This window comes from Cajanus cajan, chromosome 2, assembly GCF_000230855.2.
Source record: "Cajanus cajan strain Asha chromosome 2, NIPB_CcT2T_4, whole genome shotgun sequence".
Classification (NCBI taxonomy): domain Eukaryota; kingdom Viridiplantae; phylum Streptophyta; class Magnoliopsida; order Fabales; family Fabaceae; genus Cajanus; species Cajanus cajan.
The window spans coordinates 6,216,882-6,288,970 of record NC_138518.1 but is presented as its reverse complement, the minus strand read 5'-3'; the positions used below and the strand labels follow the sequence as shown (position 1 = coordinate 6,288,970).

General features: G+C 32.1%; 2 protein-coding genes across 2 annotated transcripts; both read left to right on the top strand.

The window, feature by feature from the left end:
* Positions 1-34,579: 34,579 nt before the first annotated feature.
* On the top strand, positions 34,580-36,145 carry LOC145954659 (uncharacterized). The gene is made up of 2 exons (XM_083069346.1): positions 34,580-35,557; positions 35,720-36,145. Exons 1-2 carry the CDS (start codon positions 34,580-34,582, stop codon positions 36,143-36,145), a joined length of 1,404 nt encoding a protein of 467 aa, XP_082925472.1.
* Positions 36,146-49,665: 13,520 nt separating this feature from the next.
* LOC109793219 (zinc-finger homeodomain protein 8) lies at positions 49,666-51,125 on the top strand. Its single transcript, XM_020352684.3, has one exon. The coding sequence runs from the start codon at positions 49,900-49,902 to the stop codon at positions 50,881-50,883; it is 984 nt and encodes a 327-aa protein (XP_020208273.2). The 5' UTR covers positions 49,666-49,899; the 3' UTR covers positions 50,884-51,125.
* The last annotated feature ends 20,964 nt before the right edge of the window (positions 51,126-72,089 follow it).

Below are 72,089 nucleotides of genomic sequence, written 5' to 3'. Positions count from 1 at the left end.
ATGAGAATTAATCTTTTTAGAAATTCTAAATTCTCCCACCGAAAGTCACCAAGGAGAAATCTCTTCTCCTAGTTTCCTTGAGACTTCCTCTTTGTAGCTTTAGGTTAGAACACTCTTCTAATCCAAGAAAGCTAGTTCACCATGGAAGCAACATTCTTCTTCTAGCACTAGATCTCGTTCTTGAATTCTTCTCATGGATTTTGCAAGATGAAGTTGAAGACTATTCCATGAAGTTTCAAGTAACCCGAACTTCATCACGTTTCATAGGAATATTGGAATCCAAGAATCATCTTCTCCATTACTTTAGGGGTGGGGGTTCCAATTGCTCTTGACTAGGCCACCTTGTAGCACACCTATGGGCAGTTTGTAAGAGTCTTGGTGGAGATTAATCTTAAAGATAGCCAATCCGATCAACTTCTTGTTGAAAAGGAAGGTTTTGTGTTTTATGTTTCTTTGGTCTATGAAAGGTTTCTTGACTTTTGCTCATCATGTCATTGCATTGGTCACACACTTTCTCAATGTAGATCTCATCAACCATCTGGTCATGCTATCACAAAATCAAGACTGGTTCAAAAGTTTGATTCTAGCCTAAATTTTAGTGGTAGACTTCAATTTGTTGTTGGTTCTAAAGAAAAGAAATCCAAGAATGTGCAAGATTTAGAGCCTAGAGATGTTGGGGGTGGTGTTTTTGATCCCAAACCAATTGTTGTTCAACGAGTTAATGTTATTCCTATAGTAAAGGATGGCAATTTAGATGTTGAAGATCTTGACACTATAGTACTACAAAAAGTTATTGTTGTGACAGTCCCAAATATGTTATCTCAAGTTGATTCTCAAGTTCCTATTGAAAGCAACCAGGTTGATCAAGCCCGGGTTATAGATCCTGGTGTAGATGTTCCTATTGTCGACCAACTTGTTTCTAGTGTTGGATATCAACAATCTAGTGCTATTTTAGAATTTTCTACCCAAGTTTTATATTCAATAGAACATGACATGTTTCAAGATGGTGCAACCACGCAGTTAAATTCTAATTTTAAGCATTCAAAGTAGGATTTTGCAACTCTTGTTGAGGAGAGTTCAAATTTTGCATTTGAACCTGGTTTTGTTGTTCCTCCTATTCATAAGCCCTTTCAACATGGGAAATCTATGGTTCAACTTTAGTGCTTGGAATCTATTGTAGTTGCTTTTTCAAATGTTGCTTAGGTTGAGGATCAACCCACCTTTGCTACTTCAGGATCTTTGGATGGTATGCCTCCTCTTGAGGGTATTTTAAAGTAAAATCTAGTGCATCTTTAGTCTTTGGAACATGTTGCAGTACCTATTCAAGTGACTTTTGTTGCACCTATTATTTCAGCATATTTGTCCAATTTTGACACTTCTGTGCAACATGAATTTAATATTTTTGTAGAAGATGGTTTTCATTAGAATGTGGCACATTCTTCTTAACCATCTAATCTTAAGAGTTAGAAAATAAGAAGAGTGCTGAGCCTAGGGCCTGATCAAGAAATGCCAAGTCTTCTAAGGCCCTAAATGATTGTTGGGAAAAAAAATCAAATTTTCAAATTCAAATATCTACGATATTATTTAGATTTTAAAAGATATTGATTCTTTTAGGATATTGTTTAGAATTAAAATATATTTTATTTACTTTAGAGATTTGTTTCCTCTTTTAAGATCAAGATGTAAGGTCAATAAAAATAGATTCTTAAGATGAGAAGAAGTACCTAACCTGTAGGGAGTCATCACCTTAAATGAGAGAGAATGCCATATGAAGGAGGGTTTTCAAGTTTTGCCATAAAACTTGTGAGAGAGGGGCTTTCAAGTTTCACCCACAAAATAGAAAGGGAGGATTTTCAGGATATATGTATGTAATACATTTTGAGAAGGATAATGAACATCCTTATGGAGGTAGACATAAGGGACTGAATCACATTAAATAAATTTGTGTGATCTTTTTCTATTTCTTTTATGGTGTTGTTTAAATTTGTTTCTCATCATTATTGTGCATAAAAGAAGAATTGTAGAGGAAATAGAAAGAAGAGGTTGGCCCCTTTGGAGAATCAGGAGTGAAAGATAAGAGAATTTTCGTTTGTGTCCTCTATCAGAGCTTTCTAAGCCTAGGACTAGTACATGCATACCAAGTGGCTATGGCAAAACAAGATCAAAATATCGATGAACACATCAATGTGGTGTATCCATGTTGCTCTTATGAAAAACATCACAATTAAGTGATCAACGAATTTCTTGTGATTTTTAATTCACTTTCAAAGTAATTGTAATGCAAACTGATCATGGCCATGATTTTAGTATGAACTTTTTAAAAAAGGTTTGTATGTTGCCTTTTGATATATCGTATGAATGAAATACATTTTGAGAATCTTTCAATTATGACACCCTCTACCCACATGCATAAATTGAATAAACATAATAATAATTTTATGAATAAACTAAAACTCAAGAAAAAACCATCACATTAAACTTGAATCTCCAAAATAACAAAATTAAATCTAAATGAACTTACAAGGAATGTTATGTTAATGCTAAGACAACTCTAATAAAGAATTTAAATTCATAATGAAAATAATAATAAAAAACAACTTCCCTAACTAAACCCCAATATCACATCCTACCAAAGTGTTTATAGCATAAAACTTAGACTTCTCCCACATATTCAAATTCACCACCTGCATAATCACAACAAAACAAAACACCAAAAGAAAATAGGAGTGAGAAATATCTCACTTTGGCTACTAGTGTAGGAAATGGTCGGGTAGTCAAACACACATACATAATAATAATAACTACAAACAACAACAAATATCATTAACTAAATTTACAATTATCAATAATTAAGGCATATGGAACAATATACTATATTCACTTGATGTAACAAGGCTTATACCACACATCTTGATATTCATCCAATTCATATTTTGAAAACAATGAGTCTGTTATCATCATGTAATGGAAAATACTTTCCTAAAACTATATGCATGTGGTGTATGTAAAATCACTTTATCCTTGCATGAAGGTTGAGTAGCCTAGGAGATCATATTAGATCAAGACATCACAACATTGTACACTAGTAGAAAATACACCAGTGACACGTTAGAACAACTGTATCATGTAATTTTTATCCCATGCACATAAACGAACAAGATTGAGGCTCCCAAATCCAGTTGCCCCACAGTCATGAATCCCTAAGCTTTTACACTAGGGGGACCTTCCTTGGCAGCATATTTCACATTGTACCCATCATAAAAACACATAATACATGATGTATGTTACAAAGACTCTATACACAGTCATACTAATAACATTCACAAGTCACATGTATACGGTTTCACATCACATTAATCACATCCTTAATTACTAAGCTAATAACCGACACTTTTGTTAGAAAAGAATGGCCCAATCCAAGAGGGGGGTGAATTGGATTCAATGACCCTTTAAAAATTTATCAGAGTTTTGGATCGTAAATTCAATCAAAACTTTTCTATGACAGAATTTTCAAATGAAGCACTCTTAAAGACTTGTTACAATGATATGAATGCAATGTGCAACTTGATTACAAGACAATGAGGTTCAAATATAATATCCAATTATAGATTTAAACCATCAAAATTCACATACACATGTTAATCAAGTTTTATCTTCTTTAAAGCACAACCAAGAAATTACAAAATAAGAGATAAGGTTGAAGAAGATTGCACAAGTCTTTTATACTGGTTCAACCACTCCACATGTGACCTACATCCAGTCCTTAATCACCACCTGATTAAGATTTGATCCACTATCTTTTAGCAAGAAGGTTTACAAGCACACACACATGCATATACTTCACTACAAAAAGATAACCACTTTCTTGACCCCAAGAAAGTAACCCTTGTAGAACCCACTACAAGAAACTTCACCACTTGAGAAACCCTTCTCAAGATTTTTCACAAAGATTCACAAAGAATAAAATGAAACAAATTCACCTGGAATTCTTGAACAAATCTTTGTCTTCCTCTTTCAAGAGTATGATGATGATGATGATTTCCTCACAAGCTTTTCACAAACGTTTTTCTCTTGGATTTCACAAAGAAAACTCTCCAAGATGTCACACAGACTCTCTAAAACGTTTTTACCAGTTGATTATCAGTTTTTACTCAATGTTCTAAAGTTTCAAAAGAGTTCAAACTATTTATAAAAATTCAAACCCAGATAATCGATTATTTTAAAGAATAATCGATTATTTTGTTCTTCAGATTTCTGGAAATCAATCAAGAACAATTTAATCGATTATTTAGCTGGATAATCGATTATTCCAGAGAGTTGTTCCTGAAATAATCGATTATTTTGGCAAATAATCGATTATTACAGCAAGGCATTCCACTTAGCCCACTTGCTGAAATAATCGATTATATTTAACAATAATCGATTATATTTAACAATAATCGATTATTTTGAGTCAGTTCTTAAAACTTCATTTTAAGTCTCAAAATAATTTTCCAATGTTTAACTCATCATCATCTACTCCCTACTTGATTCTAGACAAGATTTGCTCAACGCACAAAGCACACACAGACACAAATATAACAATTCATTCATAACAATTTGCTTCCTAAGCTTCTATTACATAGCTATACTTCAAGGTATTTTTCTTGACTCTTCCTTGACTTTTTTTTTGTGTTCAATGTTGTTGTTGTACACTTGTTGTCTCCAAGTTGTTGTGATCATCAAAACTCTTAAAGTCTTCAGCTCCCCTAAGCTCAACAACTTTTACGTTGCTAAGATACACTTAGACTTAGTCACATCATTCATCACATATTTTCATGTAGGACAAGTCACAGAGTATTAAGACTCACTAATCCAAGACAATGTAATCATTCCATAAAAATCCCACCCAATACTTGCAATTACACATACTTCAGATGCCATGATCTATCAATTCACATAGTTCACACAACACAACACGTTATTATCACACACACAAGAACATAATTCTTATCTCAATCATTACTTATTAGTCTACTCACATTTATTAGACAACTATTTATATAAATCGGTTTTAGGTACAAAGTAGTGCCCGATGTGGCTTACCATATTCCCAGTGTGGTTGAGGTTGAGGGCCTTTGGAAATATCACGCTTGGCGTGACCTCCCCATGCCTAGCAAAGTCACAGCAGGTAGCCACTAGAGCTCTCACTCCCAACATGACTAAGATCACACTCAGTGTCAACAAGGCTATAAGCATTTTGTGGTCTTTGCCCCCAAAAACGTACCCGAAATGGTAGCCGATGTGGTATTAGTAAATCTACTTTTGCATAATTATGATTCACTTATATGATAAGTCCTACAATTTACATGAATTCATGATAAGATAGGGTATTTACAATCTAATTAATTCGTTCTACTATAAATATTTTCTAATAATTATTTCTCTAATAATTTGCTTTACACTTTAATCCTTAGGGTTCCCCTAGAAACCATAGGAACTCATAGATTCAAATTATAGAAAATCTAAGGATAAAAAATGCAATTAAAAAGTACTAGCACATTCAAAATACTAGGGAATTCACAAAAGATGTAGATTTACAAATAGAGACAATACAACAAACACAATTACAATCACAACAACACAATTAGGAGTCAAGGGAATGACAAATTCATAATACAAACATAGTCAAGTTTGGGTTTAATTCCTCATTCATTCAAACATAAACAACAAGATTCTCATTACACCGTAGATAACCCATACCCGAAGCAAGGTTCTCACTCCTCCTTTATCTTGATGGATGTTAAACTCCATATGTGGATCTCTAAGGTCATTTCCAGAAACCTCAATGAGAAGTCAGAAGATTAAAATCCTCAAAAGTAGAGCTTTCAGTGTGAAGTGTTTTTTCCCACTACTCTAGACATTCTTTGGATGATCCAAATGTCAAAAATAAAGAATAGCATCCTATGAACCCATTATCCAAAATTTAGTCTGATCCAATGGTGAACGAATCTTTGGTTGCAATTAGAAAATCATTAGCTGGCGGTTATGAAAATTCAACAATAAGTTTATCTCTTATCTTCTCTCTTATATTTTGTTATTTTTCTCTCTCAATGATGAAGCACTCTCTTCTCTTTGGAGCACAATGGTGTGTATTAATGACTAGAAGCAACCCTAAACTGTTAAACCCTAAACATAAAGAAAACAAGGATTTTGAAATTATTTGAAGTGATATTATCTTATGTAATTATCTATAACAATTTTAATTTGATTATTTGGGATTGTTTTGATGAAAAGTGTTACGTGATGAAAGGAATACCTTTTCCTATATTTTCTAGATGCTACAAAATTGATGCTTCTTTAGACCCAGACCATATTTTTGCCCAAAAAACCCCTCTTGACTCAAGGCACTTCTTTTTTATATATGATTGTCTTTTTTGAGACCTCGAAATTAGTATCCCTTTTGATCTCCTTTTAACTAGTGTTCTCTAAATCCTTAACGTTGCCCTTACCCAACTTCATCCTAATAGTTGGGTTACCATGCAAGCTTTATTGAGTCTTTGTAAATTTACTCATGTCAAACCTATCTCTAGTCCTTTACTTTTTCATTACTATTTTCATCCTTTCTAATAGGTCAAATGGATTTCCTTTGCTTGAATTTCAACCCAAAAACTCCTAGGACCTTACACTTTTTAAGTAGGTTTTTTAAAAATAGGAATCCATCCTTCATGTCATTATTATTTCTTTGACAACCAAGATAAATCACTCTTTACTTTATATTGGATTGAAGTTCAACTTCGTTATTATGAACTTCCCTAAGATTACCATTATGTTGAAGAGAAAAGAGAAACACTAGAAATGGGGGGTGAATAATGTTACTAAAAAACTCCCATTTTTTAGAGCAATTAAGTGGCAACGTAATAGATAGGAAAAGGTAGAGGAAACAAAGAATGAACTCATGATTTATATTTGTTCGTCTCAATCATTAATATTATGTCCAGTTCTTGATTCAACCAAATCAAATTTCACTATCTTATACAAAGTTACTAGTATTCTTTACCAAGCCACATCTGGCTTAAACCTATGTATTCTTTAACTTGTCTCTTCAAGCAACTATCCAAGTATTCTTTCAATATAAAGCCTCTCTAGGCTTTAATAATTGATTATTCTTTTACAGATAAGTCTCTCCAGGCTTAAACCAACAAGTATCATTTACAATCAAGCCTCTTAAGGCCCAAAGCAATAACACAAAGTTAAAGTTGGGTAAGTGAACTATGTTGTTTTTGACTTACTATCATGATGTGATACAACCAATTAAGTGCAAAGAAATTTTACAAAAAGAAAATATAAGTTTTACAATAATTGATTTCTCTTTTCTTGCTAAATGTCAAACATCTTTTTATAGGACTTCATTAAAGACGACCAATGACTGTTGCAAACATAGTCAATTTCTTATTTATAGATTGTATATGATAAAGACTTAATGCATATCTTTTTTTATGACTTAGGATTTCTCTTATTCAATAATAAAATTGTCTTAATGTAGCTTTCATCTTACACTAAGATTTGGCTTATTGACGAATTGCACCTTAGAAGTTTCATCTTAGTCGTTTTGAAAAATTTATATAGTTGATCAAGACTTTCTATGTTTTTTAATATCAAAACTTAAAATTAGAGGGATCTAAGATTGTCATTTGACCTAATAACACCAATCCCCAACACCTGAGAGTTGCTTAATCAAGGGATACTCTCTCCAGAAGGTTGGATTTTCTTTCACAAGAGAACTCCTTAAACCAAATGGTCTATCTTTTGTGAGTTAATAGGTTGATCTATAGGAATCTATCAAACTTTATTCATGAAATCTATCGTTGAAATCGACAAGCTTCAATCCAAGTTGAAGGAATCCAAAATCTCCCTTGCCTTTACCATCACCACCAATCAAGAGATCATCACTAAGAATGAGAAGATTGATGTCGACTACTAAAGGCTTCATGACTTAGTTGATGATTTAAATCATCAACTCAAAAACTCTAAAGGGGCCAAGACTAAGCTTATCAAGGATTTTGAAGAGTGTCTGGAGTCTTTAACTTCTAAGAAGGACAAACTCACTACTTCCTTTGAGACTTACAAGGCTGAGGCCAATGACAAATTTTATAACGAGCATGATGAAAGCTTTTTAACATGTTGTTCGTCAGGCTATGAATTTTCTTGAAGTTGTGCCTAGTTTTCAATTTGACCTTGGGAAAAATTTATTTAAAGGGGACTTCATGGATTTACATGACATACTCCGCTGATGCCATTGTTAATGATGTTACTACTTCTTTTCCTCATCAAACATCCCCTATGGTTGAAGAGGATGTTGATGAGGCGGCAATAAAAACAATGATGTTCCTCCTATTCCTTGATTTTATTACCCTTTTAGGCCATTAGTTTGTTATATAACATTTTCACAAGGACTAATAATGCCTTAAAATGATGTACTTTTTTTTCGATGCTCAATGAAAATTTGTTTTCAATTTTATATTTTAACTCTATTCCTTTCTTACATTATCTAAGTAGTACTCAGTTTCAAAAAAAAAATATTAAAACATTTTCTAAGTTAAAATTTATAATAAGGTATATCTCAACCAAATAGTCATATCATTTCATTAGACTTAAAATTTTTGCATAAAATTTTCTAAGTTAATTTCGACATGGTATGTCTCAACCAAATAGTTATCTAGTTTTTAACTTAAAAATTCTACATAAAATTTTCCAAGTTAAAATTGAAGGGGTTCTCAGATGGCAAGCCTTGCTTTATTTTATAGGCATATTAACCAAAGGAGCCCACCAAAGGGAAACATTATTTTATTTTATAGGCACATCCTTAATCGAGGGAGTCTTTGGGAGGGAAGCCTTGATTTACTTTATAGGCATGTCCTTATCCGAGGGGGTCTTCGAGAAGGAAGCCTTGTTTCATTTTATAGGCACATCCTTAATTGAAGGGTCTTCGATAGGGAAGCCTTGGTTGATTTTATAAGCACATCCTTAATTGAGGGAGTCCTCGACAGGGAAACCTTTGTTGATTTTATAGACACATCCTTAAATGAGGGGGCCTTTGACAAGGAAGCCTTGGTTGATTTTATAGATACATCCATAACCGAGGGGATCCTTAAGGAAAGCCTTGGTTGATTTTATATGTACATCCTTAACCGAGGGGGTCCTCGACAAGGAAGCTTTGGTTGATTTTATAGGCATATCCTTAATTGAGGGGGTCCTCGACAAGTAAATCTTATTTTGGTTTTATAGACACATTTTTAATCGATGGGGTAATTAATAGGGAATTCTTGTTTTATTTTATAAGCACACCCTTAATCGTGGGGGTCCTCAACAAGGAAGCCTTGGTTGAATTTATAGGCACATCCTTAATCATGGGTGTCCTCAACAAGGAACCCTTGGTTGAATTTATAGGCACATCCTTAATCGAGGGGATCTTTGATAAGGAAGGCTTGGTTGATCTTATAGTCACATCCTTAATTGAGGTAGTCCTTAGCAGGGAAGTCTTATTTGATTTAATAGGCACACCTTTAATTAAGGAGGTCCTCGGCAGGGAAGCCTTGGTTGATTTTTTCAATTAAGCTCAATATGAAGATATGGTCTTAGTTAATTTTGATGATTACAAATTAGCCTTTTGAAAGATAAGATGCACAACTTGCATTTTGTTTTGCATTTTAACCATTTTGAAAGATAAGAGTGCAACTTGTATCTTGTTTTGTGTGTTTAAAGCTTTGTTGCTTGTGTGTTTTGTGTTTGGTAAGTAACTTAGCCTTTTATCTATATCTAGATGATGATTGATGATTAAAATAAGTGTTAGAATTGATTTGTAAAGAGAAATGGTATGAAAAATCAAGATATTAAGTTTTAACTTAAAATAATCGATTATCTAAGTAATAATTGAGTATTTGATCTATCTTTTAGTAATCTAAGGAGCAATTACTATGATAATCGATTATTCGACAAAATAATTGATTATTTCAAAAGTTAGGTAATGGAATAATCGATTATTGCTCAAAATAATTGATTAAACTATTCTTGGTTGATTTTCAAATTTGTTAAGAAAAAAATAATCGATTATTTTAGTTAAAAAACTTATGTATTATCATTTTCACACTTAGAATAGAGAGACTTGAATCTTTGTGATACCTTTTTCAAAAATACTCTTTGAGAAACATTTTTCTTTGCAAAAAAAGGTTCTTTAACCTTTGAGGTAACCTCAACAAATGTTTCAAGAATTGAATTTATCATCATATTCATGGAGTGAAAGGATAAACTACTTGGTTGATTCACCTACTCTGATATGTTATGTACATTAGGTGAATTCGTTCCTTAACTTTTGTACTGGTTATTTTTCTTAAGTAAGTTTCTTAAGAAGGGAGATTATTGTAGTGGGTGCTATAAGCGAATGCTTCTTGGGATGCAAGAAGTATTTTCTTTAATAATGTATAAGTGTATTACATGTGGTATTGTGATTGTAAAATTTTTGATATTAAATATTAGTGGAAAATGTCAATTAGATTGATTGGAGACTGAATGTAGGTCACAAGTGGATGTCGCTAAGCCAATATAAATTGATTGTGCATTTTTCTTTTTCTCTGCACTTGATTCTTGTATTTCTATTTTTATGCTAGTTGTGTGTTGTGAGGCATGAACATTGCATAAATAATTGAGTGAATTTAGACTTACATTGAATATGAACTAAGTGTCCTATGTACATTTATAGATCAATATATTTCTTTGGAAGGATTTAGAAAAGTTTTTCAAAACCAAGAAAATTGTGCAACAAATTTTTTAAGCTACCAATTCACCACTTCCCTGTTTGTTTGACCATCTTTTCTAACAAATTTTATAGACACATCCTTAATCGAGGGGGTCTTTAGTAGGGAGGCCTTGTTTATTTTATAGGAACATCCTTAATCGAGGGGGTCTTCAAGATGGAAGCCTTGTATTCTCAATTGTGTGTGTTCTAGGATGATACAAGTAAGAAAACTTTCGCATGTTGTATATTTTATGAAATTTATCATATTATTATTTATGTCAAGGTGTCTCATTAAAACCCTCCTCAATCCTAACTTGATTTCTAGATTTTGCTAATTCTTCCATCTTCATATATTTTTTAGCTCTGATCCACAAACCATTTATATCCAACGAGTTTTGTTTTTTAAATAAGTTGTTCACTATAGGACTCGACTTCAAAGTCGTGATTAACCTATCCATTGCCACTGCTTGGTTTAAATTTTTTTTTATCTCCATAGCAATTTTATCAAAACGATCCATAAAAGACTAAAGAGATTCCTTCTTTCCCTACCTTATGTTAGCTTATGCTAGAGATGTCAACTAGTAAGGTCGAGTAGTAGCAAGTTGGGCATTTAATCTTAAGAGAGAATTTATAGATCCTGGGGGAAGCTTCATAAACAAATTGAGGGATCTAGCTTTAAGAGAGGTCAGAAATATGCGACACAAAGCTACATTCACCTGTGTAAGCAAAGTGACTTATGTTAAGTATGCATTCAAGTGTTCACCAAGATCAAAAGATCCATCATATTTCTCTGGAGGAAGACTTCTCCAATTGTCAGACAGTACAATGTCCATTATTTTGAGTAAATGGATGCTTATATGTCCCAATTAACATTCAAACCAAAGAGGACCTTGATTTAGAATAATTGAATTTGCATAGAAAGGATACTTTTATGTGGTTTTGTCAACATATGATATGAAGAGACTTCATTGTTAGCTTGACCAGTAAGAAACCAAAATCCTATTGAGACTCCTCAACTCAACATTCTCATTCTTTAGTGTCGAAAGCTCCTGAGCATCACGCTCACAAGCTTTTCTGATATATAATGATTCCTCCCTTAGTATCCTCATAGCATCCAAAAGATCAATCTGATCTTCCATAGCTACAAGTTCCAACATCTGTTTTGGCTATGCAAAGCTCATGTTCTTCGTTGTAGTCACCATCCTTCAAATTCTCCTTCTTGTAAAAGAAAAATAAACATGGGCCTTCAAATCGGGCCCCATGATGGGTGCCAAATTGTACCTACATGAGGACACATAGGTAACTTATTCACTTTAGTCATTGTCCTCATAATCTTCATGCTTGGCATTCTCCTAGTCTTCAATTACACTTACTCGAAGGGTTCAAAATACACTTTACTTACCTTAAATAATGGAAGGAGTAGTCTTCTGTCATATATGTCTAAAAAGGAAAGAAAAAAAAGTATTTGCAAAAGACACTCCAACACTTAAGTCAGTCCTTGATCTCAAACAGGTCAGTACACAATTAATGATGTAATAAAAAAAATACCTTTTTCTTCTTAATTATGTCACTATTTATATTATCATTGGGCATGGACCTTGACGGTAAGCCTATTAATTACTTAATTATCCTTAACAATGTTTTTATGATAATCATGAACTACCATAGTTTTCAGTAGCAATTCAAGGAGTATTCGACTTTATCTTTCAATCAAACCTTCTAATATAGTTCCAATTTAATCATTGATAGTGGGAATTTAAGTTTAATGTATGCAATTGTGTTAAATATTTAAAGGAAGAATTTTATACTTTTATTGATCTTATTTAACTAAAAAAAATTACTTTTCATAAAAAATACTTATAGTTAATTTAGAAAAAGAAAAATAATAAGCCACTTAGACCAACATTTGAACTGTTGGAACTATATTCGTTCCTAGTTTTGTTCGATTTTTGAGAGGACGTTTGTAGTTTGTTTTGGGGCTTCGTCATTCCCTCTTCAATCATAAAAAGAAAGGGTGAAATTCTTAATGACCAACTTGATTTGGCAGTGTATTGCCGACGCTCCGACAAGGATGCAGATAGAAAGAAAATGAATCACAGAAGTCTATTCTTGATAACATGATTGATTAATTAGTTTCTTAAACTTATCATCCACTTTGGACTTTTTCGGCAAATAAACAAACGTAAGTCACTAACCAAATTCAAATGTAATCACGAGATAAGGAAGTGAAACAAATATATTTCAAACTCTTGGGATTTTGATGCTTCACATAGACAATAGTTCCTTAAAATTATATTACAAAGGAATATATAGTTTGAGAGAGAGTAAAATTACATGTATTGATAAAATGTTGGAATAAGATTACATGTGAAATCTACTATTGTAGTTTCCTATTTTGACTGATCATCAAGATAAATTTTCATTATCTTCCAGCTCCCGTTCCTATTGGGAATTCAATAGTGTGATAAAGTCCTACATTATAATAAATGGGTTTAGTGACTATTCATAAAATTTGACTAAAACCAAGTTTTTGGTTAAGAAAAAGTTATAACATGCAGAAATTTCCCATAAACTCATTAGAGCTGACACGTACGTAGCAATCATAATAATATTGGAATGAATCACTAAGGTTGGTACAATGATAATTAAATTAAATCACTAAAATTAATCTAAAAGTTGAAATAATATATATAAAGAGTTCTGGTCTAAATTTTGTTGTCTTAACGGAATAAAAAAAATATTACATTAAAAATGTTCAGCACATTACATCTTTAGAGCAATTAAGAGAATTATTAATTAATACTGTGGTTTCTTCCAATATTCAAAAAATGAACTAAACATCCAATTATTGTATAGCTATTGGTTCACAATAATTTATTTAGTAGACTCATTAGCCTATTAATAAGATTTTTATTAATAACTTTGATTGATGGAATTGAAGAAGAAGTGACATAACATATTCCTTCCTTCCTTTTCTTCTTTATTTTCTTTTATTTTTTTCCCAAAGAAGGTAGGTTTGGTTCATTGGTTGTTTCACTTGTTTAGTTGTGATGACAAATCATAGAGCAGTGAGTCATGATAGTGCGCCTGAACGCCTGGTTATTTATTTGGCTCCTCTTCACTTTTCCTTATGTCTCTTTCCTACGAACCCTAGTTATATGTACATTTTTCTTCTTACCCTTCATCTTCAAGTACAAGTCAAGCCAAAAATAATGCAATCAGTTTCAGTCCCATGATCTATGAGCTACAAGCATGGGTTTCAATTTTTCTACCAGGCTTTCAATTATTGTTATGTATTCTAGAGAAAATAAAATAAAAATCCTAGTAACAAACATGCAATTATTGGACGGATATTGTTGGGTCTACGTGTATTATTCTTAGGATGTAAACTAGATGACTATCTATAAAATTATTTTTTTCAAAATATGATTAACATAACATTTTATTTTTGGGTGTATTGGTAGAAGAGAGATAGCTAGACAAATTTTAGAATATGATTTCTCGACTCAATTTTATAAAATTAATTTATAAAATAAAAATTATTCTTTATTTATATATTTTGTTTTGGTGTATATACTTTGAGTTTTTTTCAATATATTTTATCACATCCTAAATATATTTCATCACATCCTAATATGATTAGATTTGATGCGTAGATAAATGATAAATGTTTAAATAATTTAGAATTTTTAAAACATCTTCTCACATCTAGTCATGTGTATAAATGGTGAGTAACCTATTTAATAGATCTAAGTAACTATAATATCATCTTATAAGATGAGAATTGTCATTCACTTAAATATTTAATATAATGTTGATATTATTTTTAGTTCGATATAAGATTTTAATTTTTCTGGATATATGTGATAAATGGTATAATAAGAAATGAAAAAGGATATAAAAAGAAAATATGAATGTATGAATATATATATATATATATATATATATATATATATAATTACTTAGTATTTTCATTCAAAAGGACATTTATTTTTCGTTTAGTGACGAAAAAAGTTCACAGTAGAAAAAAAAAAAAAAAAAAAAGACATACACAGTTTGAAAATAATATGGCAGATTGAATTGATGATATTTTTATTATTCGATGTGAGATGTGAAAACGAAGGTGGGGTTCATTCTCTCTGTCTTCTATTTAATTTTGGTTGAACAAATCTGGGTGGAGTCGGCACCTTCCTTGTGCCATCTTTTTTATAATTGTTGTTTCCTTTTCAAACTGTGAAATATATATTTATATTTTTTTTTATAAATTGTATTATTCTAATTCATTGCCCCTTTTCGAGATACAGTTTAATATCCTCTACACAATTAATCAACTTACTTGATGGGAAAACAAGCAATATGATTAAAGTAATTATTATCAGAACAACCCCCTATTCTTTCCACAAAAGAGAACTATAGTTTTAGCCAATATATAATTAGTTTTTGATTGAAAGATAAGCATTAGGCTCTAGGTTTGCAACCTAGTTTTTACTAGTAATGGATTGAATGATTATAGAGTTTAAAATAAGATAGTGGCTAGTCAGGAAAAATAATGATAAACAATGAAAGAAATAATTTAGGTTCTCAAATGCGACTGTCTCTATTAATTAATTTTAATTTCTGTCTTAGGTCCACTTGTATAAATATTTTAAAAAATAATTTTATACATGTTACATTTTTTTTAATTACTATTTTTTAAAAGATTTGTCGATATTATTTTTAAATTAAATAGTATTATTTTAAATATATACTTTTTAGATATAAAAAATTACTTAAAAATTAAATATAAACAAATGAACCAAGCCTTAATTAATGAGGTATTTTTTGTTTTTATGAAGCAAAATAGATTTTATTAGGAACGTAAATAACGAATCAATTGGCTTTAATTACGAGAATAATTATTAACATGTTGAACACTCATCAACAATTATAAATATTTATAAGCTACTGACCTTGTTCCAGCCACGTACTAATATTTAAGCCTGAATTTGGGACGCATAGTTCAAAATGTTTTATTCCATATTTTATCAAATACAAAGATCAAGGTACGTATCATGGCTATAATATCGATGGACACTTTTTTCTGCACAATCAAAGATATGTCATCACTCATCAGGTAGCAATGTAAATGGCTCGAGTTGGTATTTGTGATACAAAACAGATGATAGAGATGATAGAACTATTTAAAATGACGAGGAAAGCAAGTAATGGGGTGAGTGTATGAGAAAGTTATTAAAAATTGAGCAACAAAATGACTGACATATATTGGTAGAAAAATAATTATGAATTAACCATAAAAATAATTAACTAACAATTACTCAATCAATAAACCATACGTATTTAATCAGCATGGCATGCAAAATATAACTCATTAATAAACAAGAATTACTATTAATTTACGTGTACAACTGTTAATTTACGCGTACAAATGGAGACCTATTAAATTAAGTAAAAATGACGCTCTTATTTTTCACTTTTTCTTTGTTGATGACCTATCGTTTTATGCTGAGGCAAGTGGAGATCAAATTGACATTATCTTCGGAGTGTCTTAATGAGTTTTGTCGTTCTTTGAGATAGAAGGTTTCATTTTCAAAAACTCACATGTTTGTATTTCATAATGTGAATCATTATGTCATGTTTCTTTTTACAATGTTTTGTTTTAGACTCATAAGTGATCTTAGAAAGTATTTAGGGTTCCTCTAATTCATTGAAGAAATAAGAGGTATTTGTGTGATTTCTTATTAAAAAGACTCAACAGAGACTAAGAAATTGGAGAGCAAATTATTTATCTTTTGTTGGAAGATGTACCTTGGTGAAAGTTGTTACTACTGCTTTGGCAATTTATGATATGCAAACTATTTTGTTGCCACAAGAGGTATTACAAAATTGGACTCCTTAAGTAGAAATTTTGTTTAGGATGGTACTGATAATAGTAGGAAATATCATTTTATTTCCTAGACAAAATTCTGCTTGCCAAGAAAATATGGTGGTTTGGGATTCAAGGATCTCCACCAGTTTAGTAAAGCTTTGGTTATGAAACATGGTTGACTATATATTCAAGATCCTAATGCTTTGTGGGTACGTGTTATGAAAGGTAAATATAATTGTAGTGAAAATTTCATCCCTTCTACAAATATTCTTCAAAATGCTTTTGATCTTTGTAGAAGAATTAGCAAGGTATGGGATTCAGTGGTTAATGGATGTCGAATTAATATTAGGAATGGTGCTTCTGTCAAATTCTGGTGGGATAGATGGTTGACATATGGGTTTATTATTGGTCAACATGTTGTTAGTCCTATCTCTATTTTGAGTAATGATTTACTGGTAGTTGATTGTGTAACTAATGAAGGAACATGACAAGTTCAAATTTTCCAACACCTAATTTCACATTGGTTATTTATAAAAATCATGAGTATCCGACCACCTCAAGCTAAGCTGGGTGAAAATAAAGTCATATAACACATTACAAATATTAAGATTTTGTCCACAAAGTCAATGTATGACCTTTTGTGAGGTACAAACTAAGTTTATGGCAGATTGTGGCTTTTGTCCTCTTTGCAATTTGGAGGATGAATCAAAGATTCATATTCTTAGAAACTAATCAAAAGTGTCTCAAGTTTGGGTCAACATTAATTCATAGCTGCCACCTCTCTTTTACTAGCAAGATTTTAATTGTTTGGTTTGAGACTAAAATTACGAACGCAAACACATTCTTGGGTTGTCTTATTTTCGCTTCATATGATGTTAAAAGCCATGTCTAACACACAACGTAAAGGTGGGATCTCCCTTAGGTGATGCCAAACTCTTAAAGAGTGATAAGTCTCTTCAATTTCTCACCACAACTCAAGAGAAAATGATGAATTTCAAAGAGAGAAACAAGCTTTGAGAGAGAATTTAGAGAGGAATTTTATCAAAATCATGCATAATACTCAAAACTAGTACAAAAATGGGTCAAAACTACAATATATAGAGTTTAGTTGGCTTATGGTGCAAACTACACTAACCATGGTTAAGTGTAACCATGGTTAGTTATCTTATACTTAAGCTAACTAACTCTAGTTAAATGTCTACAAGACAAGTTAGTTATCTAGAAGCTTATGGAGCAAGCTAAGACAATCCTAGTTTAAGAATAACCTAGGTTAGCCTAAGTTAACTCCAACTACCTAACCTAATCATTGTAACTACTAGACTAGTGATTAATTTTAACAAATTTGTTGATATGTCACTATCAAATCCATGTAACTTAATTTGTAGCTTGGATGACAAGCTTAGCATGGTTTGGATATCCAAACCACTTGCATGACCAAGTGGACATCCAAACTTATGGGCCATAAAAATATTTGGCCATCTAAGAATCCATTTTGAGCTTTAGTGGTGCTGAGAAGGGGTTCTCTAGGTAGACACTCAGTTTGACCTTAAAGGGAAGAGTATATAAGGTTTTTCTTTGAATAGAGCCTCATAAAACTCATTCCCTCAATTTTCCAGAGAGAAGGTTTCTAGTTTGTGAGCTTTTTTTTCTCCCAATCATCTTCTTTTCTTTTTTCCAATTCGTTTCTAAGATGTTTTGTTGTAATTCAAGTGGTGAAAACCTCAAATCAAATAGTTGATTTCATTGTAGAGTAGATCATTCTTCTTCTACCTCGAAGCCATGTTACCTGAGATAAGGGAAGCTAGATGCTTATTTTATGGAATTTTTGAGTTGTTGATGGTTGTATTTGCTGAATATTGCTTGAATTCCTTTCAATTTGTGACTGGAGGTGGATTAAATCATAGGGTGTTATGTGTTGAGAGTTAGGGTTTGGGTTTTTAAAGAACAAAATGATGATTTTTATGTGTTGTTTGAGTTGAATTTGAGTTGCTTATGTGGAATAGAATCGTTGTTCTTGATTGCATGTGTTGGATGTTTGCTAATTTTTAGGTTTCGCTTAAAAATTAGGTTCTTCACACGCAGAACTCTAATATCGCATCGAGAGCGCGTTCAATAAGCTAAGAATTATTCTAATTTGAGGCTCTCTATCTTGATCATGCCAAGTGTAGGATTGGTGATATCGAACATGAGGAGAGAGACTCGCCTTTGGTTGGAACTATGTCGGGCATGGTTGAAAAGCGTTGGGCATGGGAGTCTTGGGAGCTCTCTGACTTGGTGACGTTAGGCCCAAAGTTGTCTGGCGGCCAATATGGTCAAGCTAGAGCTCTTTATCTAGATTTTGTCGAGCATTGAGGTGGTGACACCAAGCGAGACTCAAGCAAAGACTCTTTGCCTAAGATGGGGCTGAGCGTGGTGTTTTACCATGCTAGGTGTGAGGTCCTAGGGGCCTCTACCTTAGCCACACCGGGCATGGGTTGTGATGGCATCCTCACTTGCATGGACATGAGATGATGGACAAGGAAGATGATGCCTCACTCCAAGGATCAAGTTCTTCAAAGGTGGCACAAGTTTTTAGGGTGGATGATGATAGAATGGATGAAAATGGAGGTTGGGTAGAAGGTGTTTGAGGAAATGCTTGAGAAGGGTACTCTAGGGTTGGCTCACTTCATGATGATGAAGGCCACTTCTAGGGTTGTTTCTCTCAAGGTGGAGATGGGAGGGAGGTGGCCGGATTAGCCAAGGGTGACTAAGGAAAGATATAAAGGCACAAAAGGCTCTCTTTATATTCAATATCCAAAGTATTTACAAGGTGTGGTGCATTGGGTATTTATAGGAGGGGAGGCATCTAGGGTTGCATTTGGAGTAGGCAAATGCATTCCAAATGAAATGCAAATGAACCCTAGATGCAACTTGGTGGCCAAGGATGGAATCTTTGGGTTTAGATTGGCTATATCTAGGTGCATGATGAGACCATGCAACCTTTGCCCTCCACTTGGGCCTAAGCCTTTCTAACACCAAAAATAGACCCAATAGGCACCAAAAATATGTGTCACCCTCTAATTAACACCCTAACCCTAGGTGAAGGTTTTCAAATCAACTTACACGAAATTACTACCCAAAAAACTGAAGAGGTTTAAAATGGCCAATTACAACCCAAAATGGAAGAAAGCAAAGGCCAAATACAAGAAGGCCAAAAATAAAACAAGAACGAAACAAGTAAGAAAAAGAAATTGTTGAATCTCCAAGTCTTCAAATCTCCACCCCTTCATAATGAACACCCAAGGTTAGCCTTTCAATGGTGTTTGCACTCTTTGATTTGGTGTGATCCTCCAAAGTTCCTTGAACTTAAATCGGAAAGCCCCTCCACTCAATCCACCAAGAAAGTGTGTGGTGTTTAAAAGCTTTCCTCACCTAGGTCAAGAAGAAAACACAACCCAAGAGTACAAGAGGCCAAGGAAGAAAACTAAAAAGGCACAATTAAAAAGGCTAAACTCAAGTGGATTTGTTGAGACAAACTTAAGAGTAGAAAGAAAGACTCAAAAACTAAAATTAAGGCACATTAACAAAAGGCAAGCACACAAAAGAGTAAGTCCTAGAATGGCACTAGAATAGAATTTATCAAATAGGCTTAAAAGAAAGTAATGCACTTAATGTGTTTGATTAAATGTCTCATAAAGTCAATAAGCATTGTCCAAAAGTCCAAAAATAACTCCAAGTGCCAAGGTATGAAAATTTGGTCCAAAACTCCACAAGTCTAGCAAAGGTTCCCTTTTTCTTTTGTCTTTGATTCTTTTGATTTTGTTTCTTTTGTTTCTTTTGACACTTGACTAGGTCACGGTTTTGAGGTCCAAAAGTCCAGCCAATACTCTTTTTTTTTGTTGAATTTTATAGTTCTCCTTTGCTTGGGTTTTACACTTGTGTTTGTTAGTTTGATGAGTAAGTCCTTGGAGTATCCTTTTAGCAACTTACAATGGCTTAAAGAGACAAGTTTTGAGTGTTTTCTTAAGGTTTTTAATGTGCAATGTCCAGCAACAAGAACTTACACATAAAAGGAATTTTCATACTCAAAACATCAAACAATACATAGGCATGTTAAGTGCACCAAGGAATACACAAAGTGGCCGAAAATTTTAAAGCAAGTATGTGCAAAGAAATTAATCACACATGATATTTTAGGAATGTAGAACATGCTAGAACTAATTAGCATGCATGATTGACTCTCTAAAGCACATCAAGGACTCACGACCATTTTATCAAACAAGTGGCATGCATGTCATTTTTTTGTTCATTTCAAAGGCTAAACATAAAAACTTGGAATTTCTTTCAAGGTAGTTCAAAGGAAACAAGCTTATGACAAAACCATATGGATTATAAAATGAAAAACATCATTATATCATGCAGCCCAAAAATTTCCAGCAACTCAATTTTAAAGAAAAAATGGTAGGAACCCTAGCAAGGAAGCCTAAAGCACCAAGATGATTCACAAGAATGATGAGGCATGAATCAATACATAAAAAGGAGGAATAAGAATCATGACATATGACAAGATGATGACTCAATCATGCACAACAATTTAGACATTCAAGGAGACACAAATGACATGACCGAAAATACCAAAGATGGAAAAGTTACCCTTGATGGCTTCCTCCTTCCATGGTTGATGTAGAGTATGAAGGGGAAGACCTTGCCCTTGATCTAGGCTCACCAAAGGGTAGAGAAAAAGGTGACTTATGATGGGAAAAAGGAAGATGGGCGTGAAGTAGGTTTAGGGTGGCGGAAATGTTTAGGTGAATGGTGTTTGGTTGCTCAAGGTTGGCTCACTCCAAGTATAGGTGGAGGACACTCTAGGGTTTCACTCTCCAAGGGTGGAGAATGAAGAAGGCTAGCCGAACTAACCTAGGGACTAAGGATGGGATTTGAGGCAAAGAAATGCTCTCTCAAATTCATATAATCCAAAGTATTTACAAGGTGTGGTGCATTGGGTATTTATAGGAGGGGAGGCATCTAGGGTTGCATTTGGAGTAGGCAAATGCATTCCAAATGAAATGCAAATGAACCCTAGATGCAACTTGGTGGCCAAGGATGGAATCTTTGGGTTTAGATTGGCTATATCTAGGTGCATGATGAGACCATGCAACCTTTGCCCTCCACTTGGGCCTAAGCCTTTCTAACACCAAAAATAGACCCAATAGGCACCAAAAATATATGTCACCCTCTAATTAACACCCTAGCCCAAAATTAAAAATCCTAATCATCTAGAGCACCCCATAATACAAGGGTAAAATGGGAAATACAAGGGAAAATAAATTCTAAGTCCTAAACATCCCAAAATACAAGGGTAAAATTGGAAATACAAGTAAAATAAATTCTATGACTAAAATACCCCAAAGTACAAGGGTAATTTTGGAATCAAAGATAAGGGAAAAAATAGGAATAAAAATAAATGCTATGCTAATAAGAACTTAGGAGCTAAGGTCCAAAAATGGCCTCACTCCTCCTATGATTTTTTTTTCAACACTAACCCATTCCTTTTCCTTCCTTCAATACATCACCTCTTGGACTTCTTGGCCTTAGTGTTATTCCATCAGGTTGTGTAGTCTTAAGTGTGGGCGAGGTAGAGAACTCCTTTTCTGGACGATGTTGGGTACAAAATGAGTAGCGCCAAGCATGCATTGCTTAAGAAAAAATGATGAGATGGTTTATGAAGTGTTGGTTTCTTGATGATTTAAGTTGTTATATGATAACATGATGAATGAGTGTAGAAATGACATGGTATATGATGATTTAAATGTGAATTGCTAATTGAGAAGTAGATATGAGTTGCAAGTTATGTGTTGATTATGTTGTATGTTGGCTGTGTAGTGCGTTGAATATACCATTCTTTGTTGAGATGTTAGTTGATTATAAAGTTGAAAAAAGTTGTGATAATTGAGTTGTGAGATGCAAAGTTATGTGTTGATTGTATTGTTGTGTTAAAAACTATAATGAGTTGTTGTATTATTGAGTTGTGTTGATCACTTGGAACTAGAGGAGATCGATGTTTTTGAAAGTTGCATATCCCATTGCGTGGATATTGTGTTGTGGTGCTCCAAGAGCCCAATTTGTTAAAAACCCTTCTTGGAAAGTTGACCCTTGAAGTGGATGTTGTGTTGTTTTCCTTTAGGACTTTGTTGGTACCATGTGTGGGCAAGGTTGAGGCACACATGTATGAAGTGATCATAGTTTAAGGGTCAGGTCGAGCTATACTGATTACAAGTAACCAACCGAGTAAAGTACAAAGTCAGGAACTTAGTTCCAAACCAAGTATCAGAAGGTTGTAGTATTTGGAGGATAGTCGGTTGGTCAATCTCATAGGAGGCTTGGTTAATCTAGCTAATATCGTGGTAGGATAATACCTAGTTGTTTTATCCTAACATTAGTAATATACTTCCTTGTTTAAGTGGTGACATCCAAGAAATTGAGTTGTGTTGTGGATTGATATCCAATTTGTTGTTGATCTAGCAAATCTAAAAAGATCACCTTGTGTTGTCGGTTCAATATAATCAAATCACTTAAACTGCTCACCTTGTGTTGTAGGAGATCTCCTTTTTGAAATGCATGAATGCATATAGTTATTTTGTTGAGTTGATTGTGTTCATGTGCTATGTTGAATTGAGATGATTTGTGGTGCTGTATTGATTTAAAGTTGCATTGTGTTGATTTGTGTTGTATATTGTGTTGTCTTATTGTTGTATTGTTAAAGATGAAATGATGATGTGATGTATTTACATTTTTCTTTTTTACTTTAGCTTACCCTTACATGTTTTCATGTAGTGTGGACTGCAATGATCATATGTGATATGAGAGCAGGGTAGGGATAAGATTGGAGAGTAGCTGTGGAGGCCACCTAGTGGCATTGAAGCTGAAGGACATTTTGATGACTATCATTGGTGGTAGTTTTGTGTGTAGTTGTTTGACTAATAACTTAGGATGTATAATTTACATCCTTGTAGATTTAGTATTTATATATCATTTATTTATTTAGTTGATTTTCCTTATATACTTACGGTATAATGCAGGTTCTAGGATTTGTATATCTATAATTTTAAGTTAGATGTTTTTCATTGTTAGTTGTTGTGTTGTACAGTATAGGAACCAAGTTGAATCATTACAACTAGAATTAAAAAATCAATTCATGCTTTGTACATATTTTGCAAAATGTGTGAAAGTTATAAAATGATTGTAGAATGTGTAATTTGTTAAAGAATAAACTAAATTTGGAAAAATAATTTATTTAAATTAATAAAATAAAATTACTAATTTATCCTACATTAAAAGAAAGTGTGCATATTTTATCGTCTTTATATATCATTATACATATCAACATCTATTTTAGAGTTTTTTTTATTCATAATCTTTTGGGTTGAGATTTCAAGCCTCTTTTAAGTGATAAATTTTTACTAGGAAAAAAAGTATTAGATAAAAAAAAAGTGTAATAAATAATTTTATAAAAAATTATTTTTTGTTAAAAAAATGAATTTAGCTTAATTGTATTTTTAATCATTCAAGTGTTATAATTATGCAATTTTGGTTTTCAAGATTTTAATTAAGTAATTTTGATTCATCAAGTATTATAGTTATAGGATTTTAGTTCCTAAAATTTTAATTGAGCGGTTTTAGTCCTTCAAATATTGCAATTATACGATTTTAGTCTCTTCTATTAAAAATTTGATAATTTTAAAGTTATAATATATACATATATATATATATATATATATATGTATATAATATTTTAAAATTTTATTATTGCTGAACTATTTAAGTTATATATATAATATAATTTTCATTCATGTATTAAATGATATATATTTATTATTTTAAAATATATTATTAGTATATTTATAAATAAATTAATAATTTCTTAAATATAAATTAGTATATAATAATATACTTTTACAAAAATAAAAATATTTATACCTAGATATAAATGTAATTCTCTATTTTGGTTTTTTTTTTTTTTTACAATTTTAACCCTTTGTCAAAACTACATGAAAATTCCCTATTTTAGTGTATACTTTTACAAAAAATAAAAATATTTATACCAAAATCGTAGAACTTCAATGCTTGATGAACTAAAACTTTTCTATTAAATTTTTGAGAATTAAAATTACACAATTACATTACTCAAAATTCACATTTAAACCTAAATTATATTAAAGTAAAATTCAAATATAACATTGATGGAGAACCTCAATCTTTGATAATGTTCCTGTAATAAGTTAAACAAAAATACACATATTTACATAATTGTTTTTTATCTATATTGATATTAAAAGAGATTACTCATTTTGATATACATATTTTTTTTTTACAAATTTTTTCCTATAATTATGTCTCACACCACTCTTTTTATCTCTACAACTTTTTTATTTAATTTTTTTTTTTCACTTTTTAAAGTTCAAAACTACCTATACAATTACAAGCATAAAAAAATATTACCTAGATTCTTTTAGTATTAACTTTTATTCTTATTTTAAAATTACATGAAAATATTACGCAATGTCTTTTTTTTCTTTTTAAATTATTAGAATAAGCCTATAATAATAAAAATTAAAACAATAAGCACATATGTCTAATTTCGAATTCAAGAACTGTGATTGTAATTTCTAACTATAAAAAAGTTAGTATCTTATTTACTCGAATCAGATAAATTTTTATCCATTTTATAGTTAATAAAAAATTTCATAAGTTTGTGTGTTAGGTAGGATTGTCAATCGTGAGTTTCAATGCATACGTTAATTTATTACATGTTATCCGATAGTTTAAATTTGAATCTTACATGATTGGCCAGCTTATGTCATCAAAAATATGATAAATAAACTCTTTTCTATTTTTATTTTTTTTTTAAAGTAAACGCCTAGAAACTAAAAATGAAAAGGTATTTAAAATATTTATTACATTAAAATACTAATAACTTAGTTAATATTCATTTTTAAATAAAAATAAATAATCTGTACAATAACAATGTAAAAGATTTTTACATCAGTTTTAAATAATTATTTTAAAAGAAATATTAATAATAATTTTTAATTAATTGATAATATAAAATAGACAAAATTATAAGTTTAGTTTTTATTTAACTTTTATTTATAATTTCCATCTACTTATTTTAAATTATATAATTTTGATTCTATAAATTATAAAAAAAATCACAATTTTAATGTCATTATCAAATATGTACTAGTAATGAATGAATCAATAGTGATTGTTGTTATGACACGTATATGTACAGCGGGTTCAAAAACATTGTTTAAAAGTGCGACTCTTTATGTTCTCAATTAGGAGGATCCATTGTTTAATCTCTATTTTAAGAAAAATTAGAAAATATTTTTTATTTTATTATCATATGTATGTTAACACTTTTAATATATATATATATATATATATATATATATAAAGAAATAAAAAAAAATCAAAATAACCCTTCTCAAGAGAAATTGTGCATTAATTACGATTCACTCAACTCTACATACCATAATTCAATATAAAACCGAATAATATCTATATAATAAATAAATTCAAAGTTCACATTTTAACATAAACTAGACTTAACAAAAATAATAATTACAACAAAAAATAAAAATTAAATTCTTCAAAGTAAATAGTAGGAATTAAATCCTAACTAGTTCTAACTAATTTCCAAATGTCACGTATCTTATTAGAAAAAAAATCAATATTGAGGACTAAGATTCATCGACATCCTCAACATCGTGATGATGGTTACTTGTAAAAATCATAAGAAGATAACACAAAAGAAAACGGAGTGAGAAACATTTTATTCTGGCTCACGGTGTAGTAATGCAAACTGACTAGCCAAATACAAATAACACATACAATATGATATAGCATATATAGTTATATATCATCATATTTAACTCATAACATAGTAAGTAACAACAAATAAGATTATAATGCATATGCAATACAAGGACTACATGTTATCATGCATATGGTGCTAATAAAAATATCACATAGCACACTTGTGCATTGCCAATAGTAACACACTAGAGTAGTCTAGAAGTACATACAAGGTCACACCCTCTGCACACTCCCACTAGAAGAACATAATACCAGAATTTGGTCAGGATAGCTAAGATGTGCATGATACATCTCATGCTCATGAGGATAGGATTGAGACTTCCAAACCTCGTACCCTTAAAAAAACAATTTTATGCATATGATGCATGACAAATAGACTCAATGTATAATATTTTACATGATCTAATTAATCATTATCAATTAATCTCATATCATAAAGTCATCAACCATTCTTAATATAGCAATTAACAAATCAACTATATTAATTAAATATTAACAATCAATGGCATAAGGGATCACATCACTACTACAACTCATACATAGCTTACAAGCATATCAATAGCACACTCACATACTACATTTTCATAACTTAATCTTCTATAATATCGCATGAACCAAACATCTTAAATAGAACTATATATATTCTATTAAGTTGATCTTACTTTTATTATAAATTTAAAACAATTATCTCCAACTTCTATGTTGACCTCAAGAGCTAAATATGTCATCTACTATTTCAAATATATACAAAACTACAACGTTTCAGTCTAAATTTAACAGTCTAACCTTTTCTCACTAATTTAATCATAACTTGAGTTTTAGACCTCCTTTCTAGGTAATTTTAATGGCATTTGAAAGACAACATCCAAGGCTACAACTTTCATGAGGATCACAAAACCTAATTCTTCCATTTAAGTCTAATAGAAAAGATTACAATGTACGCATGTTATATTTCGTGCACAAAATATGAGGTTCATTTTTTAACTCACATAACTCGATCATTCCTTAATATTTTTATGTGATTTTTTAGTCTAAATTATAGGTCTAAATGTCTACTTTATAAACCAACAATTAGAGCTCAATTTCATTAATTGTACACAGAGAAATCAGATAAATATCAAGGTATGTTCATGCTAGAATTTTCTGAATCTGATACAACTCAAACTCAAACTCTTTTCTCTCAATCTAATTGGTAAGAACTTTCCATAGGTTATGTTACACTTCTAAAAGACACAATTTACACATATAAATACATACCCAATTAATGTCCTCTTACAATCACCAATTCATTCCCTTAAGATTTCCCAAGACACCCATTGAGATATCAAATCATACAATTTCAATATCAAAACATGAAATCAATTATTCATTCAAGCAATTCATACAATTAATTACATATAAGAAGAAAAAAAAGTGAAACAGATAAAATTGGAAAAAAAAAACCTTACACATGAACATACAACAAACATAAGATTAGGAGCGAATCTCACTACCCGACATACAAAACCTTAAATTTTATTCAACTTTTTTATTTGTGAAAAAGAACTGTCATTAAATTTTGTATTAAATAATGACATTAAAAGTATATAAAAAAATTGTTTTGAAATATAAAAATAAAAAATTGTACTCCATAATATATCATATCTATTTTCGAAGTTTGATGCATGTGAAAAATAAAAATTACACTTAATAAAATATACACTTTTTAAACTGCAGTTAATATATAGACTTGATAGTTGAAGAAACTGTTTTAAAAATAAAAATTACAGAATATGCAATTACTATATTTGTCCTCCCTAATACTATATTATAAATTTAATACAATAAAATGTACAAATTTTTGTGTCTATTTTTGTATAAAATATATTTTTATATTTTAATACTTATATTAAAAGAGTCTTAATTTAACTCCAAGCGTGTGGTTCAGCAGTAGGGGTTGATCCACGCTTAAGCAAGATCAGGGGTTTGAATCCTGTCTTGTGTATGCAGTCGCGATAAATCTTGGGGCTAGTTATCCCACTCTTTGAGGTGTCTCCAACGTAGCGAGAAGATTAGTCACTACTATCGGCAGTGGATACTCCAGGGACGAAAAAAAAAAGGAGTCTGTTAGGGTCACTCGAAGATCATGTAACTCGAGAAGTACATTCATGAGGTTACTCAAAAGCTAAAGGAGATAAGCGTTAATACCAGGAAGTATCAAAAGCTTTAGGTATTCGTACTCAAAATGTAGTCGAATAAATGATTCAACTTGAACCGAGAAGTGCTCGAAAGATGGGAAGTTACTGGAGGTTTCCAAGTAGTTTGAGTAGTTATCTTAGAGCGGTTAATAAAAAATGGATCGAAGAGATAAAAAACACGTGGGGCAAACGATTACGAGAGGTTTTATTTTAACCCACGTAATGAGCTTAGTGGACAACGGTTATGCGTCCATAATACATTTACATAGAAATAACTGCTCGTGAAGGTTTCTATAAATAGGAGAGGCATGCCCCTTTACGAAGGTCAAAAAACTCATACTTGAACTGAACTCTCAAGCACTCACCGCCTGCGCATATGGCTTTCGTGCAAGGAATTGTTTTTGGGTATGACTACTTCTCGGCCACTTTTCTTTTCTCATTTTAGGATTAGGATTAGTGTAGTTTCCTTTTGTTAATCACGTAGTTTAGTTGCATAATTATTCTTCAGCATTTCATTTGTAACTTTATGCGAAGTGAACCATGATTTGTATTACTAATATATCTATTGTTCATTCGGTGTATCTGAGTATTTACGTGCATGAATATTATTACTTGTTAATCATTGACGAATACTTGGAAACAATCAATCATTGAAACTGTCTACTCCGTCTCTCGTTCTGCATTTCATTTCATAAAAAGCGACAAATACCTAAATTGAAACACTTCTTGTGCTAGTTCAAATAACAAGAATACATAAAACTAATTCCACCATAAACAAATTGGCACGCCCGGTGGGACTCGTTTAATTGCAAACATAATTGAACTAGTTTTAGGTATGCATGTTGTATGAGACTTAGGAGTGGAAGAACTATGTCTACGTCTAATAATAGGAGAGAAGTAAATAATGATAATCAAATAGATGTAGAACACGGAACGCAGAATCCTGATAATGTGACTATTGTGACAAGGGGGGCAACATCACCCCCTGTTGTGCTCGAAAACGTAGCTAGACAAACCAATGTTTCCCAAGAATTCCCAAATGCCACTAGAGAATATCCATGGGGCATGCCACAAAATTGGCAAAGTACCCAACCCATACATGTCGAAATGCCAGTACCCTATTTAGGACCAAATCCACAAATGCACGTATCCCCACAGGGATATAATCCTGGACCAAACGGTTTGGGTTTTGTCATGCAAGACCCATATCAACATGTAGGGACAAGTCATGAGGGATCTCTAGTTCGACAGGGTAGTTATGTCCTCACAGGCATTAGTAGTCAAGCCATGATGGCTCTTCGACAACAGATGGATAATAGTAATCATGACATGGTCAATCTGTTGTCAACTCAAATGCACAATATAATGACTCCTTTGTACGAGTTAATAAATAAAATAGGAGACAAATTGGGAGATACCCCACCTTCGAGAGACATGAGCGCGAATATGAACGATATGAAAAATCTGGGGGGAAATGTAGTTTTTCCCCAGAATCTAGGACAACCTCATAGAAATCCTGCTGATCACATAGATCAAGTTGTAGAAAGGGTATTAAACAGGCATGGTTTCGAGGTAGGTCGAAATGAGCGTCCCTATTTTGTGTCAGCCTTTCCAGATTACATAACTCAGGTAGAACTGCCTAGGGGGCAAAGGTCCCAAAATTTTTGAAATTCTTGGGAGAATTAGATGAGTCTACGATCGAACATATAGCAAGATATCTAGTCGAATGTGGGGATTTAGCGAACAATGAGTATTTAAAAATGAAGTATTTTCCGAGTTCGCTGACTAAGCATGCTTTTACATGGTTCACAACATTACCTCCTAATTCGATAAACACTTGGGCTCAATTGGAAAGTAGCTTTCATGAACATTTCTCCAGAGGAGAAACTAAAGTCAGTATAGTCGATCTAATGAATGTTAACAGACAAAGCCATGAAACATTATATGACTATTTAAATAGGTTCAGGCAATTAAAATCTCGATGATATACTAATATACCTGAACATTAATTAGTCAAGATTGCGGCAACAGGGTTAGATTTCTCAATACGTAAAAAATTGGTAAATAAACAATTGAGAGATATGGCTCAGTTAGCAGAAAAAGTAAGAAGGATCGAACAAATTAAGTTAGAAAAGGAAAGACTAAGGAAATTTGATAGATTTGTTCGAAAAGAAAAGGTAGCCTATTTAGAAAACGCAGAGATAGGTGAGGATGCTAATTGTGAGATTTCGAGTGAAGATTTCGAGGTTAATATAGCAGAATTACGTCCTAGTCCTACTTATCAATGTCAAATGTTAAAACCAGGAGATAATATGGAAGGGAACTCGACTAGGAGATATAGTTTCGATGTGACTAAGGCAGATAAGATATTTGATATCTTATTAAAAGATAAACAAATTGTACTCTCAGAAAACCATAAAATTCCGCCATTCGAGCAAAGAAAAGGGAAGAAATTTTGTAAATATCATAATATGTATGGTCATTGGACTAATAATTGTGTGCGTTTCAGGGATATGATCGAGAAAGCGATTACTGATGGTCGCTTGGATTTCGAAGAAAAGGATATGAAAGTGGACACTGACCCGTTCGCAGCTCACACTAGATATGTGGATCCAGTCTCGATGGGAATGAATATGGTCGAAGTTAGCGTCGAGGATGATGAGAATATTGAGCCTATTTCCGACGAAAAAAGCGAGGAGTTGATGGATGAATTTGCTAATGAAGAAGAGCCTATTTATCCAAAAGAGGGAGATAGTCTGGTCGAGTTTTTGTCCAAGAAAAAGGAGGCTGATAGAGAAGTTATGTTATGTCCTCGATGTAGTGTTGTTTTCGACAGAGCCGCTGCTAAGGCTTTCGAGGAATCAGAGATCATGAAAAACTACAGAGCTGAAAAACTTCGAGAGAAGGTTAAACCTAACACTGGGTCGAACACTAGATTCACAATGAGGCAGGTACACATGCCTCAGTATAATGCCCCTATGGGTAAGATGGAGATGCACAACTCATCGAAATTCGGCAATACTTTTGTGCTGAATGTTAACATCCTAGTGGGAAAGTGGAATGCTCCACCAAGACAAATGGTTGGAATAGGTCGAGGGAAGCAAGTTATGAATTATGTTGGGCCTACATTCCAAGGAATTCCTGGAAAGTTCTCGAACGTATCTGCAGCACCTGGCAAATTCTGGACTGGAAGTTATGGGCGTGGTTTTCGACAGCCCTTTAATAATCTGACCAAAACCCAGTGGAGAAGGCAACAAAGAATGAGGAAAGCTACATTTGAAGGTTTCATAGGGAACCATTTTTCGATCCCGGTACCACAAAAGGGTGAGTCGTCTCGGAAATTCATGGACGATGATAAGGATCTGATAACTGACTATTTCGAGAGTGGCTTCGATGACTCTCTAGAGGATATCTGTGGGATAGTATCAATTCTACCTTCTGAGTACGCTGGAGCTATGGAATCTGTTAATGAGCAGGAGGATATCCATCGAGAGGATTTTTTTGATGATCCTAATTATGAGTCCAAGATTGTGTGGGTTAATCAAATTTCGAGGGTTATTCCCAAATTTAACTCAGTTGTGTTTGATTCTCCTACTGAAGAGATGAAGGGTCACCTTAAGCCTTTGCTGTTAAGCTTGATGATCGAAGGGCATGAGGTAAATAAGGTTATGGTTGACGGAGGAGCAGCTGTGAACATACTTCCGAGGACTATGCTGAAAAGGTTTGGGAAATCCACGACTGATTTAAAGCCCCATAACATACTTATCTTAGATTATGCAAGGAAGTCATCACACCCTGAGGGCATGATTTTGTTCGATGTTCAGATCGGAAGCGTAAAAAGAACTACTATGTTCATAGTAACCCCATCGAAGGCAAATTTTAATGTCTTGTTAGGGCGTGAATGGATTCATGGGGTAGGAGTTGTCCCTTCAACTGTTCACCAAAAGATTTTCTTTTGGAATGATGATGAAGGTTTGGAAGTTCTCGATGCAGATCAAAAAGAATATGAGGTAGGTATGTACTTCGCAGATCAACAACTGACTGCATTTGCGAAAACAAGGCCTTTCGATGCCCACAATGCTGGTGTTATGGATGAAGAAGAAGACGTTAAGAAAATATTTTGCTGGGATATGAAAAGAGGGTTTGTTATTCGAGCCGAAAAAGAATCGGCTCCAGCTGAAGAATGAAGGATCAAGATCCTTATTCGAGCTTTTTAGCTCGAATATCGGATGTCGAGACAAGGAGGTAATATCAAACGAATCTAGAGATGATGAAAGTAGTACGGCCACCTTGGCCGAAGAAAAACAAAAAACAAAGAAAGATCGAATGGACCGCGAGGTCGAGGTAGGAAAAGAAAAAAAAGAGAAAAATCAAATGGACCAAGAGGTCGAAAAGAAAAAAGAAAATCAAAAAACAGAAAAAGATAGAATGGACCAAGAGGTCGAGACTTTGAAAGAAGATAAAGAGCAAGAGTCAGAGCTTAAGTTAGATTGTATTTTCGATGATTCGCCATTGGGATTCGAAAGGGCGACCAATGAAGAACATAAGTTAGAATCTCAGGACCCACTCGAAGAAATCAATTTGGGAACTGTCGAAAATAAGAAGGTTACTTATATTAGCAAACTCTTGCAAGGAAAGCTGAAGGATGAATTAATTCGAGTATTGCATTAATATAAAGACTGCTTTGCGTGGGATTACGATGAAATGTCAGGATTGGATCGAGGATTGGTTGAGCATAGGTTACCCATGATTCCTGGAAAGAAACCTGTTAAGCAAAGCCCTCGAAAGTTCGCTCCTGAAGTAATCGAAAGGATAAAGGAAGAAATCGAGAGGTTATTGAAAGCAAAGTTCATCAGAACCTTAAGATATGTTGAGTGGATATCGAATATTGTGCCCGTTATAAAAAAGAATGGAAAACTCAAGGTATGCATTGATTTTCGAGATCTCAACACAGCTACCCCCAAAGTTGAGTATCCTATGCCTATTGCTGAGACTATGATAGATGCTGCTGCAGGTAATGAAATTATGAGTTTACTTTATGGTTATTCTGGATATAACCAAATTTATATTGCAGCTAATGACGTATCGAAAACTGCTTTTCGATGTCCAGGTGCTTTAGACGTGTATGAATGGGTGATGATGCCATTTGGCCTGAAAAACGCAGGTGTTACTTATCAGAGGGCGATGAATTTAATATTCATGATTTAATTGGTAAGTTTTTACAAGTGTATATTGACGATATAATTGTTGGGTCAAAACGAAAAGAGGAGCACTCATGCCATTTAAAATTATCTTTCGAGAGAATGAGGAAACATGGTCTAAAAATGAATCCACTAAAATGTGCTTTTGGTGTTACAGTAGGAGAGTTTCTGGGATTTTTCATACACCAGAAGGGGATCGAAGTGGATAGAAACAAGACTAAAGCTATCATGGAAACTAGACCTCCATCGAACAAGAAAGAACTTCAATCTCTCTTTAGGTAAAGTAAATTTTCTAAGAAGATTCATATCGAATTTATCTGGAAAAACTAAAGTGTTTTCTCCTCTATTGCGCTTGAAAAAGGAGGAAGAATTTTGATGGGATGAAGAGCACCAGAAAGAATTCGATGAAATCAAAGCTTATTTGGCTCATCCTCCAGTGCTTGCACCACCCTCTAAAGGAAAACAACTGAAGTTGTATATTTCAGCTAGCGATTCGACTGTTGCGGGCATGCTGGCGCAAGATGATGATAATGGCATCGAAAAAGTCATTTATTATTTAAGTCGAATATTAGTAGGAGCTGAGAATAGATATACTCCTTTAGAGAAATTATGTTTAAGTCTTTATGTTGCTTGTACAAAGTTGAAATATTATCTTAGACCCTGTGATGTTGTAATATTTTGTCGAAGTAATGTCATTAAATATATGTTGTGTAAACCTGTCTTACATTCTCGAATTGGCAAATGGGCACTCGCGTTAACTGAATATTCATTAACTTTCGAGCCTTTAAAAGCTACAAAGGGTCAAGTAATTGCAAGTTTTCTCGCAGATCATTCGGAAATAACTAAAGAAATCAATTACTTAACCACCAAACCTTGGGAATTATTTTTCGATGGCTCGAAACATGAACTAGGCACTAGGATAGGTCTGTTAATCATTTCCCCTGAAGGAGTCCCAACTAAGTTGTCACTAAAAACAAACAGAGGGTACTCGAATAATGAAACTGAATATCAAGCGCTCATTACTGGACTCGAGATCCTTAAAGAGTTAGGTGCTAGGAATGTGGTAATTCGAGGAGATTCACAACTCGTCATTAAACAGCTAACTCAGGAATATAAATGTTTGAATGAAAAATTAATTGAATTCAAAACTCGAGCTGCTCAGTTACTAAATACATTTGATGAAGTTGAATTAAAACATGTTTCTCGACACACAAATACAATTGCAAATGAGTTGGCTCAGGTAGCATCAGGTTACAAAGTGAGTAAGGAATGTCTTGAATCTCCGATTCATACAGAGAATGAACTGATATGTCATCTAGAGAATCTAAGTGTTAGTTCATCAAGTCAGCAAGATTGGAGGAAAGAATTAGTCGAGTACCTGCAAAATCCAAATTTGAAAGTAGAAAGAAAAATCAAACTCCAAGCCCTCAATTATGTGTTGTTAAATAATGAATTATACAAAAGAGGTTTCAACGGGATTTTGTTTAAATGCCTCGGGAGTCACGAAATTTACATAGCTATGGTAGAAGTACATGAAGGTATCTGTGGTGCACATCAAGCAGGTGAAAAGATGAAGTGGACCTTGTCGAGAAAAGGTTTCTATTGGCCAACCATGATTAAAGATTGCATCGAATTCGCAAAGAGCTGTGAGGAATGTCAAAGGCATGGACCAATACAAAGGGTACCAGCAAGTGAATTACATTCGATTATTAAATCTTGGCCATTTCGAGGTTGGGCAATTGATATAATAAGGCAAATTCATCCACCCTCCTCGAAAAATCATAAATATATATTAGTTGCCATAAATTATTTCACAAAATGGGTTGAGGCAATTCCTTTGAAGGAGGTTGAGCAAAAAGACATAATTGATTTTGTCGAAGATCATATTATAACGAGGTTTGGAATTTCCCAAACAATTACCACTGATCAAGGCATAGTTTTTACGGGTCGAAAGGTTGCTCAATATGCTCAATCACGGGGAATTAAGTTAATAACTTCGACACCATACTATGCACAAGCAAATGGACAAGTAGAGGCTGCTAATAAACTTATTATCAGTCTGATTAAGAAGCACATCTTGAGCAAGCCTCAAAATTGGCACGAAACTCTTGTTCAAGTGTTATGGGCTTACAGAAACTCACCAAGAGATGCCACAAAAACTACCCCTTATAAGTTGGTGTATGGGCATGAAGCCATTCTTCCTTTAGATATCAATTTACAATCCATTCATATACAGAAGCAGAATGACTTGCCTATCGATGATTATTAGAATTTAATGTATGATGAATTGGTATCAGTAGAGGAAGAAAGATTGATAGCATTGCAAAATCTCATTCAACAAAAAGAAAGAATCGAGAAAACATACAACAAAAGAGTTAAAGCGCGTAGTTTTCGAGTTGGAGACTTAGTGTTAAAAGTGATTCTTCCCATGGATCAAAAATCTCGACATTTAGGAAAGTGGTCTTATAATTGGGAAGGTCCCTTTATAATCGAACAAGTATACTCAAAAAACGCGTACGTGATTAAAGAAATAAATTCAAGTACTGCAAGTAAAGTGATCAATGGAAAATACTTGAAATGCTTCCATAAAAGAGCAGAATATTAAAATATGTCTAATATAAAGAGGAAAAAATCAATGTGCGAGAATTTAATTATTACAAAACTTGGACTTAAAATCTTTAAAAGCATGATAAGCTTCATCCAAGTTCTGCCTTCGAGAGGCACACTCATTCTCCAAGTGTTTCTTATGCTCCAAGGTCTCCGCGAGTCTTGAAGAAATCACTTTGCCTTTGTCCTTCAAATTCTTTTGATGTTGAACAACCTCTTGACTTTGAACCTTTAGAGTAACCTGTTTCGAGCGAAGGTTATTCAACTCATGCTGTAAGGCCTCAATTGATGTCGTGCAATCCGCTTCCTCCTGTTGTAATTTCTTTAAAGCAGGGATCATCTCTTCCGTAGCTTTCTGGATGGATAGCAACTCTTGACAAAGCTTTTCGAGTTTGGCACGATCACCCTCGCTCTCAACTTCAATCTGAGCTACCTCTTGAAAAGCGTTAGACCATTTCGATCGGAGGTCCCAAGCAAGAGTGAAGGGTTTGATAAACTCTTGCAGCTCAAGATGGATTGCAGGAGGAAGGTCAGAATACGCAAGCAAGTCTTCGACCATTTGCTCAACTTCGACCTTGAATTCTGGGATGAGGAAAGCTTGATCAAGGTCTTCTACATATGCCTTCGACCGGAAGGATTCGAGCAAAGGTTGGAAAGCTGGAGTTGACTTAGAGACTTGTTCAACAACTTTTTCTTTCTCTGAGACAGAAGGGCCACTTGTCCAGTTGTCAAGGACATCGAAAATGTTGTTGATTTCGTCATCCTCTTCATTGAAAAAACTGATTAAGTCTAAATCAGTTGAAGGGATCGAAGAGAGTGCTGGTGTTGAAGATTCGACACCACCTTGAGTCGAAGGAGAAGGAGTTGGAGTAAAAGGTTTGGGAGATTCGGTTGAATCTATAAAAAAAAAGGAAAAAAAAAGGATAAGAAATATAGTTCCTTTGTGAATAATGATAGAAGATCGAAGAAGAGACATACCTTTATTTGGACTGAAAGGAGGTTTGAGCTCGAAAGAAGGAGCTTCATCTTGTGAGGACTGGTGCGGAGGTTCCGTATTCGCCAGAGGCTTTGTCGAAGGAATCTTCCCCTCATCAATTTGAGGAGGGATCTCTATTGAGGCCACTATTGAGGCTATCTCATCAAGACTTAGTCGAGGAGTAGCCAGCTGCAAACAAGTGATGAGATTAGAAGAAAAGACCAAGGAAAGATAAGGAAAATAAAAGATGAGCAAAATGTGAACTTGTTGAGATACCCCAGTCACAGGAGGAATATCTCTGGACATTTTCCGAGAAGAGTCAATTTGGATGATCTCGACATCCTGTGATAAGCAAGGATCTCAGAAAATTCGAAGAAACATGAAAACTCAGTCGAAATCAAACACGAAAATACCTTGGGGACTGACTTCATTGCATCCTTGAGCAGTTTCTCGATAGGAGGCTTCTGAGTTTTCTTAGGGAGAGGAATCACTAACTTCCCCTTCCCTTTATCCTGCTTTTTCGTGGTCGAAACCTGAAAATAGAATGAATAGTTATGGTCGAGATAAATAGAGAATGTACAAGCAAGAATGAATTACTTACAGTCCTGGTACTTGATGAGTCGGCTTTTTGTTTTTTAGAGGTTTGAGGCTCTGAGGATACGAGAAGTATTAGTATTAGTAAACAAATGTGAAGTAATGCGTGAATCCAAAATTCGATTTAAAGGAAAGATCGAAAATAGTGGTACCTTAGAGCGCAGCGAAACCTTGTCAGAAGCGGTCTTCCTTTTTCGACTCTTCAGTGAAGACCCCTTACCTTCATCCTCATCACTTTCCCAATTGGGAGTCTCTTCAACATGTTGAGGAACACATTGAGGGATAGCAGCTACATAATACAAGTTAAGGATGAGATTAGTATAAAATGGAATTCGAGAAATTTTCTTAGTTATAGTCATTTACTAGGAGGAGGATTGGTATTATCGACCCAACACAATGGCCACCATCTTCTTCGAGAAAAATCGTACACGGAACATCTCGCATAAGTAACTCGATTCTTTACAGGAATCTCTTTATGCTCAAGGTAAAATGGGTCGAGTGTATTCACCCAGGGAAGGCGAGATAAATGTTTGACTAAACCAAAAATAGCATTTGGAAGAGGAGGTATATATATTTTTTGGACAAAATTTTTCGAAATCAGTCTTGCCTCGAGGATTAATTACCTTTTTCGAGCGGATGTTCCTTTGTACCATTTTCGATAAAGAGACAGACGCATCAAAGATGGTTCGACCAATGTTGTCTGGTCGATAACAAACCTTAAAAAATTGCTCGAATTGATAAATAATAGTTTGGTTCTTGAAAGTACCTGATTATTTCGGGCCCTGCGAAGAAAGAGGAGAATTGATCAGCTTCTTCAAAAAAGCATCAAAGTTGAGAAGTTTATCAACATAATATTCACACCACCATCGAAGAAAACACTTCGAAACTAAGAAAGAAGGGGAAAAAGTGCAAGGTGTGAGCTTAAGTTGTTTCTCAGGGCGTAAAATAAACTCCAAAACTTCCTCATAATTCTCAATCTCGACACAAATATTAGCGCCAATGCTTTCTTTTCGTCGAAGAGGAAGGGGCTTCATCTGACACAGACCAAATTGTCGAGAGAAAAGCTGTGGTTGATAAGGGTAGATCCTAACATCCTTTTGTCTCATTCCGGAGATTATTACGTCCCAAGAAAGGAACCCAAACCACATTTCAATCGAATCTGGGGTTATGCTTCCAACTTGGTTGTAACGACCCGGCTGGTCACTACACACTACACAGTACACCTGAAAACCGGACAGAAAGGAACAAGTGTATATATATAGTGTCTAGAATATACATATATACATGGCCCAAGTCTGACTAGATTCAAATGTACTAAATACATCAATCGCTACTACACCTAGTAGCTAAAACACCAAAACATCCACAAGAATCAAGCTCTATCTGCCAGCTGCAGACCTGCCGTAAGCCACCAACCTATCCCTGCTCTGCTCCCATACGTAGTATGATCATCGCAGTCCAAACCACATGGAAACAAAAAGGGTAAGCTAGTGAAAAGAAACAACATACAAATATATAAATTTAAGAATAGTAAACAGCTACCGCTATACGAACATCAATTAGCAATAACAACCGTAAATAACAGTACACATCGATAAATAGTAGTAAACACACAATGCGTCGTCACGCATATCAGCTCGGAGATCTCCTACCACAGCTTAGCCTTACGGCCTACAACAGCTCCTATCAGCACGGAGCACAGCACCGACTTAGCGGCTATAACAGCACCGACTTAGCGGCTATAACAGCACCACAATAGTGGCTAACAGCACCAACATAGCGGCTATAACAGCACCACAATAGTGGCTAAACACAGCATACCGCTCAGCAATAAACAGCACAGCAAAACAGCTCACAGCACAGCACAACACCAAAATCAGCATATAGCACAGCTAAGTAGTATTTAACACAGCTTACTACTCACAACTCGACTCATCATTCTAGAGCACAGCCATATTATAAGTCAGCATTTAAAATCATCAATAACAGTCCAGCTCAGCATAGCGAGATACATCTATTACAGCTTAACATCATTTTTCAGCATTTACATCTAGTCAGCACAACATATTTATCAATTACATCTCAACTCAGCAATTACAGCAAAATTCAACAACTATCAGCATATAATTCAGCTCGACTCAAACAATAAAGTTTAGCATTAGCATCACATATCACAACTCAGCGTTACATCATTAACAACATACCGCACAACACAACTTTTTATCACACGGCATTCGCAACATTAATTAGCATAAACAACATTCAGCACAGCTCAACTTAATAGTACAGCTTAATAGTACGCCCAGCGCAGGCCAGGCAGAGACCTCCCTTGGTCTCGCGCTCAACGCAAACCAAATTACGCCCAGCGCCCTCGAGGCAGAGACTCCCAAGGAGTCTCACGCCCAGCGCGACAAGGGCCGCGCTCAGCGCAGCACATCAATATCATCATTCAACTCAATAATCATTCATCACTAACATCTTAAAACAACATGATCAACACCTAATACGACACAACCATATTGTTTACAACTCATCTATCTTGTCAAATTACTCACCCAAACAACAAGAATACACCTAAGCACCTAAAACAACTTTCAACTTAACCAAATCACTAAATGTGAAATGGCAACCATCACAGTAAACAGCGCATCAGGAGTTATACTACTCCTATCATGATCATCCTTATCTCATATGAAAGATAATCAAATTTCCTACAACTCTCATGAAGATACCAAGTCTTAATTCCTTCATCTACCATGTTAAAAATGATAAAAACCGCAACAGCTATAAACAAAGCTAGCAGCTCGACCCCTCTTCACTAAAATAGCCATATCTAGAGTTCTAAAACTCCTTTTTGGGTGATTCTAACGCCATTGGAAAGCTAACATCCAAGGCTACAACTTTCATGAAGACTTCAAAGTCAAATTCTGAAAATCCAATGCGCGCCTGGCGCATTAAAAGAGCACCCGGCGAAATTCTCAACCAGAGACCTACAGAGGTCTATTTCGCCCGGCGCGGTTCTCCCCGAGCCCGGCGCGATTCACCCAGAAATTACCCATTTCAAGTCGCGCCCAGCGCGAAGAACTGCGCCCGGCGTGAATTCAAACGGAAACCCTTACCTGCTTCGAAGATATCATCAAAACCTGCGAAAAATCACATCCCAAACACATGCAAACCCAGCAAAGTGTCCCATTTTCAACCAGAAGCTCAAAAATCATGCCTTTTCGTACATGCAACAACAAAACAAGAATTTCCCCAAAATTTTTCAAAGAACCCCGAAAACCCCATACTCCAATCTCAGCAAAATCACCAAACATCAAACAATCAAGGAGTTCCTAGAACTCGTTTTCAGCCAAAACGCAGGAAAAACTAACTTCCCTTACCTCGGTGAAGAGAAATCCGAGCTCCGGGACAGCGGGAAGAGAGAAATGGAAGAAGGAGAAAAAGAAGCTCCGCTCTTCAACAAGCTCCACGAGAAAAACGCCACCTTGATGTTTCCAACTCAGCCTAAGGAGAAGAAATCAGCAACAAGGATCAAGAGCTTGAAAGAAAAGGAAACAGAAGGGAGAAGAGATATGAGAAGAGAGAGGGAGAGAGGTTGCGGGTATGAGGGGTCTCACATTGGTTATTTTGTCGAAGCCAAGATGGACCCGTCAAAGTAGTATGAATGAAGGAGGCTAAGTCTTCACTAAAATCAGTGAAACTAAGAATAGCGTCAATATACTTTGCAAAATTGTCAACTGAACGCTTTCGAGGAGTGAGAGTCGTCAAACGTGCTCCCTCGAGTTCACATGCTAGGGTGAAAGGTGAAGTCAGAGAAAGCTTCTTCTCGAAAATCGCGTTGAGCCATAATTGGAGTAACCATAGTGGTCTAGAGAGATTACGGGGACCAGACTCGCGGAAAAGGCTTTCCGAAGCTTCATCGAGACAACTATACAGAGAGGCTAAAAGAAGTTTACTCAAACAAATTTTCTTCTTCAGATGAAGGGCTTGAGCAAAGATATAGTAATATTTAGGAACCTGAAGCGAGGGTGTGCAGAAAATGCAAGCAGATAGCCAATACATCAAGAAAGCAATATGTTCTGAAGTCGAGACACGGGTATCAGGTTTTCCCATATGAGCGTTGATGAAGGCTAAGTAAGTCTTCTTGTCCCAGGATATCGAGGTTTCTTTGATCTAAATCTCTTCTTCGAACAAATCAGGGTAAAACCTATCCCCAATAGGCGCTAAACTAGTGATAGCAACGATATCAAGCAGGGTAGGGCAGACGAAACCGCAAGGAAACTCGAAAGCTCGAGTCTCTCTATTCCAGAAGAATATGGCAGAAAGAAGCATTTGAGGGTCGAAATAGTGCAAATCAAACTTAGCTAATTGGATAAACTCAAATATACCAGTTTCCACCCATACAGAATGCATTGAATTTTCTACACGAGTTAACCATGTTAAATGCCTATCTTTGGTGGGGGAAAAGCCCTAAAAATCTTGGTTGTGTCCCCAAACACTGACAAATCAATTTCAGCAGAGTGTATGAAAGGGAAAGTAGAAGAATCCTAAAGCAAGAGGGTGTTGCCAAATTTCTTCTTATTCTGACTCACAAACGGCCCTAAGAAAGCATGAACACTACCATTCTCAAGAGAGAAAGGGAGAAGTACCTGAGATTGAAAAATTTTGAGGCTTTCCTCTTCCATGCCCGAAATGGGAACAAAAGTCTCATCCCCATCTTTGACAGTGCACACTTGGGCATTGGCCATCAATAAAGGAGCAGTCTGAGTAGAAGTTGCAGTGGCCATTGTAGGAGACGAAGCGGAGGCCATGGTGGGAGAAACCACTGAGGCTACAGCAGTAGAGGTGTACGCAGCGGAGGAGGCCATGATGTTAGTGAAGAGAAAGAGGAAGATTGTGAATGGTGAGCAAGACAATACGAGAAACCAGAGAATGCAGAGCCGGAGAAGAAGACCAAGAAAGAGACAAAACAAGAAGAAGATGTGGGGAAACTTGCGCAAAAAGGAACAGAATGGTGAAAGTGGTTTTACTTTAGGGTAAAATGAGAGTTTAAGCGCATTGATGGGCCTGAGGTGAAACGGGCTTACCAAATTAATTCAAATTTTAATTTGAATATTCATAACAGCCGCCAAAACGTTTCTTATCATAGACAAATTTATGGAGTAACGTGAGCACGCGCCGTTAGGGTAATCAATGTCACATCAAACGGTCATTGCATTAAATAGGTGACCAGAAGTAGGTTTTCATCGAAGGAATATAAGTTACTAAGCCACTAGTTACGAAAACTGATGAAGAATCGAAAATAATTCTCGATAGGAATTCAAATCTCTCTTGCCAGTATGCTCATCAAGATTGAATTCCTAGGGGGGCATTTGTTAGGGTCACTCGAAGATCATGTAACTCGAGAAGTACATTCATGAGGTTACTCAAAAGCTAAAGGAGATAAGTGTTAATACCAGGAAGTATCAAAAGCTTTAGGTATTCGTACTCGAAATGTAGTCGAATAAATGATTCAACTTGAACCGAGAAGTGCTCGAAAGATGGGAAGTTACTGGAGGTTTCCAAGTAGTTTGAGTAGTTATCTCAGAGCGGTTAATAAAAAATGGATCGAAGAGATAAAAAACACGTGGGGCAAACGGTTACGAGAGGTTTTATTTTAACCCACGTAATGAGCTTAGTGGACAACGGTTATGTGTCCATAATACATTTACACAGAAATAACTGCTCGTGAAGGTTTCTATAAATAGGAGAGACATGCCCCTTTACGAAGGTCGGAAAACTCATACTTGAACTGAACTCTCAAGCACTCACCGCCTGCGCATATGACTTTCGTGCAAGGAATTATTTTTGGATATGACTACTTCTCGGCCACTTTTCTTTTCTCTTTTTAGGATTAGGATTAGTGTAGTTTCCTTTTGTTAATCATGTAGTTTAGTTGCATAATTATGCTTCAGCATTTCATTTGTAACTTTATGCGAAGTGAACCATGATTTGTATTGCTAATATATCTATTGTTCATTCGGTATATCTGAGTATTTACGTTCATGAATATTATTACCTGTTAATCATTGATGAATACTTGGAAACAATCAATCATTGAAACTGTCTACTCCATCTCTCGTTCTGCATTTCATTTCATAAAAAGCGACAAACACCTAAATTGAAATACTTTTTGTGCTAGTTCAAATAACAAGAATCCATAAAACTAATTCCACCATAAACATAGTCTTAATTTAATTTTTGTTCAAGACCAATGAAATGTCAAAATCATACCTGTCGTTATATGTAATAATATGATAACATAAAATTTTAGAGTTTAAACATTTTGTATAAGTAAATTTTTAAAATTTATACAATCCTAATTTTACGATTGCATTAAAATTATGGTTTTTTCAAAATTAAAAGAGTTAAATTGTACAAATAAAAATAAAGAAATCAAAACTATTATAAAACAAAATAATATCATTTAGTCATAGTTTTTATACAAATAATATATAGAAATTAATCTATTTAAATATTTAATAAAAAATATTTAATATTATTTACATCTCTATATAGATTACAGACACATCCAAAAAGAAAATAACACTAAAAAGAGAAATATGCATGAAGGAAAGAAAAAAGTGCGACAAAAATAAGTAGAAAAAAAAAACAAAAAATAAGTAGAAAATAAATAATTTTTTAGAGTGTTTAAATAAATAAATAAAAGCAACTAATATGAGTTGATAAAATAGTGAGAGATTCATATTACTTAATTAAATTGAATTATGATTTTTTTCAATATAGAAAACTTATGTTTGTCAAGCTCTTAAAAAAAATTAATTAGTGTTTAACTAAAAAATAAATTTTAAAAAAATAATATAAAAATAAATGAGGGAGAAGAAGAAAAAGTAGATAAGAATATTTTTTTAATGGATCTCATAGTTCTTTTTTATAAAACTTCCTTATCTTTTGAAGATTTTTTTTTTTTTTAACGATTGACCTTAATTTGTACATTTTTTTTCTCTTCTCAAAATTACTCGAATTTAGAATTTGATTTTCAATTTATGTACATGAAAATTTTGTAAAAAAAATAATCCTTAATTTTTAAACCAAAATATTTTAGTTTTAAAAATAAAATCACTTGGAAATAATTATAAGAATAAGAATAACCTGACCTTCAACAAAATCTATAACCTAGCCTATTTAAATGTCTAGCGTGTTTAATAAAAAAGTTTAAACTTTTAAAAAAGTTTATTTATATAAAAATGTCATACCTAAACTTATAAAAAATTTGTAAGATCTAATAAGTCAGTCTATTTATTTATTTAATATAATAAAAAATTAATATATTTTTTAAAATATAAATAAATAAATTTATAAAAAAATAAATTATCAATATTTAAAATATTTTTTATGTAAATAAGTTTAGTATAGGTTTATAAGTTTACGACTTGTACATAAGTGTACATCAATATTCATTACACATGAGTGTCTATTTAACAAAAAATAATTAAACTTTTCTCTTATATTTCTTTTAAAATTTAAATTTTAATAATATTGAGTAAACTATATTTTAAAAATATTTTTATTAATTTTTAAAAATTAAATTTGTTGACCTAATTAATATTAATAATTTAAATAAACTTTTAAATAACCTAATAGACCAGGCTAGATTTTAAAAAGGTCAGGCCAAACTAATAAAAAAACTTATGATAAATAATAAGATAAATCTTATAATAAATAATAGGATAAATATTATAAAAAAATTCAACTTATATATTCAAAATTTGATGTAAACTATTCCTTCCTCTAAAATCAAATATTGGGTAAAGAAAACAAGAAAATCTTATAAAACAAATTCAACATATATATATATATATATATATATATATATATATATATATATTCAAAATTTGACAAGAAAAAAAGTCAAAATTAAATTTGTTGACCTAATTAATATTAATAATTTAAATATATTTTTAAATAAATTAATAGATCAGGCTAAACTTTAAAATGTCAAATCAAATTACTAAAAAAAATTTATGATAAATAATAAGATAAATCTTATAATAAATAATAGTATAAATTTAAATTTTAACTTTACAAAACAGTTTCAAGTTATATATTCAAATCAAAATTATTCCTTCTCCTAAAATCAAATAATAGGACAAACCTATATATTCAAAAGGTCAAGCTAAACTTTAAAAAGGCTTGATAAAAAAACTTATGGACAAACTTATATTTTAATTTTTTAAAAAATATTTAACCTATATATTCAAAATTTGATGTAAAATATTCCTTCCCTTAAAATCAAATAATAAGTAAAGAAAATAAAAAAAAAACTTTATAAAACAAATCCCACCTATATATTTAAAGTATAGTCTAATTTATTTTCTCTCCTAAAATCAAATAATGGGTAAAGAAAACAAGAAAAAAGAGTCAAAATTTATGCTCTTTGTTTTAACACATTTACTTTTATATTTTCTTGTGTTATCGATTTGCCTCGAAGCAGCATCGTACCTGCCCATACTCTAAAACTCAGTGCCCTCCATAACGGACTCTGTTCTCCTCTTGGCATTTTCCTATTTATTAATAAAAATTTTAATGCCTCAATTAATTATCCCATTAATGCATTAACTCATCCACTCGATATTTAACCACTACCAATATTCAGTAACTTTGACTTTTCTCCTTGCATGGCTACTCACACGTGTCGTGCTATGGCTCTCGTTTAACACGTGTTAAGTGATTTCGGGACCTTCTTACGTGCTTAATTGTGATTATTATAACTATGGTTGACTAGATTCATCATGCACCACGTCCCACCAAAAAGTAATATTACGTAACTCTCAAGGGTGTTTATGTACCAAAATAATACATTTTAGTCTCATGGTACTTACTATACAAGATAATACTATGCTTACATCATTAAAAATTAATAAAGTAATAAAAATTAATTGTTTTATGTATGTTATTTACGATATTATGAATTAAAAATTGGTTTAATTGTATTTTTAATACTTATACCATATTCATTTCATAAATTTAGTCCTACTATTTTAGCTACCCAATCTAAGTTTCGTTTATTAATTTGATACAGAATGTTTCATCTGTTTTTGAATTTTAGTAAAACAAAAAATCAAATTAATTAGAAAAATTACCCTCGTATAAAATAATTAAATAAATATTATTTTAGGTTTATAATATAATATTAATTATTATTTATTATTTATATTTCTAATAATATTTTTATTATGTTATATTTAAATTTTATTATTATCATGGTAATCTTTTCTATTAATAAAAAGATTAATAATAAAAATAATTTGTAAATTTGTTATCCTCTTCATTGTTTATTAACTTTTGTTAGTTGGAGTAAAAATAATATAAGAATATATTTAGCGCGGAATAAAGAAAATATTATATTGAACTGTACCAATGTAATTTTAAAACAAATTATTTTTAAATTTTTATTAAAATTTGATATATAAAAAATATCATTGAAAATAAAATACAAATTAAATGAAACATATTTTAAAATAATTGAAACTTACCGTCACATAATATATATATATATATATATATATATATTTGAAATCAAATTAAATCCTCTTTCTGGTTCTAAATATAATATATATATATATATATATATATTTAATCTCAAATATAAGTTAAGCTCAATTAATTTATTTTATTTAATATTATTATTTCTAAAATATTTTTTCATTTAATTAAAATTATATTTTTAATGTTCATTTTTATTCTTCTCCTAAAGTGAGGGTAACATTGAAAATAAATCAATTTTTTATGAAATTAGAAAAATTAAATGATAGCGTAAATCAAACTTTTTACACTTATATTCACAACTGAAGTCCTACTTTTGTTCATATTTATAAAATGTAATTTAGGATAATTATTTATTCTTTTATATATGATCCAATTTATATTATTTCACATATTAATTATTTTTATATTAAAATACTTTTAATTAAAATTTATTTTTTTATTTTAATAAAAATACATTAATTATGAATTATTTAAAATATATGTATTTTAATTAATTAAAATAAAGATGAGTAATATTTAAGAGAGAAAAATAATATAGAACATATACTATAATTAATTAAAAGATATATGAGTATTAATTTGAAAAAAAAATAATATAAAAATAGTTCTTAAAAAATATATATAAATAGGACAGAAATATATCAACTAAATTAATTGTAAATTAAATAATTTGGTCTTATATATAAAAACAGAAATAGTATTCCTCTAAACTTATTTATAGGTAAAAAAAATTTAAATTTTTTTCATCAACTTTTTTTATTTAATTCTCTTGATCCTAAAATACTCCTATAATAATAAATACTATCTATTATGAATGTGGTTAAAATATTTTAAAAAAATTTGATGTATATTTTATGTAAAATTATAAAAATTAAATATATTTAATAAATTTTTAATGTTTGAAATTAGTTTTATATATATATATATATATATATATATATATAAATCATGAGAGAGTATTATTTAATTATTTAATAAAATATTGTCCATAAATATTGTTCATTAAATATTGTGCTGACACGTCTGCATGTTCATTAAATATTGAATGCTAAAGCCTATAAAAATATTAAATGCGAATAAATGATAGATTATAATTATATAATTAATCTCGTAGAAAAATCAAATTTCAAATAAATGAATAAACTAAAATTCATGACGATAACAAAAGAAGCAAAAATGTAATCAATTCAAATATATTTAATTTATTTGGTTTCATTAACACGTCCTATTAATGGCTAGAATTTTCAAACACGTTACTACTACTTACTATTGACTTAATTAAATAAGCAAATATCAATATGATTATTTTTATTTAATTGGTTTCATTTATGGTTCGAAATTCTATTAGTATAACCTTGTGTTTCAAATTGCAGGGTATGCCGACAAAGACCTCTTTTAAATTTTTGGTTTCGATTGAAATTACACAGCATGCCACTACTCTTTTTTTTTTTTTTTCTTCAATGAAGATCGAAAAAAAAAGAGATGAAAGATAAGATGTGGGTTTACTTACATTTTAATGCATAAAATTCCATCAACCAAAAGTGAAGTTCAGTTATTAAAAGGTGAAAACTGAAAAGTAAAGAAATATTAAATATTATTAAATATAGTACTATATTTTTACATTTACAACGTTTGCAGTGGCTTCCCTAAAACAAGCACAATAATCATTAAACTACGGAACCTGTCCTACCATGCCACCTTGACTTGCCATTCTTCATTATTTTATTAAAAAATGAAACTAATTAACATTATTGATAAGTATTTTTATATCGAAAAATCTATAAAAAAAATATCATTAATATTGAAATAATTTTTTGTAAAGAATATATTTGTAACGTAACTTTGGACCGAAGAAAATGTTATTAATTGTTGAATTAATAGAGAAGATATAATAAGATTATTACCGAATAATAATAATAAGTAGAGGGTAATAAATAGTAGCGTAGGAGAAGAGAGGGTATATTTATTACTCACATCTAACCCTGAAGTAGGGTCAATAAGTTAACCATAGATTAGAACCAGGGTTAAAAAAACAAGTGGTTAAGAAGGGACAACCACATAACCCAGTTTTTCATTATCAACAGTCCTCACTCAAAACATCATCACCATCTTCTTCTCTTCTCTTCTCTTGGATCTTTTCTTCATCTTCTTTTCCCTTCTCAATTTTTCCCCTTTCAAAATTTAGCTTCACATAGCGCCTAACCATTATCCACTTATCAAGTTTCAGCTTCAGTTGGATGAAGTGGTGGCAAAAAGCAACGGTTTTTCGCCACTAATAATATTGTGACAGGAGCATGGAGATAATAGCGCCACCGCCGCCGCCGCCGCCGAATTCGAAATCGCCGGAACCGGAACCCGAGACGCCGACCCGGATCCACCAAAGCGCGGCGCACGCGAACCCGAACCCAAAGCCGGTGTCTTTCTCAAACGGGGTTCTGAAGCGCCACCACCCTCCGCCGCAGCACCACCCCGTGGCGGTGGTGTACAAGGAATGCCTTAAGAACCACGTGGCCAGCCTCGGCGGCCACGCCCTCGACGGCTGCGGCGAGTTCATGCCGTCGCCGGCCGCCACCGCCGACGACCCCACCTCCATCAAGTGCGCCGCCTGCGGCTGCCACCGCAACTTCCACCGCCGCGAGCCCGACGACCCCCCCATTTCGCCGGCCACGCACCACGTGCTCGAGTACCAGCCCCACCACCGCCACCACCCTCCGCCGCCGCATCGGAGCCCCAACTCCGCCTCCCCTCCGCCGATCTCGTCCTACCCCTCCGCGCCCCACATGCTCCTCGCCCTCTCCGGCGGACTCTCCGTGGCGCCGGAGAACACCGCCGCCCCCGCGCCGCCGCACCACTCGCGCAAGCGCTTCCGCACGAAGTTCACGCAGGAGCAGAAGGAGAAGATGCACGAGTTCGCCGACAAAGTTGGGTGGAAGATGCAGAAGCGCGATGATGAAATGGTTATGGAGTTTTGCAATGAAGTTGGCGTTGATAGAGGAGTTCTCAAGGTTTGGATGCACAACAACAAGAACACTCTCGGTAAAAAAGACAACAACAACAACGTTAACGGTAGCGCTCTCGTTATTACCAACGGTCTTCCCGTTGATAATGTCAGTGTTACCGTTAGACCTGTTCATGTTCATGACCACCATCGTGATCATGAACACCCTGAAATTAACGGTAACGGAAACGACAACCTCGGTTCCCAGGATGGAAATCAGTACGAGAATGATAGTGGAACTAACGGCGGAGGAACTAATGGGTCTTCTTCTTCTTCTTGAAAAAAAAAAGGAGAATAATAATGATATGTTTAGATAGAGTAATTAAGAGGTGGTACCGGTTAATTACTTTAGTCTTTTTCTATCTTGATTTAATTGTTTAGTTTTTGTTAATTAATGAGATGATGATGAAGATGATCACCTTCTTAAAATGGCAGAGATTTGATTTTGATGATATTGTGTAAGTAGGAAAATGGGTAATTAGTGTTAATTAATAATTAGTGCTGCCTCAGTTCTTCTTGTTCTGTTCTTTGTTTGTTTGTTCTTTTTCTCTTTTTTTTGGTATAACTAGCTAGTTGGCTTGGCTTTTCTTCTTCTTACTCTCTCTCACTTTTGGTCTTTGGGATTGGATTTGTTCCATGAAAAACTCTAGCTTGGGCAAGTGTATTATTTTACTTTGGAGTCCTTTTTGGTTGAGAAGACGATGATGATGGTTAAACATTGTGCACTTTTTCTCTTTCTCCGGTCAGATATGGAATATAAGTAATTATTGTTTTCTTCATATCTTGTGTCCGAGTGATAGAGGCAGAAAGTGTTGTTAATTGGTAAATGGTAATGTTGTTATATTCTATAATACTACATTCTTCCATGAAAAAAGTTAATCAAAGAAGCATAAACAATATTATATTATATTATATTAGGGAGGGGGTGTAAGGTTTTGGTGATCTAAGTATGTTAATGGAAAGTGTACTTGAGGGATGATGTGGGCAATGATTACAAAAGAAACCTCATTATCCTATTAAGTATTCTCCTTAATCAAGTGTTCAGTCAACCTACAAATATGCTTTTCTATCCTTTACGCGGAAAATGTGAGGCTGGTTTCCTTGTTAGAGTTGTGGTTTGGAAGAATCTTAATCCTACTTTTTAAAGATAATGTTATTTAATAGCTTGTAATCTAAGTAGCCATATTTTATACAATAATCCGAGTGCATGTGATCTTGGAAATGTTTGTAGGCTCTTTCCTTTTAAGGCAAGTGGATGTAGATCACTTTATTATTTATTAATTAATAGTGATATTCACCAGAATATTTAAATAACAAAGAGAAAGATAAAGATTAGGGAGAGAGAGAAGGACAGGTCATAGGGTGTTTGTTGTGTTGTGTCTTCCACCCCTCACATTATGGGTGCGTTTTGTTTTTGGTAACCCTTATTTAATTTATTACTGTGTGTTGGGTCCACTCCTAGGGTTTTTGTTTTGGAATTTGGTTATTGATGAAGTCACTAATCTTGTTTCTGGTGTTGGGTCCATAGGGTGTTATTTTTTTTTTACAATTATGTTATTAATAATATTATTGGGTATAAAACATCTAATATAATTTTTGTTAAGATCATTTTTAATTTTTTTTTCATCTATGGAGTTGGGTCCATATATAGGGTATGCCATGGTGCTCCTAATACTACGGAGGCATATGGGGTGATCCTATGCCCTTAATTGGCCCTTAAAAACTGGGATATTTTGGGCATTTGATGAGGAAATGTATCAATTCCCACTAAGTGAAACAGTAATCCACTGTGTGAGTTTGGTCATCTTTACCACATTTGATTCCAAATGCGTTGCATAGGAGGGGTTAGAAATTCGAATCATATCTGCATTTCTGTTTGCTTTATAATAAAGTTAATTTCGTTAGGAGAGTGCATTTGCGCTGTACTATTATTGACCATAGCTAGGCACTTGAAAATTTTGGCACCGTTTTTTCTTCGTAATTAAGGTGCAATCGCATGTGCCTTTGGCTGATGAGTGGGTTTCTTTGTTGGTTTCATTATTTAGTGGGTAAAGAGAGGATGTTGTTGGGAAGAGATTGTTGAAATTACAACAAACATGTAGATACTAAAAAATAATGTTGAACATGTTATTTCTTTCATATCTTCAGTAAAAAAAATGTTTATAAAAGAAAAAAAAGATCAGGATGAGTAAAACAAAAACACCCTCTTAAGTTGGTGATAAATTTATCTTATGAAGCATAATCAAGGATGAAGGAGGAAGCTTATTCTAATGATTTTTTTTTTCTTTACACTTAAATTTTGAAACTAAATTTCAAATCACATGTTTAACGGATTTTTTTTATTTATTACTTTGTGTAACCTGATCTAAGATAAAAAAAAATAAAATAAAAAATAAAAAAAAATCTGCAAAGCCAGATCATATTGAAAAGAAAAAAATCTACATAATCAGAGATATGCTTCCATGTGAAGCTATAATCTTAGGAAGAATCAATGAGAGGAAAAAACCAGAGTTTTTTAAAATAAAAATTGCGTAATTTATCTCAATTAAAGGTTTGAAAATTCTAAATTTTTTAAGCATTACTCAATTTGGTATATTTTTTCTAGACATCATATACATACAACTTTTTCATGAACAATTGATATTTTTTAATAATGCTAACTATAAACATAAAATTTAGAGTTCAATAAAGATTTAATAACTTATTTAACGTATTATATTTATCAGGGTAGTATAATTTATAATAACCTTTTCAACTAATTATTATGATATTAATACTAAATTTAGTGTGTATGCATGATATCATTTTAAAATATTTTTTATTTTCTAAAAATAATTTACAAAATTATAAAAATAAATAAATAAATGAATCCAAATGCACACTATTTTTTTTTTGTTTATGATACAAAATTTATTAATTTGAAGTTTATATTTTTTTCTTCTTATAATTGGACTTTTATATGTATATATGAGCTACTATTATAGATGGATAATTAATTAGATGTAAATATGGTTTTTACCCAAAGTTCACCCGTAACACTAATGATAAGGTTGGTAGTACAGGAAGATTCTTTCCCTATTCTCATGTCTTTATCAATAGTAACCTTAGCATTTTCATGTGCCTCAATAAAACAATTAACATTCTCTCATAATTAAATGCACAAAGGCTGTCATTTCAACCTCATAATAGAGTATCTAATTATACACTTGTATATAAGGTAATATTATGCCTACAAAATGGTTTTTTTCCAAAAAAAAAAAATCAATAAATTAAAATTTTAATTAAAAACATATACTAACTGTGCCAGTGTACAAATTCCGCATATAGAAACACCCATATCATAAGATAATTCTCACTTTAGCAAAACATACAAATTACTTTAATTTGATGATTATTGATTAAGGAAATAATGCATTTATGGTGAAGTACGTTTATCTTAATAATGCATTTTTGCTTAATATGGGAGTTAACTTTATTTGGGGTATCAACAAAGCTGAGTTTAACATCCTAGATGTTGATAGGCAACTTTCTGTCCCTACCTATAAAATTTAACTATGGAGATATGATGTGACCCTCTATATCACTTGATTAGGTACTTAATTTTTTTTTTCTTCTTGCAACGTTTTAAACCATAGTTTTATTTATAAATGGTTATTATAATTGCTAATTTTAATGGCTCTTGTTTCTGTAGATGATAGACCTATCTCATTCATACTTGTTGTATTCTAATAACGTGCGTGCACGTTACTAACACGTGCACCCGACAATGTTTGTTTTATAGCTTGAAACACCTACTATTACTAGCTAAATTCACCTAGTTAGGCAGAATTAGAGACCCCAAATCAGGAATCAAATCAAACACCATCATGTTATTCACACATTTTAAATAAAAAACATATGATCATACTAGAAACTTCTTCTAATGTTGACATGAGTGATACTGAATTTAGCCTTTTCAAATAAAATTTGACTTAAGTTTTGTAGATTAAAAAGAACGATTAAGAGAATTTTTTTATTTATTAAAAATATGGGTCGATTATTTTAATAGAGATTAATCATTGAAAAAAATCAAAATTTTCATTTTAATAATAAATTATATATAAAAAATTAATTGTAAAGATATTGAAATTTATTTAAAAGATTAATATTCGTAATAGATAGTTTTTTCATACAAACATCTAGAAAACATTGTTTATAACTTTGTAAGAAATAAAATTATCTATCAAATGTGATATAATATATTAATTATATCATAATGATAATTTTTATATACATTTACATTATCTTTAATTACCATATAAAACTATTTAAATCAAAATTTTCAAGTAATAAATAAATATAAATTAGATAATTTAAAGGCTTCTAATTTTCAATATTTGGACAAAATTAATCATACGATATTTATATGAATTTCAACTGATTTGGAGAATCCTCAAGACAGGCAGAAGAATTTCTCCTCAGCTCTGTATTCATCTTTTCTTCTGCACTTTGTACTAATTTATTTGAAAAAAATAAAAATAGCTAATTTTTTTTTATTTTGTTCTTTTTATAACACACCCAATATGAGAGGTGACATTTGTCATACAAAAGGTGATATATGCACTGACAAATTAACAACGATGAAAAAGTCACAAAAAATAATACGTAGAGGTTTATTTATTGGCATATAAAAGCTCACCTGTACAGGTAATTGAAGTATAGTGTCAGTATCTTTATTCGATGCACATGTAGTAACTTCGTAAAGTAATTTCGGTACAAATTTCATTCAGAACCACTCTAGCTACCTACTAGCATTTCTCACCATGTCAATAATTCATCTGAGTTCATTAAAAAAAAAAAAAAAAACTTCTTATCATGATAATCACAATATTTTAGAATGGCAAAGGAAACACTGCTATGGAAGATAAATAAAATAATTTGAATTTCATCAATGATGAGGTTCTGTATAAGTGCAGAATGTGATCTTTTGGTACTTTGGTAGTTGTAACCAAAGAAAATATCTGTTGGTGCTCTCTATGGTGTTCAGGGACCATAGTTATTGCATTACAAAGGATACAATAAATGTGGCATTCTATAGTTATTTTGATGCCACTACTGGGAAAAATTTAATGATCAGCATCTAGTGTGGTATGGGAGAAAGATAAGATGCAAAGGTCAACTCTTGATTAAGGGGAAAGCTTGAGCACACAAAGCAAGGAATTGAATCTCCACCCAATAAAGTTCTCTTAGACTACTGCTATCTTCATTGAACATGAATTGTATTTTTCTTCATAATAAATATAAGTCACTGTATTTAACTATCCTTTAGTCTTAAGTTTTTGTTTTATTAATTTTTCCCTTTATGATTGTTTATCACTAATAGTTTTTCTTTAAATTTAGATTAAATTAATTTATAAAACATTATAATAACAATTAAAATTATGATCAGTGAGCTAAATTAAGTAGACATTCTATCTGGACTCAAAAATTAAAAAATCTCTTAAATTCTGCATTTAAATATAAGAAAAATTTAACTACTTTTACTTTATTTAATAATTATATTTTTAAAATAATCTTTATTTAATTAAGATTCCCTTTTCAATGATATTTTTATTCTTGATATTAAATTCTAATGAAGGGTAGTGTAAAAAATATAATAAAATATAATTTCAAATTGAGATTAATGAAATTAAAAAATGTTAACTAATTAGTGTATAAGTTAGTTAAATTTGCATGTAATTGAGTCAAGAGGGAGTGTATATAAGCAAATATCATGATTCCTTTTTTTTTTAAGAGTTTAATTACATGTAAAATAAAAATAATATATAACTTTTTTTAACAAAGGAAAATAAGAGATAACTGATACATATTTGATAAGTATACCAATTATTATAGGTAGTAAATTGGACAAAAATCAAAGTTATCAAATTCACAAAGACTTGAGTTATAATTATTTAATGTAATTTTGGTAATAAATAGATAATTTGATATAAATTTATATTTATTTGACACAAATTATTAAATTTAGTAAAAATAAAATAAAACAATAAATTGTGAAGAGTTTAAACTTATGATGAGAGTAGTCAAATATTATAATTTACTAACTTTCCCCATCTAAAACTTCTAAATTTTTTCATTCAATGTTGAAATTATACAATTAAATCGACATTCTACTATTATATTTAAACCCTAATTCTTTAGGTTCGAAAATCCAAGTTGTTTTTAAGGAAACTCTCAATTCATTGGTAATTTTTGTTAAACAATCCTGCATTACGGTCAAGGATCAAAAGTCAGTTGATAAGATTTATCACAATTTTTTAGTAATAAATTTATCAATGTTTTATCTAGATTATAATTTTAAAAGGATTTTTTAACCTCAATTAATTATAAAATCATGTAGAAGTTGATTAGAGCACAACAAACATTAAGCTCAAGAATAAAATGGTTAACTAAATAAAGACTTTATTGAATGAAAAACACAGAGAAAATTACATAATTTCAGTAGTTACCTCAATCTTCAATAATAGATACTTAATAACTCATGACTAAGGATTACACAACAAAAAATGGACATTTGAACTATTTGTGATTACAAGAGTAACCTTACAAAAACTCTCTAATTTCTTTAAAATTATGTGCTAAATAAAATATTGATAGATATAAAAAAATTCAGAGACCTTCTAGAGACCCTATTTTTGTAACAATTTCTAATAGACTTTTAGGTCAAATATGCTCGCTTAGAGGGTCCATGTGGCTCGCTTTAAGAGAGTGTATGCGTGCTTTCATGGATGTTCTCTGTCTTCAATCAATTATAGTGCTCTTGTGATAACTCTAAGTAATTTTTGTTCGCTCAAAGTGCTTAAGTAACTACTCTAAGTGAGTTGATATAGTCCTCTAGGGTTGCTCTTTGACTTCACTCGCTCAGAGTGTCCTTGTGGTAGCTCTGAGAAAATTTCACTCGCTTTAAGCCAATATTCTATCCGCTTTAAGGCAACAGCTCATTATCTCAAGGATTGCTTTCTGACTTGGCTCACTCCAGGCTTTGGAATGGTCTCTTTGAAGAAATTTACACCCTTTGAGCAAGTCTTTTTTGTAGCTTGGAGCAACAGTTGTCCCTTGAGATTTGTAACTTTCAGATTGTTCTTTTCTTGTGTTCTAACTAAATAAAAAAAAATATTAAAAGTATCTAATATTTAAAAATTAAATCATAATTAAAGATTAACTCTAGACTAGATGTTTTGTGATCACAAACAAGATTTATAAGCATGAATTATATTAATAATTGTCCAACTTGAATAAACTATATGCATATTTTGCAATTATCAATAACTTAAAAAAAATATAAAATTGTAAAATAATAAAGTATAATATATCTTTTTAATAGACATGGTAATATTATGATATGAAATTAAAACAAATTTAATATATCTTATATATAAAATGTGTGAGTGTACATATAGATATTGTAACATCATGAAAATTATATGATTGTTTATTTAATTTTATTAAGTAATTGGTTTTTGTGAATTATTGTTTTAATGGTTTAAAACTTTAAAGATTTAAAGATTCTTATGAGTTTAGTTGTTTAAGAATTGTTTTGAGTTGAGGTTATTGATTAAGTTTAGAGGAATGCATAAGATTTTCTCAAGGATTGAACTATATATAAGTTCACTTTCTTAAGAAGTGTAGAGAGAAGTTAGAGAGTTAGGTTCTATTAAAGGAAATATTTTTCCTTCAAACTTCACAGAATCATTCTAATTCTTCCCCAGAGTTTAGTTGTAGGAGTTGGGTGGAGATTCAAAGCTTGGAGACTCGAGAATCAGAGTTCTGATTAGCGTGTGAAGATAGCTTAGAGGACCGCGTTCTTAGTCATTCTTCCTTCTTCTACCTCTTTTCCTGGTGATTTGAGATAAGAGAAGCTTGTAGTTTAATCTTTTGAGTTGTGTATGTTGATTTTGTTGTGCTGATTCATTCTTAGGAAAACATTGAAGTTGAATTTGAAAGATGGAAATTCAATGTTCTTGTTTGGGTTTTCTCTTGTTTATAAGCGTAGAACTGATGATCTTAGTTGTATTATAGTTGCATGTTGAGATTCCTTCAATTTATGATTTATATGATGCTAGTAGATGTTAATTTATGAGTTGTTGGAAAAAGAAAATTCTGAGTTGTTGAGTTGGCTTCTTGTCAATTGTTGAATTTGTTCTTAAGGTATGCTTATATTTTGAGCTTGCTCGCTCAAAACACCTATGGGGTCACTTAACTAGGTAAGTGAGAATATTTTAGGGGTACTCTCTGACTTGACTCGTTTAGAGTACTCTATGTGGACACTTAGAGAGCGAATTTTGGTGCCTAGAGGGAGAACTCACCTGCTCAAAGCAAGTTGATGCGACCATCTCGTTGGTGCTCGCTAACCTAGCTTGCTACGAGAAAATTCTAATCACGTAGAGGGAATTTTGATGGCTTAGAGTGAGGCATCACTCATTTAAGTGAGCAGAGCACCTCTCTTAGGGGTGCTTTTTGTTTGAGCTCACTTAGAGCAAATTTCATTCACTCAAAGCTAGCTCTAGAGGCGTTTGAAGTGCCAATTTCCCTTTTGAACTTGTAATTTTCTTAATCTATCTTATTGAGTTGGTTGTTTGCATGATTTATATTGATGATTGAATCTAGTTCATTATATATTAATCCATGATGAGGTACGATGAAGAACTAAGTTGCTTTAATGCTGAAAACACCTTGTGATGTGAAGTTTTAAGATGTTGTACTATGAGATGCTAAAGGCATGTGTTGTGTATGCATGAGGTATGGAGTTGTGTTGTGTTGTGTTGTTAACTTAGTACTAGAGGATAGATGTTTTAAAAGCTAAAATATCTCATTATGTAAATATGTATTGTGTGTGGTGGTTTGAGAGCCTAGATGTTGAAAACCCTCCTTGAGTATGGTTGTCTCTTGGAGTGGATCGGAGTAATGAGTCTCATTTAGGCCCTTAGTTATTATTTTGAGTAAGGTATGAAGTTGAGGAATAAAATCCTTAACTGATTACTAGAAATGTGTGTGGTATTGCGATGATAGTTATCGGGTTATACCCACAGGTGACTTGGTTAATGCATGTCAATATTGTGGTAGACCCACACCTGAGCTATACTATTTGATGATGGGTATCAAACTTTGTTAGTCCAAGTGGCAAAATCTTAGAAATAACACTGTGTTGAGGATTGATACCCAAATTTGTTGTTGATTTAATAAGCTAAAAAGGTTGAGTTGTTAAATTTGGTTTGATAAGGTCAAGTCACTTAGACTGTTCACCTACATTGTAATAGATCTCTTAGATGAAATGCGTGATAATGCATTATGTTGTGTTGTTATGTTGTTTATGTTGTTGTGTTATTAAGTTGTTGTATTGTGAGTTGTTGTGTTGATCACATGTTGTGTTAAAAAGTTGTATTATCGATATATTAAGTTGGTATGTTAGTAAGCTGTGTGGTCTATGTATCAAGTTGGATATGATGATGAATTGTAAATCTATGTTTTATGTTGATATGTGTTGCTAAACTAGGCATTTGGTCATGTTTGTGTTGAAAGGATGATATATTGTGCAGTGTTAATATGATGATATTTTTCATGATATAGTTGTATTTTACTTCTATATTATGTGTTGCTTTGTTATCTATAAGCCTACTCGTACATTTTCCTTGTTGATGAACTGCGATTATCATATTATTAAGGGAACATGGTAGTATTAGACCGAAGGGTGAGTTAGATCTTTTGACTACCATGTTGAAAATGATGGTATCACTAGTGAAAAAAGACTTTTAAAATCGGTTATTTTTGACTTTTAAAATTGGTTCTGTAACCGATTTTGAAAGAGCCGATTTTAAAAGTTAGACTTTTAAAATCGGTTAAACAACTGATTTTAAAAGTTAACTTTTAAGATCGGTTATTTTATAACCGATCTTAAAAGTCTGGGTGCGAAAAAAAATTAAACTGGAACGGCCCGTTCCAAAACCGGAACGGGCCGTTCCAGTCTGATCAAAAGGCCTAAAAGTTCAGTTAAAGTATCGGGCGTTCTCCAGGGAGAACGGCCTGTTCTCCTTGAAGAACGACCCGTTCTCAATGGAGAACGGCCCGTACTCCTTGGAGTACGGCCCGTTCTCCTTGGAGTACGGCCCGTTCTCCCTGGAGAACGGCCCGTTTGGAGAACGTCCCGTACTCCTTGGAGAACGGGCCGTTCTCCAGGGAGTACGGGTCGTTCTCCTTGCAGAACGGGCCGTTCCAGCTACGAAATTTTCCCAAAATGAACCTACAACAAAAATTGAGACGAGAAAAACATGAGAAAACGAAAAGAGACACAAAAAGAACATAACCAGACGAAAATGAAAGCGAAATTTACCTGGAGACTTTAGAAAATGAAAAAGATTAAAGAAAATGAGAATGAAGGGGAATATAAAAGATTTCTGACAATACTTTTAAAATCGGTTAATTAAGAACCGATTTTGTATACTACATACAAAATCGGTTATGAAAGAACCGATCTTAAAAGTGGCACTTTTAAGATCGGTTATAAAAGAACCGATTTTAAAAGTCGCACTTTTAAGATCAGTTCTTTCATATTTTTAAGATCGGTTCTTTTGTAACCGATCTTAAAAGTACCACTTTTAAGATCGGTTCTTTTATAACCGATCTTAAAAGTACTTTTAAGATCGGTTAAATTTTAACCGATCTTAAAAGTGTTCATGTTATTTACAAAATTGCCACCGCGTCACTTTTAAGATCGGTTACCTTGTAACCAATCTTAAAACTCTGATTTTAAATCCAATTTTTGCACTAGTGTATTGTGTTAATTATTGTTCTCACACAACTTGTATAATAGTCATTTGATCGACAATTTAAGATTTATAATTATAGTTTTAAATTATTTTCTGTGTGCATGTGTGTACGTGTATATATGTGTATGTGTATATACATACATACACACACACACACATATATATATATATATATAAATATATATATATTTATATATATATATATATATACATATGTATATGTATAAAATAAAAATAACTTATCCTATAAAATAGTAAATAAATAAAGAAAATAATGTATAATAATGTTCCACATATATAATCAATTGATCATTTCAAATTTGGGAGAAATTTGGTTCTTCAAACTATCATTATCATCTTTTTTATATGTAATATTCTCTACTTTGGTATTGACAATAGATTCTTTTTATTGTAAATTTAAAATAGAAGCTTTACAGCAAATTCCTCTAAAAGAAACAGCCAAGCTAAATCTTTCCACATGTACTAACTTCCTCTCGTCTTAATCTTATGCAATTGAAGGTGAAATACATTATGATTGGTATGTCTGCGCGGGGTTGCTAATTTCATTCACAATGAAGGGTTTAAAATGTTAATATTTTTAATCATGGTATATTATTTAGTGATTTTTTAATAACTAATTTTTATTAAAAAAAAATTTTATTAAAAAAATTGACTGATATCTTTAGTTAGATTTTTTTTCAAATTATATTTTTTATCCATAAAATCTAAACTCAATTTTATTTAAGAAATTTAGGTTTAGTTCCACTTAAATGAATTATTGATTCAACATTTTAAAAGTAAAATAGGTAATTATTATTGTGAGTTAGTTTATATAAAATAGTTTTAGTGTTAATTTAGTCTTGAGTTCAATAGTAGAATATGTAATTGTGTTATCTCATAGAAAAACTGTCGGTCATATCTGATTCGAGTAAAAACATATCTCAATAAAATGTAACAAGAACTTTTTAAAATTATAATTAACTTCTCCCATCACACTGATTTTAATTTTTCTAATAGTACTAACTTAATAATTTTTTTCCACACATACATGCATTTTATTTATAACAAGGCATTTTCTTCTTTTAAAATGTACTATGCACGCCATAAAAGTGAAATATATTTTCTTGGGTATCGTGTGGCATTTGCCTCTATTAACCTAATTTTTCCCAAAGTGTGAAGTTCCATTTGGTGAGGATCACGACCCTGTACTAGCTAGGGTTTAGCCAAAACTGGAGTTTACAATAGAACATGCTCCATGTGCCACAATTTAAGAGGAGTCGGCAACTTTCCATATATAAACCATTACAGTTCTCTAAGGGAACTTTTGCTAAAAGGAAAAGATTAGCACAATTGGCATGCTAATCTCAAACTTTAGGGCATAAAAGGTGTGTGTGCCCTAAGTCACAATATGGCTACCCATTTTCATTGGATTCTCGATGTCCCTCTCATATTAGTACTCTGCTTTGTGTCTTTTACAAGGGAATGCTCTATATATCTAGTGCCTTCGATTCTCTTTTAAATTAATCTGTAAGAGGTTGGGTAAATTAATTTTATATCTAGCATGGCATGGAGTTGTTTTCAAGAAAGCTCCTACATCTGCGGAAAGCCTACACACATCTTTTTCTAATTAATTGTATTATTTTTAGTTTTGTAGTTTGAATTATCTGTGATTTTAGTTTTTCTTAAAGTTGTTTTAGTGAATTAAGTACATTTACTTTTTAGAATTAAGTAAGTTTAGTTCTTTTGTCAATTTTCTTCAATTGAAAATTCTCAAACTCTTATTTTTTTTCCTTCAAATTGGGGGATTTTGTCATAGAATTTGGATTCTAAAATATAGAAGCTAGAATTTTTTTTAAAAGTTGATGAGATTTATATGATGTGAAATCAGAATTCGGAAAGGAAGAAATGTGAGATTTTTCATTTTAAAAAAATATTTTTGTTGGTAAGTTCTGAATAGAAGAAGATTTAAAAGAATTTAATCTATTTAATTTGTGAAGAATTATCGTAGAAAAATGAGTTTTGAAAATATTTTTTTGCAAAAAAAGTAGTAGAAAAATATAACTTGCTTAATTTAAAAAAAAATACAAAAAATTATTTAGTTAAAAAAAAATCTTAAGAACAATTTATATAAATATATAATTTTTCTTAATTTTAGGTGAAAGAAAAATAACGAAAAAAAAATTTTACTGATATTTGTATACGTAAATTTAGTTATTTAGCTAACAAATTCATAGCAAAAATGTACATAGTCTCAATCAAAATAATAAATACTTTGATGATAAAAGAATGTAATTAAACTTTTTTTTATGGATTTTTTCAGCATTGCACAATTTTTTTGATTACCTCAGCTGTTTACTATATTCATTAGAAAATGAATCACATATTTATAAATTTATAATAATTAGCTACCTAAAAAAAGGTTTCAACCTGAAAATCGGATATATGAAGCAAACCCTTTAGTTTATGGTCACGTGTCCCCTGCATCTGGAACGGATGTTGTACCCATTACAAATACCCCACTAACATTATACCTAACATTCCATTTGATCGATGAGTTTGCTTATTAATTTAACAAAATTTTCATCATTAGTACCAGTAATTTGGTAAGTATCATACCAAATATTAAAATTTGAAACTAACATGTCATTATCTAGAGCCACTGGGAAAACAGTTTAGGTTAATTCTTGGCTTCGGATTTACTTTATCCAAAGTGCAATTTACCCCTGGCTTTGAAAGTACTTATTTTTTTTTTTCATTCTTAAATTTACCATGTTCAAGAAAACAACAAAGATAAAAAGAAAGAAAAAATATCATCATTATAAAGAAAGAATACTTAAGCAAAGCAACAAAATGGAGAAAGGACCAGTTATTGTGAGTCAATAATGGACCACACAATTATTTAACAGCATAAAGATTAGGGCACTGCTATTGCGGTGGTCCATTATATTTTTTTATGTCTTATCTCCAACAATCTCAATCTTCAATATTCTTGTGAGCATCGCCTCATCTTTTCCCCTCACAAACACTCTTGGTTTGGCTCATTACTAAAGCGTTCCTCACAGCTTGCATATGTTTTAGATAGAAAAGTGCCATAATTTTCCTACTAATTGTGCATCACATATTTTCTTTTCTTCGTTTACTTACAGCATGGGGGGACCCTAATAAGGGTTTTATTCTTTTGAAATTTATATCAAAAGAAGATATATAAAAAGAGAAAAGAACAAAAGGGGTCGGTTTTAGTAGAATGGTTTGGGCATTGATGCTAATTTAGTCATCAGTTACCATGGCCACAACATGATTATTATAAAGTTATTATTTAATAATTGATCGGTATATAATTTTTTTTTTTTATAGTTAATATATATATATATATATATAGATAAATAGATAAATATATAGAGAAAAAAAAAAGAATATTTATTTTAAATAAAAATACCTCTAAATCACCATATATGTATGGTAGTTGAGAGGTTAATGTAATATATATATTGTAACGCCCGATTCTAACGCCCAATTTATATAATAATAATTATATATTTCATATATAATATTTTCGCAAATATATCGTTAATAATATTTTTTTTTATAGATAAAGATAAAGAAACAGAATATTTTGTGAATTTAATACATAACATAAGTATTTATAATAATGTATTATCATACACAATATTTCTTTCTTTCACTTCTATTACAAACTTTACATTGATAATAGAAATAAATTTACAATAACAATTATAATAGATTCATCAAATAGCCTCCACATTCCAATTTCTTCCAAGAAAGACAACAGCTATAATCACTGTAAAATGCTCTGGAATCTCAAGTAGATCCATCTATTTTATAATATATTTAATTTAAAAAAACAAAGAAAAGAGAGGAGTAAGAACAATATCCAATAAATATAATAATTCAAAAGAATATAAAGAATTATTTATAATCAATATTAAACATATATATATATATAATATATATACAAATCATATATTAGATTTTCATGATACAATAAAATATGAATTATACCTGTAGTGACTAGTCAGGATAAATGAGCATCATCAAAATATCAACCAATAAAAGGATATTTCACCTTAACCAACAATAGGATATTTCACCTTCATTCTTTACTCATTTAAATCCACAAGGTCAAACCTCCAGCTACAAATAATTCAAACTTTATCTTCTATGGCCATAGAACAATATTTATCTTCATAAATACGTGAAGAAATAACAACAAAACGAGTCCAAGATATCACAACTATAACATAGTTGATTATAAATATATTTACAATAAATATATCTATGTAAAAAGAATATATTAAGAATACCAATGATATAAATAAAAATGACAATCATTATAAAATTATGAAACAATATAAAATATGAACACTTTAATAATTATTATAGACAAAAATAATCAAAGGTTAAGCAAATAAATGAGGTTAGGGACACCCCACTAAATAAATATACATAAAAAATAACATAAATAAATAAAAATAGTAGTAGATAAAATTTTAAAGAGATAAGGTTCTCCTCTCCCTTACCTGAATAAGCAGGAACTAAAACTTGAGCAAAACCTCCTCCTCTAGATTCCCTCTTTCTTTCCCTCTCTTTCTTTCTCTCTCTCTCTCTCTCTCTCTCTAGAATTTTCACTTTTCACTCAGTTATAATTTTTCACCCCCAGTCTTTATTTATAGGCATCCTGGGGTCCCCGGAACGGCCCGTACTGATTTCGGAAAGGCCCGTTCCGGAGCCTTCAAACGTGGGCAAATTTCTCAATTGGAACGGCCCGTTCCAAAATCGGAACGACCCGTTCCCAGAAAGCAGAACGGCCCGTTCTGAAACCAGAATGGCCCGTTCTCAATCTTAGCAGAACGACCCGTTCTCCCTCCGAAACGGCCCATTCTTCTTCCAGACTTAGCAGAACGGCCCGTACTGCTTCCAGAACGGCCCGTTCTCCATACCAGAACGGCCCGTTCCAAGGTCGTTCCGAAACAACAAAAACAACACATTTTTAATGCTTGGAACGGCCCGTTCCATTTTTGGAACAGCCCGTTCCAAGTTACCAAATTACCCCTATAACTTTAATAAAATTACAAAAATGCCATCAATAATTACGAAAATGCCATAAAAAAAACTGGGTGTTACAATTCTCCCCTCCTTTTAGAAATTTCGTCCCCGAAATTTTTGTAATGGAAGACTCTTCGCTTCTTACCTTCTAATTCTTATGCAACTTCACTATCTTATCGATATACAACTCTATCAATTTCATCCAAGGATTTCTAAGGATAAGACAAGCAAATTTGGCAAGCCTATCTACTAAAACACAATTAGAATCAATCTCTTAAACGTCTCAGACAAACCTATAATTAAAGTCTATCCATTCACCATCTCACTTCCAAAATGAGAAGTCTAATTGCTACAAAATTTCTAAAGACTTCTTGCATACTAAACACGAGTATATGATTTCTTTTCTCTTCACCTTAGGTCACTACACTTTCGCTGCGCTACTCTGATACGTCTTAGTAGCTCCTAAATAAAAGAGTATTCTTATGTCCTTTCTCTAAAATCATCTTTCTTAATTCAAGATTACTAAGCATCCAAATTTATTCTCAAAACAACATCAATTTCTATTTAGAAAAGGTTACTCATACTCCTACTAATCTTTTCCACTTGATTTACTAGGAAAGGCTCTAACCCCTGAGCTTCTTTAATCTCATCACTAATTCACTAGTTACTTTCAATCATAATCAATTCAATGCTCCTAAGGGTAATCTTACACATCAAGCATAAGTCTCGAAATTCTTCAATCAAATCCAATCCTTAAATAATCAAAAATAATACATCAGTGATCATCATAATCAAGGCATCTGTCACAATATTGGTTTAACTTTTGTGAGCCTTTCCACAACCTTTCCAAAGATCAAACACTTAAGCATAAGTTCACTAGGTACACATACTAGATCTCTAATTTCACCATTCCATCTACACCCAAGTCAAACTCTTATCCATCACCTTATCATATAGTCTCATATCTTATCACCAAAAATGAATCAACTAATTGTGCTTTTCCAATTTCTTTTAAGAATCCAATTGTTACTCAAGTCATACCTAGTTTCACACTACTAGGAGTAATCTCAGTAGTCAAACTTAAATTCTTAATTTGAGCCAAAAGATACATCTCTTTAACCATAAAGAAAGATAAATATAGATATTTCATACTCAAAGCTTCGACCACTACTTTAGATTTACCCAGATAACAATTAAGATTAAAATCCTAATCCTTACAATTTTCAACTATCTCTTCTGTCTCATATTCAACTCCTTCGGATTAAACAGATATTTAAGATCCTTATGATTACTAAATACCTCAAACTTAGAATTATATCAGTAATGTTTCCAAAATCTCAAGCGTAACTATCATAACCTCTAATTCAAGGTCATGGGAATAATCCACCCAAACCTGTCTTCAAAGCATCACTATATACCACATAAGACTTACTAGAGTCCAGTAATGTTAACACTAATCAATTTTTTTCTTAAGAGTTTGAAAAATACTCTCACACTATTCCAAAAAGGCAACTATCTATTTCTGGTCAATCCAGTCAAAGGTAATGTTATCTTAGAAAATTTTCTCAATAAATCTCCTATAATAATAAGTTAATTCAAGAAAACTCATCTCCACACTAATTGACTTTTGGTATCTCCCACTTAAGCATCTCTTCTACCACAGATAGATCTACATTATATCTTCACTAGAAATTACACAACCTAGAAAAATTCACTTTATACAATAGAAATTCATACTTAAATAACTTGGTGTAAAGCTGTCTTGAATATATTTTCATCCTCAATTCCAATATGTTGATATCACATCCTAAGATCAATCTCACTAAACACACAAATATTCATTAATGGATCCCTAAGGTCATCTATCCACATATCAACATACATGCATATCAGTTAGAATGCCTACTTTAAACCTTCATATATACCATCCTTAAGCATGTATGAATCAAATACCGTTTACTACGTATAACCTGTACATGAATAGCCTTTACCACATAACATCATACAACCTTAAAGAAACTTTTGATCCACAAGACAACACCTCAGAACATCAGAATAAAATCGATTTCCTAATAACTCACAAATATCATGATAACATATATATCCCTTTAACAACTATCAAAGAAAATGATACATAGAAAATTATACAGGCTATCACCAAATGATCTCAAACCTATTACGAAAAGAAAGCTATCAAGATAAGTTATCACTCTTATGAAGACTTAAAATTCTAAAATGATCATATACTTAGCTAAAAATTCCAAAAAATGTAATAGATATAATCAGCGCTAACAACTAGACCTTTATTCAATAAAATAATTATATCGGAAGTTCTAGATCTCCATTGAACCTGATTTTGGTGCCCTTAAAAAAATAACATTCCAAGACTACAACTCTTATGAAGATCATAAAATCCAATTCTGACAATATAATACTTGTACTAGCACAGTAAAATTGCAGCTAAAACATTCTCTACACTAATCACTAAAAGAGCGCACCAAATTCTAAGGCCACAAAAATACCTTAAAATATTTCAGAACCATTATTTAAGCTTCTTCCTACAATTCTAAACCAAAACAACTCACATATTTAACACAAATGATTTAAAAGTTGAAATAGAATCCTCATGTAACTTAATAATAATTAACATGTAAGCATCAAAACTCAAAAATCATATTAAAACAAATTTAAAAGTAATAAAGAAAATTATAAATTCATTCCAGTAAAGGTGGCAGAGCCTCCTAGTTAGGAATATATAATTTATAACTTCTAAATCATGAAAAAAAAATAAAAAAAAAATAAAATAATAGAGATGCACACTTTAGCCTTTCATCAAAACATTCAAAACCTCATTAGATTCAATCGCTAAAAATTATAGACTTCGTCTACCAAACAAGCATAATAAACTCATAACTCACGGCCGATTGAATCGACCTGCTCTGATACCACTTAATGTAACGCCCGATTCTAACGCCCAATTTATATAATAATAATTATATATTTCATATATAATATTTTTGCAAATATATCGTTAACAATATTTTTTTTTATGGATAAAGATAAAGAAACAGAATATTTTGTGAATTTAATACATAACATAAGTATTTATAATAATGTATTATTATACACAATATTTCTTTCTTTCACTTCTATTACAAACTTTACATTGATAATAGAAATAAATTTACAATAACAATTATAATAGATTCATCAAATAGCCTCCACATTCCAATTTCTTCCAAGAAAGACAGCAGCTATAATCACTGTAAAATGCTTTGGAATCTCAAGTAGATCCATCTATTTTATAATATATTTAATTTAAAAAAAATAAAGAAAAGAGAGGAGTAAGAACAATATCCAATAAATACAATAATTCAAAAGAATATAAAGAATTATTTATAATCAATATTAAACATATATATATATATATAATATATATATATATACAAATTATATATTAGATTTTCATGATACAATAAAATTTGAATTATACTTGTAGTGACTAGTCAGGATAAATGAGCATCATCAAAATATCAACCAATAAAAGGTTATTTCACCTTAACCAACAATAGGATATTTCACCTTCATTCTTTACTCATTTAAATCCACAAGGTCAAACCTCCAGCTACAAATAATTCAAACTTTATCTTCTATGGCCATAGAACAATATTTATCTTCATAAATACGTGAAGAAATAACAACAAAACGAGTCCAAGATATCACAACTATAACATAGTTGATTATAAATATATTTACAATAAATATATCTATGTAAAAAGAATATATTAAGAATACCAATGATATAAATAAAAATGACAATCATTATAAAATAATGAAACAATATAAAATATGAACACCTTAATAATTATTATAGACAAAAATAATCAAAGGTTAAGCAAATAAATGAGGTTAGGGACACCCCACTAAATAAATATACATACAAAATAACATAAATAAATAAAAATAGTAGTAGATAAAATTTTAAAGAGATAAGGTTCTCCTCTCCCTTACCTGAATAAGCAGGAACTAAAACTTGAGCAAAACCTCCTCCTATAGATTCCCTCTTTCTTTCCCTCTCTTTCTCTCTCTCTCTCTCTCTCTCTCTCTCTCTCTCTAGAATTTTCACTTTTCACTCAGTTATAATTTTTCACCCCCCAGTCTCTATTTATAGGCATCCTGGGGTCCCCGGAACGGCCCGTACTGATTTCGGAACGGCCCGTTCCGGAGCCTTCAAACGTGGGCAAATTTCTCAGTTGGAACGGCCCGTTCCAAAATCGGAACAGCCCGTTCCCAGAAAGCAGAAAGGCCCGTTCTGAAACCAGAACGACCCGTTCTCAATCTTAGCAGAACGGCCCGTTCTCCCTCCGAAACGGCCCGTTCTTCTTCCAGACTTAGCAGAACGACCCGTACTGCTTCCAGAACGGCCCGTTCCAAGGTCGTTCCGAAACAACAAAAACAACACATTTTTAATGCTTGGAACGGCCCGTTCCATTTTTGGAACAGCCCGTTCCAAGTTGCCAAATTACCCCTATAACTTTAATAAAATTACAAAAATGCCATCAATAATTACGAAAATGCCATAAAAAAACTGGGTGTTACATATATAGAGTCTTAATTAAGTTTGAACTTTAGTGTCATCACTATAATTTGAAGAATAATAAAAAAGTGAGTATCTCTTATAATAAGAAAGGAGAACAATTAATAACAATCTTTATATTAAAATAAACAACTTATACCAAAAGAAAGAGAAATATATATAACTTGAAATATGTCTTATTATGAAAAGTACAAATTTATGTATTTATACACATATCAACAACTTACACTAGAAGCTATGTTGACTATATTACAATTCAAATTTAACAAACTAGCAAGTCAACAAACCTGACTTTAGTTAATTAGTTACAATAGATATACAGTTCATTATTTACAATCATAAAGCTATTGTATACACAACCATCCCCTCAAGCTTAGGGTGGTATTTGGCTGAAGACTATAAATCACTTGAGTTTGTTACGAAGAAAATAAGAACTGGTAAAGGATAGAGCAACTCTAGTTTGGTTGTATACATTGTTATTGTAATACAGTTAAAGTCTCACATTGTTGGAATAAGAAGATGGACATGTGTTTATAAAACACACATAATTTCATTGGTAAATGGTCTTTTGAGTGATGATTTAAAACAAAGCCCTTAGTGTGGAGAATATTTTATCATTGTAGAGACATTTGTGTGAACCTCTGGTGCACAACAAGTAGTATTAGTGTCAATAGTCTGATCATGTGACCGACTTAGATAAGTATAATGGAATTAGTAGGTGGATCCATGTATAAGATCTTTTATATCGAAAGTCTTCCTAACGGTGAGTCCATGTATGAAGGAGAATCTTTCGAGGTTCAGGAAGTCTGTCTCATTATTATAAGTCACTAGTACAGAATATAGATTTTACGTCGGTCATTTTAGGGGGTTTTACGTCGAAAAACGTTGCGACGTAGAAGCGGGAGACGTAAATTTACGTCGGGGCGCGAAAACCGACGTAAATTTACGTCGAACATTACTAGGTCCGACGTAAAAAGTTGTAAAAAATTTTAAAAAAAAAGAAGAAAAATGACTACAAGCTGA

Coding starts and splice junctions, on each gene's coding strand:
- LOC145954659 (XM_083069346.1), top strand. CDS start 34,580: ATGTTGTGTAAACCTGTCTTACATTCTCGAATTGGCAAATGGGCACTC. Junction 35,558..35,719: donor GGCATGGACCAATACAAAGG/GTACCAGCAAGT, acceptor ATTCCTTTGAAG/GAGGTTGAGCAAAAAGACAT.
- LOC109793219 (XM_020352684.3), top strand. CDS start 49,900: ATGGAGATAATAGCGCCACCGCCGCCGCCGCCGCCGAATTCGAAATCG.